This window comes from Scyliorhinus canicula, chromosome 13, assembly GCF_902713615.1.
Source record: "Scyliorhinus canicula chromosome 13, sScyCan1.1, whole genome shotgun sequence".
Taxonomy (NCBI): Eukaryota; Metazoa; Chordata; class Chondrichthyes; order Carcharhiniformes; family Scyliorhinidae; genus Scyliorhinus; species Scyliorhinus canicula.
Genome location: NC_052158.1, coordinates 16,720,290 through 16,791,697, shown reverse-complemented (window position 1 = coordinate 16,791,697; position 71,408 = coordinate 16,720,290).

Genomic DNA, 71,408 nt, shown 5'->3' with positions numbered 1-71,408 from the left:
CTGAGGGAGCGCTGCACTGTCAGAGGGTCAGTACTGAGGGAGTGCTGCACTGTTGGAGTGGCACTGCTGAGGGAGTGCTTCACTGTCAGATGATCAGTACTGAGGGAGTGCTGCACTGTCAGAGGGTCAGTACTGAGGGAGTGCTGCACTTTCAGAGGGTCAGTACTGAGGAGGTGCTGCACTGTCAGAGGGTCAGTAATGAGGGAGCTGCACTGTAAGATGGTCAGTACTGAGGGAGTGCTGCACTGTTGGAGTGGCAGTGCTGAGGGAGTGCTGCACTGTCAGAGGGTCAGTACTGAGGGAGAGCAGCACTGTCAGATGGTCAGTTCTCAGGGAGAGCTACACTGTCAGAGGATCAGTTCTGAGGGAGTGCTGCACTATGGGAAGGGCAGTGCTGAGGGAGTGCGGCATTGTCAGAGGGTCAGTACTGAGGGAGTGCTGCACTGTGAGAGAGTCAGTTCTGAGGGAGTGCTGCACTGTCAGAGGGTCAGTGCTGAGGGAGTGCTGCACTGTCAGAGGTCAGTACTGAAGGAGCGCTGCACTGTCAGAGGGTCAGTACTGAGGCAGTGCTGCACTGTCAGAGTCAGTACTGAGGGGTCCTGCACTGTCAGAGGGTCAGTACTGAGGGAGTGTCGCACTGTCAGAGGGTCAGTACTGAGGCAGTGCTGCACTGTCAGAGGGTCAGTACAAGGGAGTGCTGAACTGTCAGAGGGTCAGCACTGAGGGAGTGCTGCACTGTGGGAGGGTCAGTACTGAGGGAGTGCTGAACTGTCAGAGGGTCAGTACTGAGGGAGTGCTGAACTGTCAGAGGATCAGCACTGAGGGAGTGCTGCACTGTGGGAGGGTCAGTACTGAGTGAGTGCTGCACTGTCAGAGGGACAGTACTGAGAAATAGCTGAACTGTCAGAGGGTCAGTACTGAGGCAGTGCTGCACTGTCACAGGGTCAGTACTGAGAGAGAGCTGCACTGTCAGAGGGTCAGTACTGAGGGAGTGCTGCACTGTCACAGGGTCAGTACTGAGAGAGAGCAGCACTGTCAGAGGGTCAGTACTGAGGGAGTGCTGCACTCTCAGATGGTCAGTACTGAGGGAGTGCTGCACTGTCAGAGGGTCAGTGCTGAGGGAGTGCTGCACTATCAGAGGGTCAGTACTGAGGGAGTGCTGCACTGTCACAGGGTCAGTACTGAGAGAGAGCAGCACTGTCAGAGGGTCAGTACTGAGGGAGTGCTGCACTGTCAGAGGGTCAGTAATGATGGACCTGCACTGTCAGATGGTCAGTACTGAGGGAGTGCTGCATTGTCAGAGGGTCAGTACTGAGGGAGAGCAGCACTGTCAGATGGTCAGTTCTCAGGGAGAGCTACACTGTCAGAGGGTCTGTTCTGAGGGAGAGCAGCACTATGGGAGGGGCAGTGCTGAGGGAGTGCTGCACTGTGGGAGAGGCAGTACTGAAGGAGTGCTGCACTGTCAGAGGGTCAGTACTGAGGGAGTGCTACACTGTCAGAAGGCAGTACTGAGGGAGAGCTGCACTGTCAGAGGGTCAGTACTGAGGGAGTGCTGCACTGTGGGAGGGGCAGTGCTGAGGGAGTCCTGCACTGTGGGAGGGGCAACATGTATGGAGTACTTCACTTTGGGAGGGGCAGTGCTGAGGGAGTGCTGCTCTGTCAGAGGATCAGTACTGAGGGAGTGCTGCACTGTCAGAGGGTCAGTACTGAGGGAGAGCTGCACTGTCAGAGGATCAGTACTGAGGGAGCGCTGCACTGTCAGAGGGTCAGTACTGAGGGAGAGCTGCACTGTCAGAAGGTCAGTACTGAGGGCGTGCTGCACTGTCAGAGGATCAGTGCTGAGGGAGTGCTGCACTGTCAGAGGGTCAGTACTGAGGGAGTGCTGCACTGTGGGAGTGGCAGTGCTGAGGGAGTGCTGCACTGTGGGAGGGGCAGTACTGATGGAGTGTTGCACTGTGGGAGGGGCAGTACTGATGGAGTGCTGCACTGTGGGAGTGGCAGTGCTGAGGGACTGTTGCACTGTGGGACGGGCAGTGCTGAGGGAGTGCTGCACTGTAGGAGGGGCAGTGCTGAGGGAGTGCTGCACTGTGGGTCAGTGCTGAGGGAGTGATGCACTGTGGGAGGGGCGGTGCTGAGGGAGTGCTGCACTGTGGGAGGGGCAGTACTGAGGGAGTGCTGCACTGTGGGAGGGGCAGTACTGAGGGATTGCTGCACTGTGGGAGGTGCAGTGCTGATGGAGTGCTGGATTGTCAGCAGTGATGTCACTTATTTGAGGGTTTAAAGCGGGGTCCCATTTGTGGTTTGGGGTGTGAAAAGGATCCGACATAACCATTTCCAACCTGGGCAGAGGCGTTAGTTACCCTCCCTCCCATGTTCTGGTCAATATTTATTCCTCAGCCAGCATGACAAAATGGGGTGACTTGGTCACTATCACATTTCCCCTTGCGGTACCTTGACGTGTGCAGATTGACGTCCTCTTTCCTATGTTATAACAGTGACTAACGTTGAAAAATACTTCTTTGGATGGAAGGAAATCTCTGTAACCTCTCCCTTAATGCATTCCCAAAGAGGCTTAAATGCGTGGTGGGTTAGCTATTGATGCGCGATCAATAACTACTGAAACGAGGATGTAGTCCGCATTGAAGGCTTTAATCAACAAGATGTTTCCCCAGCAGCTCGAGTACACCAATGGTAGCTCGCACTCCCAGGTACCGTAGTACCTCTCGTCATACTACCACATTCACCCCTTGTTGAGAAAGGAACCGGGGTGGGGGTGGGGAAGACTGCTCTGGCTTCCAGCCATGACTGGTAGTCCGGTGCGGGTGGGATAATTTACTGGGGGAGGGGGGGGGAGGGCGTCTAGTCCTCCTGGCGGCGGAGGTGAGAGGATTGGCGGGCCGGGGGGGGAGGGAGCGCCTGCAGGGTGCAGTTGCAGTTGGTGGGGGTCCCGCCATAGCCTGTGGAGGGGGGGGGGGGGTGTTGGGTGGGGCTGGTGACGAGGGGGATGGCGGGGATCCGGCGGGCTCCAGGTCCCGTAGAGAGACCGTGTCTGATCGGCCGTCAGGATACTCCACGTACGCATATTGCGGGTTATCTTGGAGCAGCTGAACCCTCTCGACCAACGGATCCGATTTGTGCGCCCGCACGTGCTTCCGGAGCAGGATGGGCCCGGGGACTGCCAGCCAGGTCGGGAGCGGGGTCCCTGAGGAAGAATTCCTGGGGAAGACAAGAAGGCGTTCGTGCAGCGTTTGATTAGTAGAAGTGCAGAGTAGAGACCGGATGGAGTGGAGGGCGTCTGGGAGGACCCCCTGCCAGTGGGAGACTGGGAGATTTCTAGACCATAGGGCCAACAGGACAGTCTTCCAGACCGTACCGTTCTCCCTCTCGACCTGTCCGTTACCCCGGGGGTTATAACTGATCGTCCTGCTGGAGGCGATGCCCCTGCTGGGCAGGAATTGACGCAGTTCGTCACTCATGAAGGAGGACCCCCGGTCGCTGTGGATGTAGGCGGGGAAACCAAACAGGGAGAAAATGCTGTGGAGGGCTTTTATGATGGTGGTTGTGGTCATGTCGGGGATGGCGAACGGTAAACGGGAGTTCTCGTCAATCACGTTGAGGAAGTACGTATTTCGGTTGTTGGAGGGGAGGGGACCATTGAAGTCCATACTGAGCCGTTCAAAGGGACGGGAAGCCTTTATCAGATGGGCTTTTTCAGGGCGGTAGAAGTGCGGTTTGCACTCCGCGCAGATGTGGCAGTTCCTCGTGACTATCCTGACCTCCTCGATGGAGTAGGGCAGGTTGCGGGTCTTCAAGAAATAGAAGAAACGGGTGACCCCCTGGTGGCAGAGGTCCTCGTGGAGGGCTCGGAGGCAGTCCACTTGTGCGCTGGCACAGGTGCCGTGGGACAGGGCATCAGGAGGCTCGTTTAGCTTCCCAGAACGATACAAGCTGTCATAGGTGTAGGTGGATAACTCGATCCTCCACCGCAAGATCTTGTCATTTTTTATCTTGCCCCGCTGTGCAGTGTCGAACATGAAGGCCATCGACCGTTGGTCTGTGAGGAGAGTAAACCTCCTGCCGGCCAGGTAATGCCTCCAGTGTCGCACATCTTCTACGATGGCCTGTGCTTCCTTCTCAACCGAGGAGTGGCAGATTTCGGAAGTATGGAGGGTGCGCGAGAAGGCGGCCACGGGCCTGCCCGCTTGGTTGAGGGTGGCTACCAGAGCTCCATCAGACGCGTCACTCTTGACCTGGAAGGGGAGGGACACGTCGATGACGCACATCGTGGCCTTTGCGATATCCGCTTTGATGTGGCTGAAGGCCTGGCGGGCCTCCGTCGACAGGGGGAACGTGATAGTTTGTATGAGGGGCCGGGCTTTGTCGGCGTAGTTGGGGACCCACTGAGCGTAATAAGAGAAAAACCTGAGGCAGCGCTTCAGGGCCTTGGGGCAGTGGGGGAGGGGGAGCTCCAACAGGGGCTGCATGCGTTCCGGGTCGGGGCCTATCACCATTTCGCAGTACGTAGCCGAGGATGGCTAGGCGGTCGGTGCTGAACACGCATTTTACTTTGTTATCGGTCAAATTCAGGAGTTTTGCGGTTTGGAGGAATTTGCGGAGATTGGTGTCATGGTCTGCTGATCGTGGCCGCAGATGGTGACATTATCGAGATACGGGAAAGTTGCCCGTAAACCGTATCGGTCGACCATTCGGTCCATTTCTCGTTGGAAGGCCGAGACCCCGTTTGTGACACCGACGGGAACCCTTAAAAAGTGGTAGACCCGCCCGTCCGCCTCGAACGCAGTGTACTTGCGATCGCTCACGCGGATGGGGAGCTGGTGGAAGGCCGACTTCAGGTCTACCGTGGAGAAGATCTTTGCAAACAAGGACGGGGAATCGACTTTGAGGGTCGCGAGGCTGCAGACAGTGAGGGGAGGTATAGGGCTGCCGAATTTAGGCTCTGGAGGTTACACTGGAAGTCTAACCCCAGGAGTGTGGCTGCGCAGAGGTGGGGGAGGACGTAGAGTCTGTAATTTTTAAACTCCCTCCCCTGGACCGTGAGGTCCCCTGTACAATACCCCTTGATCTCAACCGATTGGGAGCCAGGGGCCAGGGAGATTTTTTTGCTTTACGGGATGGACAGGAAGAGCGCAGCGTCTTACCGTGGTAGGGTGTATGAAACTCTCCGTGCTCCCGGAGTCCAGCAGGCAGGACGTTTCATGCCCGTTGAGCAGGAACTTCGTCGTCGCCGTAGAGAGGGTGCGGGGTCGAGGCTGGCCCAAGGTGACTGATGCGAGTCGTGGCAGAAGATCGGAGTCATCATCGGGCGGTGCACAGTCACCCACGCCAGGGTCCTCGGAGCCGATCCAAGATGGCGGCACCGACTGGTCGCACATGGCGGGGGATGGACAAAACGGCAGTGCCCGTCCCCCGCACGTGGCGTCGGAAGCACAAGATGGCGGCGACTGGAGGCCGCACGTGGCGTTGGGGGATGGGGACGGAGAAGTTCGCGGGCCGCACGGGGCCCTCGGAGGGAGATGGGGCGGCGTCCCGCAGTCGCTGCCCGGGACCGCAGCGACCGCCTTGGCCTGGCAAACCGACAGAAAATGGCCCTTCTTACCGCGGCCCTTGCACGTTGCCGATCGGGCTGGGCAACGCTGTCGGGGATGTATTGCTTGTCCACAAAAATAGCAACAGGGCCCAGCGGGGTTTCCAAGGCATCTTGCAGCGCAGGCCTGAGGCGATTCAGAGTCCGTAGGGGAAGGGGAAGCTGAATTCCACGCTGCCCAGGGGGCCGCCGCGCGGTCGGGGGCGTATGAACGGGCGTTTCTGGACGCAACATCTAGAGAGTTCGCGAGGGCCCGTGCCTCCGTGAGGCCCAAAGTTTCCTTCTCTACCAGTCTGGCGGATTTGTGGGGACTGCATACCCGCAACAAAGACGTCTCGGATTAAGAGTTCGGTGTGCTCGCTAGCCGAAACTTGTGGGCAGCCGCAGTTCCTCCCCAGTACAAGGAACGCACGGTAAAAATCGTCTAACAACTCACCAGGGGTCTGCTGCCTTGTAGCCAGCAAGTGCCGAGTGTAAACTTGATTCACCGGTCGGATGTAGTGTCCTTTAAGTAGTTCCATGGCGGAGTCGTAGTCGGCCGTGTCCTCGACGAGCCGTGTAGATGGCGGGGCCGACGCACGAGTGGAGGATGGGCAGTTTCTGCTCCCTCGTCGGTACGTTTTCCGCCGTGCTGAGATAGCTATTAAAACAAGCCAGCCAATGCTTGAATGTAGCTGCTGTGTTAGCTGCATGGGGGCTGAGTCGAAGACACTCCGGCTCGATGGGGAGTTCCATCCTTTAAAATCTTGTTGATTAAATTGATGCGCGATCAAAAACTACTGAAACGAGGATGTAGTCCGAATTGAAGGCTTTAATCAACAAGATGTTTCCCCAGCAGCTCAAGTACAGAAAGAAGGTTGGCTGCTGGGAAACACAGGCTCTTATAGCCCGCCTCACTGGGCGGAGCTACCTTACGTTCCGACCAATGAAATGCAAACACTTGGGCCAATGAGCAGTGAGCCTTCTCCACCAATGGTAGCTCACACTCCCAGGTACCGTAGTACCTCTAGTCATAGTACCACAGCTTTCCAGCAAACTTGACCTTAAGAACCCACCGACTGGGAGAGAAGTTTAAACTGGCAGAGGGGTACGGAGTAGAATGGTTTCTGATCAGGAAGTCCTCATTGCCTGTGGACTGCTGGGGGGTACGCCTGAGGCTTTGAGGCTGTGACAGGCAAATCCTTTCCCCTGTCTAACACAATGGAAGAGGCATAGCCACAAATAGTGAGGGGGGGGGGGGGGGGGGAGATTTGGATGCCATTTATTCCCTTTAGTAAAGGGAATAGGAGTGACATCCAATTGCAATATTGTAACTGAGGCAAGTGTTACAAGGGCCAAATAGCTTTAATGGCAGCGGATGTGGTAATTTTAACTAACTGGCTGGGTGAGATGCCCAGGGGGTCAGGGGTAGCGAGTGTAGGGCGAGGGTGAGTGGGGATGGGGTGGGGGAGAGCACAATAGGGGGCTGGGGGGGGGGGGGCACGTGGCTTCGCCAGTTTAACACCCCTCCTGGTTTTGACTTGGTAGCATCAAGTAAACCTGACCGGGAGTGTCGGTTCTCCTGGGCGGGAGAGAGATTCGTCTACATTGGAACTCTGTGGACAGGAATTTTACATGAGTTATGGATGGTCAGGGCTTCCGTACTAAACATGCGCTCAGTGCAATTTAACAGAGAACAATTTAGGCACATTAAGTAGGACTGGGTTAATTGGGCTCCAGGGAACTCACACACGAATAACTCACTCCTTCTATAATAATAATCTTTCTTTTATTGTCACAAGTAGGCTTACATTAACGCTGCAACGAAGGCACTGTGAAAAGCCCCTAGTCGCCACATTCTGGTGCCTGTTCAGGTACAATCAGGGAGAATTCAGAATGTCCAATTCGCCTAACAGCATGTCTTTCTGGATTTGTGAGCGGAACCGGAGCTCCCATAGGAATCTCACACAGACACAGGGAGAACATGCCGACTCCTCAATAACCCAACCCAGGAATCGAACCCGGGTCCGGGCGCTGTCAAGCAATAGTGCTAACCACTGTACTCCCGAACACTGTCCCGTCAAACACTCCCAGGACAGGTACAGCTCGGGGTTAGATACAGAGTAAAGCTCCCTCTACACTGTCCCCATCAAACACTCCCAGGACAAGTACAGCACGGAGTTAGATACAGAGTAAAGCTCCCTCTACACTGTCCCCATCAAACACTCCCAGGACAGGTACAGCACGGGGTTAGATAGAGAGTAAAGCTCCCTCTACACTGTTCCATCAAACACTCGCAGGACAGGTACAGCACGGGGTTAGATACAGAGTAAAGCTCCCTCTACACTGTCCCCATCAAACACTCCCAGGACAGGTACAGCACGGGAATAGATACAGAGTAAAGCTCCCTCTACACTGTCCCCATCAACCCCTCCCAGGACAGGTACAGCACGGGGTTAGATACAGAGTAAAGCTCCCTCTACACTGTCCCCATCAACCCCTCCCAGGACAGGTACAGCACGGGGTTAGATACAGAGTAAAGCTCCCTCTACACTGTCCCCATCAAACTTTCCCAGGACAGGTAAAGCACAGGGTTAGATACAGAGTAAAGCTCCCTCTACACTGTCCCATCAAACACTCCCAGGACAGGTACAGCACGGGGTGAGATATAGAGTAAAGCTCCATCTACACTGTCCCTATCAAACACTCCCAGGACAGGTACAGCACGGGGTTAGATACAGAGTAAAGCTCCCCCTACACTGTTCCATCAAACACTCCCAGGTACAGCATGGGGTTAGATACAGAGTAAAGCTCCCTCTACACTGGCCCCATCAAACACTCCCAGGACAGGTACAGCACGGGGTTAGATACAGAGTAAAGCTCCCTCTACACTGTCCCCATCAAACACTCCCAGGACAGGTACAGCACGGGGTTAGATACAGAGTAAAGCTCCCTCTACACTGTCCTCATCAAACACTCCCAGGACAGGTACAGCACGGGGATAGATACAGAGTAAAGCTCCCTCTACACTGTCCCCATCAACCCCTCCCAGGACAGGTACAGCACGGGGTTAGATACAGAGTAAAGCTCCCTCTACACTGTCCCCATCAACCCCTCCCAGGACAGGTACAGCACGGGGTTAGATACAGAGTAAAGCTCCCTCTACACTGTCCCCATCAAACTTTCCCAGGACAGGTAAAGCACAGGGTTAGATACAGAGTAAAGCTCCCTCTACACTGTCCCATCAAACACTCCCAGGACAGGTACAGCACGGGGTTAGTTACAGAGTAAAGCTCCCTCTACACTGTCTCCATCAAACACTCCCAGGACAGGTACAGCACGGGGTGAGATATAGAGTAAAGCTCCATCTACACTGTCCCTATCAAACACTCCCAGGACAGGTACAGCACGGGGTTAGATACAGAGTAAAGCTCCCCCTACACTGTTACATCAAACACTCCCAGGTACAGCATGGGGTTAGATACAGAGTAAAGCTCCCTCTACACTGGCCCCATCAAACACTCCCAGGACAGGTACAGCACGGGGTTAGATACAGAGTAAAGCTCCCTCTACACTGACCCATCAAACACTCCCAGGACAGATACGGCATGGGGTTAGATACAGAGCAAAGCTCCCCCGACACTGTTCCATCAAATACTCCCAGGACAGGTACAACACGGGGGTAGATACAGAGTAAAGCTCCCTCTACACTGTCCCCATCAACCTCTCCCAGGGCAGGTACAGCACGGGGTTAGATACAGAGTAAAGCTCCCTCTACACTGTCCCCATCAAACTTTCCCAGGACAGGTAAAGCACGGGGTTAGATACAGAGTAAAGCTCCCTCTACACTGTCCCCATCAAACACTACCAGGACAGGTATAGCACGGGGTTAGATAGAGTAAAGCTCCCTCTACACTGTCCCCATCAAACCCTCCCAGGACAGGTACAGCACGGGGTTAGATACAGAGTAAAGCTCCCCCTACACTGTTCCATCAAACACTCCCAGGACAGGTACAGCACGGGGTTAGTTACAGAGTAAAGCTCCCTCTACACTGTCCCCATCAAACACTCCCAGGACAGGTACAGCACGGGGTTAGATACAGAGTAAAGCTCCCTCTACACTGTCCCCATCAAACACTCCCAGGACAGGTACAGCACGGGGTTAGATACAGAGTAAAGCTCCCCCTACACTGTTCCATCAAACACTCCCAGGACAGGTACAGCATGGGGTTAGATACAGAGTAAAGCTCCCTCTACACTGGCCCCATCAAACACTCCCAGGACAGGTACAGCACGGGGTTAGGTACAGAGTAAAGCTCCCTCTACACTGACCCATCAAACACTCCCAGGACAGATACAGCATGGGGTTAGATACAGAGCAAAGCTCCCCCTACACTGTTCCATCAAATACTCCCAGGACAGGTACAGCACGGGGTTAGATACAGAGTAAAGCTCCCTCTACACTGTCCCCATCAACCTCTCCCAGGGCAGGTACAGCACGGGGTTAGATACAGAGTAAAGCTCCCTCTACACTGTCCCCATCAAACTTTCCCAGGACAGGTAAAGCACGGGGTTAGATACAGAGTAAAGCTCCCTCTACACTGACCCCATCAAACACTCCCAGGACAGGTACAGCACGGGGTTAGTTACAGAGTAAAGCTCCCTCTACACTGTCCCCATCAAACACTCCCAGGACAGGTATAGCACGGGGTTAGATACAGAGTAAAGCTCCCTCTACACTGTCCCCATCAAACCCTCCCAGGACAGGTACAGCACGGGGTTAGATACAGAGTAAAGCTCCCCCTACACTGTTCCATCAAACACTCCCAGGACAGGTACAGCATGGGGTTAGATACAGAGTAAAGCTCCCTCTACACTGTCCCCATCAACCTCTCCCAGGACAGGTACAGCACGGGGTTAGATACAGAGTAAAGCTCCCTCTACACTGTCCCATCAAACACTCCCAGGACAGGTACAGCACGGGGTTATATGCAGAGTAAAGCTCCCTCTACACTGTCCCCATCAAACTTTCCCAGGACAGGTACAACACGGGATTAGTTACAGAGTAAAATTCCCTCTACACTGTTCCATAATTCCAGGCCTAGGAATGACTGGGTTTCAGTGATGTTTGTTGGTGTCTGGTCCCTTTCATGGTGCGAACCTTGTCCTTTAATGGGTGTAGACCATCCTTGTCCATTCTGTATCCTATGTCAGTCACCAGTTTAGAGTGGAACACATACTTGCTCCTTTTCAGCTGGGCGCCCACTTGGGAAAACTGACTGAGCACCTTCTGCAGCTGGTCCTTCTCCAAGGTGCCCTGGATGAACACATCATCTGGATATCTGACCACCTTCGGCAGACCCTGCCGGATACTTTCCATTGCGCGGCTGGAAAATGGTCAGGGCAGATGAGACCCCAAAAGGGAGGCGGGTGTATTCAAATGACCCTCTATGGGTGTTTATAGTTCCAAATGTTCTGGACGCTGGGTTAGCTCCACCTGCAAATAGGATTGGCTCATGTCAAGAGCGAATGGCACATCTTCCAGCCAGCTTTGCGTACAAATATTATGCTCTCGGCATCGGGTAGCGGTTAAGGCACAAATCTTTGTTTACCGTGAGCTTGTAATCCCTGCAGAGTCAGACTGATTTGTTGGGCTTTATTACCAGCACCACAGATGCTGCCCACTCCAGAAATTGCGCAGTGTATAATCCCCAGATCCTTCAAACGCTGTAGTTCTGCATCATCCTTGGCAAGGTTACAGGCCTTGCCCTAAAGTACGGGGCTGAGCATCAGGATCCATGTAGATACAGGACTTGGCCCCTTTTATCCTGCCCAGACCCTCCTGGAAAACCTGAGGGTGCCCATCTGAAAAACCTGTTGCCAGTTGAATCGGAGGAGTCGCAACCAGTCATGCCCCAGAAAATTGGGCTCCGGTCTCTGTGCCACAACCAAGGGAAGTCGAACTGAGTGTTGTCTGTGTGTTACCGGAGTTACGGTGGTCCCCATGATGCTCAGTGCCTCGCCGGTATAGGTCGCCCACCTCGTCTTGGTGTCACGTAACATGAGCAGCGTGATCCCTGCGCAAAGTTGTTGAAATGTCTGATGGTCCACGATGGTAGCTCCAGTGACCATTTCCATCACCACATAGAACATAGAACAGTACAGCACAGAACAGGCCCTTCGGCCCTCGATGTTGTGCCGAGCAATGATCACCCTACTCAAACCCACGTATCCACCCTATACCCGTAACCCAACAACTCCCCCCTTAACCTTACTATTAGGACACTACGGACAATTTTATCATGGCCAATCCACCTAACCCGCACATCTTTGGACTGTGGGAGGAAACCGGAGCACCCGGAGGAAACCCACGCACACACGGGGAGGACGTGCAGACTCCACACAAACAGTGACCCAACCGGGAATCAAACCTGGGACCCTGGAGCTGTGAAGCATTTATGCTAACCACCATGCTACCGTGCTGCCCCAAATGGATGATGACCATTCATTTGTAATGGGACCTTGGCGCAGTTCAGCTGCATCAAACAGTCCACCCTGTTTTATATTATTGTTGTTTATTGTGCCAAAATGTTTATCAAAAAAAAAAGGCTAATGGAGCGTTGGCCTTTATATCTAGAGAATTGAGACACAGAAGTTATGCTGCAGCTATACGTAACCCTGGTTAGACCCCACTTTGAGGACTGTGACCACATCTGACTACCACATCTTAGGAAGGATATATTGGCCTTGGAAGGAGTCCACGGTATGTTTGCAAAAATTACAGGGCTTGAGTATATAGATAGAATAGAACAGTACAGCACAGAACAGGCCCTTCGGCCCTCGATGTTGTGCCGAGCAATGATCTCCCTACTCAAACCCACGTATCCACCCTATACCCGTAACCCAATAACCCCCCCTTAACCTTACTTTATTAGGACACTACGGACAATTTTAGCATGGCCAATCCACCTAACCCGCACATCTTTGGACTGTGGGAGGAAACCGGAGCACCCGGAGGAAACCCACGCACACATGGGGAGGACGTGCAGACTCCACACAGACAGTGACCCAGCGGGGAACCGAACCTGGGACCCTGGAGCTGTGAAGCATTTATGCTAACCACCATGCTACTGTGCTGCCCACTAGTAATGAGGGGAGATTATAAAAATTGATCTGTTTCTCGAGAATTTAGAAGATAAAGGAGTGATCTGATCAAAGGGCTTCAAGATATTAACGAGGAAAGTCAGGGGGGCAGGATTCTCTGTCCCGCCGCACCAGTTTTCTGGTCGGCACGCCCCCAGCCGGCAGCGGGAATCTCCGTCCCGCCACCCGGGGTTTCCCATTGTGGTCAGCCCCGCACCGTCGGGAAACCCTTGGGCGTGGGTGCGTACCGGAAAATCCCGCCATTGGAAAATCCAGCCCAGGTTAGATAAAGGTGAACCATATGCACTGGTTGGAGTTTATAAAACTAGGGGCCATAGTCTAAAAATTAGGACCAGACCGTTCAGGGGAGATGTGAGGAAGGACTTCTTCACTCAAAAAATGGTAGAGGTTTGGAACTCCCTCCCACAAACAGCAGTTGAAGCTCGATCAGTTGTTAATTCTAAATCCGAGGTGGATAAATTTTTGTTTGGAAAGATATTAAGGGATATGGGCCAATGGCAGGGATATGCTGTTAGGCCACGGATCAGCCGTGATCTCACTGAATGGTGCAGCAGGCTCGAGGGGCTGAATGGCCTACTCCTGTTCCCATGTTCCTATCCCTGCACCAGCCCTTCAATCTCACATCTCCCGACCATTCTGTTCCTCGCACTCTGACCTTTGATGCATCCGATCCCCTTTGACCCAGCCTTGCATTGGTTCCTCGCTCTATAATACCTGTCATCGTCCTCCTATTCTCACTCTTATTTTAAGACTCTCTCCAAAAAAAAAACACTTTGACCAAGTGTTTGGTCAGCTCTTAATATCATTTCCTTTGTTTCAGGGACAAGTAGTTCTAGGAAGAGTCTCCCTTTATCAAGGGCAATGAGGGGGAAATATCATAGAAACCTATAAAACTCTAACACGGCTAGGCAGAGTAGATGCAGGAAGGATGTTCCCGATGGTGGGGGTGTCCAGAACCAGGGGTCACAGTCTGAGGAAACAGGGTCGACCATTTAGGGCAGAGATGAGGAGAAGGTTTTCAACCCAGAGGGTAGTGAGCCTGTGAAATTTGTTACCACAGGTAGTAGTTGAGGCCAGAACAGTGGATGTGTTCAAGAAGCAGTTAGATATAATACTTAGAGCAAAAGGGATCAAAGGATATGGGCAAGATAAGGTTATTGAGGGGTGATCAGCCACGATCATAACGAATGGCGGAGCAGGCTCGAAGGGCAGAATGGCCTCCCCCTGCTACTGTTTCCTACGTTTCTAGGACACGTAGTGACCAGGAAATCGAAAGGGCACAGTGGTTGGCACTTCTGTGTCACAGAGCCAGGGAGCTGGGTTCAATTCCGGCCTTGGGTCACTGTCTGTGAGGAGTCTGCACATCCTCCCCGTGTCTGCGTGGGTTTCCTCCGGGTGCTCCGGTTTCCTCCCACAGTCCAAAGATGTGCAGGTCAGGTGGATTGGCCATGCGAACGTGTCCCTTAGTGTTCAAAGGTTAGGTGGGGTTATGGGGTTACGGGGATAGGGCGGGGTGTGGTCGAGGTAGGGTGCTCTTACAAAGAGTCGGTGTAGACTTGATGGGCCGAATGGCCTCTTTCTGCACTGTTGGGATTCTATGATGATTCGATGGTCATTTTATAGGAATAATGGTCAGAATATTAGTGAGCGTTTCAGCCATAACGTTACAGCAATTTGTCTGCTGTGGGAAACCCTGGCAGTCACATTTCGATCATGAAAAGCCTGCAGCTTGGGCGTCAGAAATTTCCGGCAACTACCGTCTCCAATCCTGGACTGACGGAGCTAACCCAGAGGCTGGTGTCTGTGTGCTTGGCCATGAGGACGCCTCCCCTCTCCAATCCTATATTGAGAGAGTTAATGCAGTTCCTGGCCGCTGTGTCCCTTACCGAGGGCCTTTCCCTCACCAATCCTGTACTGAGAGAGTTAATGCAGTTCATAGCCGCTGTGTACCTTACCCAGGGCCTTTCCCTTTCCAATCCTGTACTGAGAGAGTTAATGCAGTTCCTGGCCGCTGTGTACCTTACCCAGGGCCTTTCTTTCTCCAATCCTGTACTGAGAGAGTTAATGCAGTTCCTGGCCGCTGTGTACCTTACCCAGGGCCTTTCCCTCTCCAATCCTGTGCTGAGAGAGTTAATGCAGTTCCTGGCCGCTGTGTACCTTACCCAGGGCCTTTCCCTCTCCAATCTTGTACTGAGAGAGTTAATGCAGTTCCTGGCCGCTATGTACCTTACCCAGGGCCTTTCCAATCCTGTACTGAGAGAGTTAATGCAGTTCCTGGCCGCTATGTACCTTACCCAGGGCCTTTCCCTCTCCAATCTTGTACTGAGAGAGTTAATGCAGTTCCTGGCCGCTGTGTACCTTACCCAGGGCCTTTCCCTCTCCAATCTTGTACTGAGAGAGTTAATGCAGTTCCTGGCCGCTGTGTACCTTACCCAGGGCCTTTCCCTCTCCAATCTTGTACTGAGAGAGTTAATGCAGTTCCTGGCCGCTATGTACCTTACCCAGGGCCTTTCCAATCCTGTACTGAGAGAGTTAATGCAGTTCTTGGCCGCTGTGTACCTTACGCAGGGCCTTTCCCTTTCCAATCCTGTACTGAGAGAGTTAATGCAGTTCCTGGCCGCTGTGTACCTTACCCAGGGCCTTTCCCTCTCCAATCCTGTACTGAGAGAGTTAATGCAGTTCCTGGCCGCTGTGTACCTTACTGATGCACCATCAATTGCACGCGAGGCGAGTGATTTACCAATGTCAGGCTTTAATTAACTAGAACACAGCCTGGCGATCGTCTACAGTGGAAAAGGCCGATCGTCAGGCTTCTGAGCATTTATACCTCGTTGATAGAGGCGTGGTTAACTCAGCCTCTCGGCCAATCGGTCGAGAGGCACATGACCGACCAGGGCCAATGGTAAGCCGACGTTCTGGCCCAATGGCAGACGAGTATGCAGATCATATCATCACATTCACCCCTTACGGAGAAGGAAGGCGGGGGGGGGGGGTGTGAACGAGACCCGGGGTGGGAGGGGGGAAGAACTGATGATATGAGTAGCCGTCGGGAGAATAATTTTCTCTCCGTACCCTTGTCGAATTTGGGGGCTTGCCACTGGCCCAGACATAACAATATTTACAAAAGGAAGTCCATGGGACCGTAGAACTCTAGATGGATTCGATCAGTCGTTTGGTGGTCCTTGACGTCCTGGCCGAGCGCCGTAGTGGAGGAGGAGTCGTCGGATCGGCTGATGGTCCTGCTGATGTCCTGGAGTCCGGGAGCGATAGACCTCGAGTAGTCTCCGTCACCTGAGCTGGCCGTGGAGACGCCATGGATGAGGGATGGGGAAGCTGAGTGGGGTGCTGGGGTGAAAAAGGGGAGGGGGGGTCTGTGGTGGGGGGGGGCTGCACGCCGGCGGGTGCCAGGTCCCGGAGGGAGACCGTGTCCTGCCGACCGTCGGGGTACTCCACATACGCATACTGCGGGTTAGCGTGGAGTAACTGGACATGCTCCACCAACGGATCGGACTTGTGCACCCGCACATGCTTCCGGAGCAAGATGGGTCCGGGGGTGACCAGCCACGTCGGGAGAGGGGATCCAGAGGACGACTTCCTGGGGAAAACAAGAAGACGCTCATGAGGTGTCTGATTAGTTGCAGTACAGAGGAGTGAGCGGATAGAGTGCAGTGCATCGGGGAGCACCTCTTGCCATCGGGAAATAGGGAGATTTCTAGACCGGAGGGCTAGTAGTATGGTCTTCCAGATGGTACCATTCTCCCGCTCGACCTGTCCGTTACCCCGGGGGTTATAGCTGGTCGTCCTGCTAGAGGCGATGCCCCTGTCAAGCAGGAATTGACGCAGCTCGTCGCTCATAAATGAGGACCCCCGATCGCTGTGAATGTACGCGGGGTAGCCGAACAGTGAGAAGATGGAGAGTAGGGCCTTAATGACGGTCGATGTGGTCATGTCGGGACAGGGAATGGCGAAGGGGAAGCGGGAGTGTTCGTCGATAACCGCCAGGAAGTAAATGTTGCGGTTGTTAGAGGGAAGGGGCCCCTTGAAGTCAATGCTGAGACGTTCAAAGGGGCGGGATGCTTTGATCAGGTGTGCGCGCTCGGGGCGGTAGAAGTGCGGTTTGCACTCGGCGCAGATGTGGCAGTCACGGGTTACTGTCCTGACTTCCTCGATAGAGTAGGGCAGGTTGCGGGCCTTAATGAAGTGGTGTAGGCGGGTCACCCCTGGATGGCAGAGGTCTGCGTGGAGGGAGCGGAGGCGGTCTATCTGCGTGCTGGCGCAGGTACCGCGGGACAGGGCATCAGGAGGCTCATTGAGCTTCCCAGGACGATACAAGATATCATAGTTGTACGTGGACAACTCGATCCGCCACCGTAAAATCTTGTCATTTTTGATCTTGCCCCTTTGTGCATTATCAAACATGAAGGCTACTGACCGTTGGTCTGTGAGGAGGGTAAACCTCCTGCCGGCCAAATAGTGCCTCCAATGTCGCACGGCTTCGACTATGGCCTGGGCTTCCTTTTCCACAGATGGGTGGCGGAGTTCGGAAGCCTGGAGAGTTCTGGAGAAGAAGGCCACGGGTCTGCCCGCTTGGTTCAGGGTGGCCGCCAGAGCTACTTCTGAAGCATCGCTCTCGACCTGGAAGGGGAGGGCCTCGTCGATGGCACGCATCGTGGCCTTTGCGATGTCCGCTTTGATGCGGCTAAAGGCCTGGCAGGCCTCTGTCGACGGCGGGAAGGTCGTGGTTTGCATGAGGGGACGGGCCTTGTCCGCGTAGTTGGGAACCCATTGGGCGTAGTATGCGAAGAACCCTAGGCAGCGTTTGAGGGATTTGGGGGTATTTGGGAGAGGGAGTTCCATCAGGGGGCGCATGCGTTCGGGGTCGGGGCCTATCACTCCGTTACGCACTACGTAGCCGAGGATGGCTAGGCGGTCGGTGCTAAACACGCATTTATCCTTATTGTACGTGAGGTTAAGGAGTTTTGCGGTTTGGAGGAATTTCTGGAGGTTGGCGTCATGGTCCTGCTGGTCGTGGCCGCAGATGGTGACATTATCAAGGTACGGGAAGGTAGCCTGTAATCCGTACTTGTCGACCATTCGGTCCATCTCCCTTTGGAAGACCGAGACCCCATTCGTGACGCCAAACGGAACCCTAAGGAAGTGGTAGAGGCGCCCGTCAGCCTCGAACGCGGTGTACAGTCGGTCACTCGCGCGGATGGGGAGCTGGTGGTAAGCGGACTTAAGGTCCACAGTTGAGAAGACCTTGTATCTCGCGATCTCGTTTACCATGGTAGAGATACGGGGGAGAGGATACGCGTCCAGTTGCGTAAACCGATTGATGGTTTGGCTATAATCGATGACCATCCGGTTTTTCTCCCCCGTCCGGACCACCAGCACTTGGGCTCGCCAGGGACTGTTGCTGGCCTCGATGACCCCTTCCGTCAGCAACCTCTGGACCTCGGACCTGATGAAGGATCGGTCCTGGGCGCTGTACCGTCTGCTCCGTGTGGCGACGGGTTTGCAATCGGGGGTGAGGTTAGCAAACAGGGAGGGAGGGTCTACTTTGAGGGACGCGAGGCTGCAGACAGTGAGGGGGGGTATAGGGCCGCCGAATTGAAAAGTCAAGCTCTGCAGGTTGCACTGGAAGTCCAGTCCTAGGAGTGCCGGTGCGCAAAGGTCAGGGAGGACAAGGAATTTATAATTTTTAAAAACCTTCCCTTGGACCGTGAGGTCCGCGATGCAGCACCCGGTGATGTGGACGGAGTGCGAACCTGAGGCTAAACCGATTTTGCGTGTTACGGGATGGACAGGGAGCGCGCAGCGTCTTACCGTGTCAGGGTGAACGAAGCTTTCCGTGCTCCCGGAGTCCAGCAGGCAGTCCGTCTTGTGGCCGTTGAGGTGGATCAGCGTAGTCGTTTTGGCGAGCGTGCGTGGATGAGACTGGTCGAGTTGAACGGCCGCGAGCCGTGGAGAAAATCCGTCGTCGCTGTCCGAATCCATGCTGGAGGGACCTTGCGTGGCAGATGTGGAAGTCGGTGGCCAGGATCCATATGTGGGGTGAACGGCCGCGAGCCGTGGAGAAAATCCGTCGTCGCTGTCCGATTCCATGCTGGAGGGACCTTGCGTGGCAGATGTGGAAGCCGGTGGCCAGGATCCCCAGGTGAGGTCTGTTCCCCAAGATGGCGGCGCCCAGGACCCGCACGTGGGGTCGGGGCCCCAAGATGGCGGCGCCCAGGACCCGCACGTGGGGTCGGCACCCCAAGATGGCGGCGCCCAGGAAGCCCTCGTGGCCGCTGGAGGCGGAGCTAGCGTTCCCGGCGCTGTGAGCGGAGAGGCGCGCAGGCCGGCTCCAAGAGGTGAGTGACCGGCATCAGCTGCGGGGATGCACAAGCCGGCTCCAGGACGCCGGCTAGGTGCATCAGCTGTGGGGATGCGGAAGCCGGCTCCAGGACGCCGGCTAGGTGCATCAGCTGTGGGGATGCACAAGCCGGCTCCAGGACGCCGGCTAGGTGCATCAGCTGTGGGGATGCACAAGCCGGCTCCAGGACGCCGGCTAGGTGCATCAGCTGTGGGGATGCGGAAGCCGGCTCCAGGACGCCGGCTAGGTGCATCAGCTGTGGGGATGCACAAGCCGGCTCCAGGACGCCGGCTAGGTGCATCAGCTGTGGGGATGCGGAAGCCGGCTCCAGGACGCCGGCTAGGTGCATCAGCTGTGGGGATGCGGAAGCCGGCTCCAGGACGCCGGCTAGGTGCATCAGCTGTGGGCGGAGGTAAGGCGCGCGGGCCGGGTGCGGGGGGCCGGGGGCGGGGGGGAGCCGAGTCGCGCTGCGGGCAGGCAGGGACCGGGGGGCCCGGAGAGGCGAGCCGGTCGGGCGCCGGGGCCCGGGGGTGGGGGGAGCCGGGGTCCGGGAGCGAGGGAAGCAGGGCCGCTGCGGGCAGGCAGGGACCAGGGAGGCCCGGAGAGGCGAGCCGGTCGGGCGCCGGGGCCCGGGGGCGGGGGGGAGAAACGTGCGCGGCGGGCAGGCAGAGGCCTGGAGGGGCCGGGGAGGTGCGCATGTTGGCCGGCGGGGCGCGAGTCGGTAGCAGCTGGGGCGGCCCTGGGGGAGAGAGGGAGGCACACAGGCCGTTTGCAGAGGCCTGGGGGAGGGGGGGAGAGTGCTGTGCAGCTTCCAGAAGCGCTGCAGCCAGCGTTTTGGCCTGGCAGACCGTGGAGTAGTGGCCCTTCTTCCCGCAGCTCTTACAGAGGGCGGAGCGGGCTGGGCAGCGCGAGCGAGGGTGCTTAGCGTACCCACAAAAGTAGCAGCGGGGCCCCGCGGATTTATCGGGGCGCCCCGCGGCACAAGCCTGAGGGAGGCCGGGAGCGGTGGGTAGCTGGTGGGAAGCGTGCCAGGAGGCGGCCTGGCCAGGGTCATAGGTGCGCGCGCTTTGATCTGCGACCTCCAGGGAGGCGGAGAGAGTCAGTGTCTCCGTTAAACTGAGTTCGTCTCTTTCCAGCATCCGCTGGCGGATCACGGGGGACAGCATCCCAGCCACGTAAGCGTCTCTGACGAGTAGCTCCATGTGCTCTGTAGCGGACACCGCTTCACAGGCGCAACCTCTCCCCAGGGCACAGAGGGCCCGGGCGTATTGGTCTAGAGACTCACCGGGGACCTGCTTTCTGGTGGCCAGCAGATGTCGAGCGAATACCCTGTTGATGGGTTTGAGGAATTGTCCTTTTAGCTTCCGTATAGCTTCATCATAGTCTGTTTCGTCTTCGATTATTGAGTAAGCGGCAATACCCACGCTGGAGTGGAGGACGTGCAGCTTCTGTGCCCCGGTGGGGGGGGTGGTTGTAGATGCCAGGAACCCTTCGAGGCAAGTCAGCCAGAGCTTAAAGAGTTCTGTAGAGTTCAGAGTTTGCGGGCTGATGCGGAGGCATTCGGGCTTGATGCGGAACTCCATCTTCAAAGTTGTAGTTAATTAAATTGATGCACCATCAATTGCACGCGAGGCGAGTGATTTACCAATGTCAGGCTTTAATTAACTAGAACACAGCCTGGCGATCGTCTACAGTGGAAAAGGCCGATCGTCAGGCTTCTGAGCATTTATACCTCGTTGATAGAGGCGTGGTTAACTCAGCCTCTCGGCCAATCGGTCGAGAGGCACATGACCGACCAGGGCCAATGGTAAGCCGACGTTCTGGCCCAATGGCAGACGAGTATGCAGATCATATCATCACACTTACCCAGGGCCTTTCCCTCTCCAATCCTGTACTGAGAGAGTTAATGCAGTTCCTGGCCGCTGTGTACCTTACCCAGGGCCTCTCCCTCTCCAATCCTGTACTGAGAGAGTTAATGCAGTTCCTGGCCGCTGTGTACCTTACCCAGGGCCTTTCCAATCCTGTACTGAGAGAGTTAATGCAGTTCCTGGCCGCTGTGTACCTTACCCAGGGCCATTCCAATCCTGTACTGAGAGAGTTAATGCAGTTCCTGGCCGCTGTGTACCTTACCCAGGGCCTTTCCCTCTCCAATCCTGTACTGAGAGAGTTAATGCAGTTCCTGGCCGCTGTGTACCTTACCCAGGGCCTTTCCCTCTCCTATCCTGTACTGAGAGAGTTAATGCAGTTCCTGGCCGCTGTGTACCTTACCCAGGGCCTTTCCAATCCTGTACTGAGAGAGTTAATGCAGTTCCTGGTCACTGTGTACCTTACCCAGGGCCTTTCCCTCTCCAATCCTGTACTGAGAGAGTTAATGCAGTTCCTGGCCGCTGTGTACCTTACCCAGGGCCTTTCCAATCCTGTACTGAGAGAGTTAATGCAGTTCCTGGCCGCTGTGTACCTTACCCAGGGCCTTTCCCTTTCCAATCCTGTACTGAGAGAGTTAATGCAGTTCCTGCCGCTGTGTACCTTACCCAGGGCCTTTCCCTCTCCAATCCTGTACTGAGAGAGTTAATGCAGTTCCTGGCCGCTGTGTACCTTACCAAGGGCCTTTCCAATCCTGTACTGGGAGAGTTAATGCAGTTCCTGGCCGCTGTGTACCTTACCCAGGGCCTTTCCCTCTCCAATCCTGTACTGAGAGAGTTAATGCAGTTCCTGGCCGCTGTGTACCTTACCCAGGGCCTCTCCCTCTCCAATCCTGTACTGAGAGAGTTAATGCAGTTCCTGGCCGCTGTGTACCTTACCCAGGGCCTTTCCCTCTCCAATCCTGTACTGAGAGAGTTAATGCAGTTCCTGGCCGCTGTGTCCCTTACCGAGGGCCTTTCCAATCCTGTACTGAGAGAGTTAATGCAGTTCCTGGCCACTGTGTCCCTTACCGAGGGCCTTTCCCTCTCCAATCCTGTACTGAGAGAGTTAATGCAGTTCCTGGCCGCTGTGTACCTTACCCAGGGCCTTTCCAATCCTGTACTGAGAGAGTTAATGCAGTTCCTGGCCACTGTGTCCCTTACCCAGGGCCTTTCCCTCTCCAATCCTGTACTGAGAGAGTTAATGCAGTTCCTGGCCGCTGTGTACCTTACCCAGGGCCTTTCCAATCCTGTACTGAGAGAGTTAATGCAGTTCCTGGCCGCCGTGTACCTTACCCAGGGCCTTTCCAATCCTGTACTGAGAGAGTTAATGCAGTTCCTGGCCGCTGTGTACCTTACCCAGGGCCTTTCCCTCTCCAATCCTGTACTGAGAGAGTTAATGCAGTTCCTGGCCGCTGTACCTTACCCAGGGCCTTTCCCTCTCCAATCCTGTACTGAGAGAGTTAATGCAGTTCCTGGCCGCTGTGTACCTTACCCAGGGCCTTTCCCTCTCCAATCCTGTACTGAGAGAGTTAATGCAGTTCCTGGCCGCTGTGTACCTTACCCAGGGCTTTTCCAATCCTGTACTGAGAGAGTTAATGCAGTTCCTGGCCGCTGTGTACCTTACCAAGGGCCTTTCCAATTCTGTACTGAGAGAGTTAATGCAGTTCCTGGCCGCTGTGTACCTTACCAAGGGCCTTTCCAATCCTGTACTGAGAGAGTTAATGCAGTTCCTGGCCGCTGTGTACCTTACCAAGGGCCTTTCCAATCCTGTACTGAGAGAGTTAATGCAGTTCCTGGCCGCTGTGAACCTTACCCAGGGCCTTTCCCTCTCCAATCCTGTACTGAGAGAGTTAATGCAGTTCCTGGCCGCTGTGTACCTTACCCAGGGCCTCTCCCTCTCCAATCCTGTACTGAGAGAGTTAATGCAGATCCTGGCCGCTGTGTACCTTACCCAGGGCTTTTCCAATCCTCTACTGAGTGAGTTAATGCAGTTCCTGGCCGCTGTGTCCCTTACCCAGGGCCTTTCCCTCTCCAATCCTGTACTGAGAGAGTTAGAACGTAGAACGTAGTACAGTACAGCACAGAACAGGCCATTCGGCCCTCGATGTTGTGCCGAGCCATGATCACCCGACTCAAACCCACATATCCACCCTATACCCGTAACCCAACAACCCCCCCCCCAACCCCCCCCAACCTTACCCTTTAGGACAATAAGGGCAATTTAGCATAGCCAATCCACCTAACCCGCACATCTTTGGAATGTGGGAGGAAACCGGAGCACCCGGAGGAAACGCCGCACACACGGGGAGGACGTGCAGACTCCGCACAGACAGTGACCCAGCCGGGAATCAAACCTGGGACCCTGGAGCTGTGAAGCATTTATGCTAACCACCATGCTACCGTGTTGCCCCCCAAGTTAATGCAGTTCCTGGCCGCTGTGTACCTTACCCAGGGCCTTTCCCTCTCCAATCCTGTACGGAGAGAGTTAATGCAGTTCCTGGCCGCTGTGCACCTTACCCAGGGCCTTTCCTTCTCCAATCCTGTACTGAGAGAGTTAATGCAGTTTCTGGCCGCTCTGTACCTTACCCAGGGCCTTTCCCTCTCCAATCATGTACTGAGAGAGTTAATGCAGTTCCTGGCCGCTGTGTACCTTACCCAGGGCCTTTCCAATCCTGTACTGAGAGAGTTAATGCAGTTCCTGGCCGCTGTGTACATTACCGAGTGCCTCTCCCTCTCCAATCCGGTACTGAGAGAGTTAATTCAGTTCCTGGCCGCTGTGTACCTTACCCAGGGCCTTTCCCTCTCCAATCCTGTACTGAGAGAGTTAATGCAGTTCCTGGCCACTGTGTACCTTACCCAGGGCCTTTCCAATCCTGTACTGAGAGAGTTAATGCAGTTCCTGGCCGCTATGTACCTTACCCAGGGCCTTTCCAATCCTGTACTGAGAGAGTTAATGCAGTTCCTGGCCGCTGTGTACATTACCGAGTGCCTCTCCCTCTCCAATCCGGTACTGAGAGAGTTAATGCAGTTCCTGGCCGCTGTGTACCTTACCCAGGGCCATTCCCTCTCCAATCCTGTACTGAGAGAGTTAATACAGTTCCTGGCCGCTGTGTACCTTACCGATTGCCTTTCCCTCTCCAATCTGTACTGAGAGAGTTAATGCAGTTCCTGGCTGCTGTGTACCTTACCCAGGGCCTTTCCCTCTCCAATCCTGTACTGAGAGAGTTAATGCAGTTCCTGCCGCTGTGTACCTTACCCAGGGTCTTTCCCTTTCCAATCCTGTACTGAGAGAGTTAATGCAGTTCCTGGCCGCTGTGTACCTTACCCAGGGCCTTTCCCTCTCCAATCTTGTACTGAGAGAGTTAATGCAGTTCCTGGCCGCTGTGTACCTTACCCAGGGCCTTTCCCTCTCCAATCCTGTACTGAGAGAGTTAATGCAGTTCCTGGCTGCTGTGTACCTTACCGAGGGCCTTTCCAATCCTGTACTGAGAGAGTTAATGCAGTTCCTGGCCGCTGTGTACCTTACCCAGGGCCTTTCCCTCTCCAATCCTGTACTGAGAGAGTTAATGCAGTTCCTGGCCGCTGTGTACCTTACCCAGGGCCTTTCCCTCTCCAATCCTGTACTGAGAGAGTTAATGCAGTTCCTGGCCGCTGTGTACCTTACCCAGGGCCTTTCCAATCCTGTACTGAGAGAGTTAATGCAGTTCCAGGCCGCTGTGTACCTTACCCAGGGCCTTTCCCTCTCCAATCCTGTACTGAGAGAGTTAATGCAGTTCCTGGCCGCTGTATACCTTACAGAGGGCCTTTCCAATCCTGTACTGAGAGAGTTAATGCAGTTCCTGGCCCCTGTGTACCTTACCCAGGGCCTTTCCCTCTCCAATCCTGTACTGAGAGAGTTAATGCAGTTCCTGGCCGCTGTGTACCTTACCCAGGGCCTCTCCCTTTCCAATCCTGTACTGAGAGAGTTAATGCAGTTCCTGGCCGCTGTGTACCTTATCGAGGGCCTTTCCCTCTCCAATCCTGTACTGAGAGAGTTAATGCAGTTCCTAGCCGCTGTGTACCTTACCCAGGGCCTTTCCAATCCTGTACTGAGAGAGTTAATGCAGTTCCTGGCCACTGTGTACATTACCAAGGGCCTTTCCAATCCTGTGCTGAGAGAGTTAATGCAGTTCCTGGCCGCTGTTTACCTTACCGAGGGCCTTTCCCTCTCCAATCCTGTACTGAGAGAGTTAATGCAGTTCCAGGCCGCTGTTTACCTTACCGAGGGCCTTTCCCTCTCCAATCCTGTACTGAGAGAGTTAATGCAGTTCCTGGACGCTGTGTACCTTACCCAGGGCCTTTCCAATCCTGTACTGAGAGAGTTAATGCAGTTCCTAGCCGCTGTGTACCTTACCCAGGGCCTTTCCCTCTCCAATCCTGTACTGAGAGAGTTAATGCAGTTCCTGGACGCTGTGTACCTTACCCAGGGCCTTTCCAATCCTGTACTGAGAGAGTTAATGCAGTTCCTAGCCACTGTGTACCTTACCCAGGGCCTTTCCAATCCTGTACTGAGAGAGTTAATGCAGTTCCTGGCCGCTGTGTACCTTACCCAGGGCCTTTCCCTCTCCAATCCTGTACTGAGAGAGTTAATGCAGTTCCTGGCCGCTGTGTACCTTACCCAGGGCCTTTCCAATCCTGTACTGAGAGAGTTAATGCAGTTCCTGGCCGCTGTGTACCTTACTCAGGGCCTTTCCTTCTCCAATCCTGTACTGAGAGAGTTAATGCAGTTCCTGGCCGCTGTGTACCTTACCGAGGGCCTTTCCAATCCTGTGCTGAGAGAGTTAATGCAGTTCCTGGCCGCTGTGGACCTTACCGAGGGCCTTTCCAATCCTGTGCTGAGAGAGTTAATGCAGTTCCTGGCTGCTGTGTACCTTACCCAGGGCCTTTCCCTCTCCAATCCTGTACTGAGAGAGTTAATGCAGTTCCTGGCCGCTGTGTACCTTACCCAGGGCCTTTCCATCTCCAATCCTGTACTGAGAGAGTTAATGCAGTTCCTGGCCGCTGTGTACCTTACCCAGGGCCTTTCCCTCTCCAATCCTGTACTGAGAGAGTTAATGCAGTTCCTGGCCGCTGTGTACCTTACCCAGGGCCTTTCCCTCTCCAATCCTGTACTGAGAGAGTTAATGCAGTTCCTGGCCGCTGTGTACCTTACCAAGGGCCTTTCCCTCTCCAATCCAGTACTGAGAGAGTTAATGCAGTTCCCGGCCGCTGTGTACCTTACCCAGGGCCTTTCCCTCTCCAATCCTGTACTGAGAGAGTTAATGCAGTTCCTGGCCGCTGTGTACCTTACCAAGGGCCTTTCCAATCCTGTACTGAGAGAGTTAATGCAGTTCCTGGCCGCTGTGTACCTTACCCAGGGCCTTTCCCTCTCCAATCCTGTACTGAGAGAGTTAATGCAGTTCCTGGCGGCTGTGTACCTTACCCAGGGCCTTTCCCTCTCCAATCCTGTACTGAGAGAGTTAATGCAGTTCCTGGCCGCTGTGTACCTTACCCAGGGCCTTTCCAATCCTGTACTGAGAGAGTTAATGCAGTTCCTGGCGGCTGTGTACCTTACCGAGGGCCTTTCCCTCTCCAATCCTGTACTGGGAGAGGTAATGCAGTTCCTGGCCGCTGTGTATCTAACCCAGGGCCTTTCCAATCCTGTATTGAGAGAGTTAATGCAGTTCCAGGCCGCTGTGTCCCTTACCGAGGGCCTTTCCCTCTCCAATCCTGTACTGAGAGAGTTAATGCAGTTCCTGGCCGCTGTGTACCTTACCCAGGGCCTATCCCTCTCCAATCCTGTACTGAGAGTTAATGCAGTTCCTGGCCGCTGTGTACCTTACCGAGGGCCTTTCCCTTTCCAATCCTGTACTGAGAGAGTTAATGCAGTTCCTGGCCGCTGTGTACCTTACCGAGGGCCTTTCCCTTTCCAATCCTGTACTGAGAGAGTTAATGCAGTTCCTGTCCGCTGTGTACCTTACCAAGGGCCTTTCCAATCCTGTACTGAGAGAGTTAATGCAGTTCCTGGCCGCTGTGTACCTTACCAAGGGCCTTTCCAATCCTGTACTGAGAGAGTTAATGCAGTTCCTGGCCGCTGTGTACCTTACCAAGGGCCTTTCCAATCCTGTACTGAGAGAGTTAATGCAGTTCCTGGCCGCTGTGTACCTTACCGAGGGCCTTTCCCTCCTCAATCCTGTACTGAGAGAGTTAATGCAGTTCCTGGCCGCTGTGTACCTTACCGAGGGCCTTTCCTTCTCCAATCCTCTACTGAGAGAGTTAATGCAGTTCCTGGCCGCTGTGTACCTTACCAAGGGCCTTTCCAATCCTGTACTGAGAGAGTTAATGCAGTTCCTGGCCGCGGTGTACCTTACCAAGGGCCTTTCCAATCCTGTACTGAGAGAGTTAATGCAGTTCCTGGCCGCTGTGTACCTTACCAAGGGCCTTTCCAATCCTGTACTGAGAGAGTTAATGCAGTTCCTGGCCGCTGTGTACCTTACCGAGGGCCTTTCCCTCTTCAATCCTGTACTGAGAGAGTTAATGCAGTTCCTGGCCGCTGTGTACCTTACCAAGGGCCTTTCCAATCCTGTACTGAGAGAGTTAATGCAGTTCCTGGCAACTGTGTACCTTACCTAGGGCCTTTCCCTCTCCAATCCAGTACTGAGAGAGTTAAAGCAGTTCCTGGCCGCTGTGTACATTACCGAGGGCCTCTCCCTTTCCAATCCTGTACTGAGAGAGTTAATGCAGTTCCTGGCCGCTGTGTACCTTACCGAGGGCCTTTCCCTTTCCAATCCTGTACTGAGAGAGTTAATGCAGTTCCTGGCCGCTGTGTACCTTACCTGTACTGAGAGAGTTAATGCAGTTCCTGGCCGCTGTGTACCTTACCAAGGGCCTTTCCAATCCTGTACTGAGAGAGTTAATGCAGTTCCTGGCCGCTGTGTACCTTACCAAGGGCCTCTCCCTCTCCAATCCTGTACTGAGAGAGTTAATGCAGTACCTGGCCGCTGTGTACCTCACCGAGGGCCTTTCCCTCTCCAATCCTGTACTGAGAGAGTTAATGCAGTACCTGGCCGCTGTGTACCTGACCGAGGGCCTTTCCCTCTCCAATCCTGTACTGAGAGAGTTAATGCAGTTCCTGGCCGCTGTGTACCTGACCGAGGGCCTTTCCCTCTCCACTCCTGTATTGAGAGAGTTAATGCAGTTCCTGGCCGCTGTGTACGTTACCAAGGGCCTTTCCAATCCTGTACTGAGAGAGTTAATGCAGTTCCTGGCCGCTGTGTACCTTACCGAGGGCCATTCCTTCTCCAATCCTGTACTGAGAGAGTTAATGCAGTTCCTGGCCGCTGTGTACCTTACCAAGGGCCTTTCCAATCCTGTACTGAGAGAGTTAATGCAGTTCCTGGCCGCTGTGTACCTTACCAAGGGCCTTTCCAATCCTGTACTGAGAGAGTTAATGCAGTTCCTGGCCGCTGTGTACCTTACCAAGGGCCTTTCCAATCCTGTACTGAGAGAGTTAATGCAGTTCCTGGCCGCTGTGTACCTTACCGAGGGCCTTTCCCTCTCCAATCCTGTACTGAGAGAGTTAATGCAGTTCCTGGCCGCTGTGTACCTTACCAAGGGCCTTTCCAATCCTGTACTGAGAGAGTTAATGCAGTTCCTGGCAACTGTGTACCTTACCTAGGGCCTTTCTCTCTCCAATCCAGTACTGAGAGAGTTAATGCAGTTCCTGGCCGCTGTGTACATTACCGAGGGCCTCTCCCTCTCCAATCCTGTACTGAGAGAGTTAATGCAGTTCCTGGCCGCTGTGTACCTTACCCAGGGCCTTTCCCTCTCCAATCCTGTACTGAGAGAGTAATTGCAGTTCCTGGCTGCTGTGTACCTTACCAAGGGCCTTTCCAATCCTGTACTGAGAGAGTTAATGCAGTTCCTGGCCGCTGTGTACCTTACCGAGGGCCTCTTCCTCTCCAATCCTGTACTTAGAGAGTTAATGCAGTTCCTGGCTGCTGTGTACCTTACCCAGGGCCTTTCCCTCTCCAATCCTGTACTGAGAGAGTAATTGCAGTTCCTGGCCGCTATGTACCTTACCCAGGGCCTTTCCCTCTCCAATCCTGTACTGAGAGAGTAATTGCAGTTCCTGGCTGCTGTGTACCTTACCAAGGGCCTTTCCAATCCTGTACTGAGAGTTAATGCAGTTCCTGGCCGATGTATACCTTACCGAGGGCCTTTCCAATCCTGTACTGAAAGAGTTAATGCAGTTCCTGGCCGCTGTGTACCTTACCGAGGGCCTTTCCAATCCTGTACTGAAAGAGTTAATGCAGTTCCTGGCCGCTGTGTACCTTACCGAGGGCCTTTCCAATCCTGTACTGAGAGAGTTAATGCAGTTCCTGGCCGTTGTGTACCTTACCCAGGGCCTTTCCCTCTCCAATCCTGTACTGAGAGAGTTAATGCAGTTCCTGGCCGCTGTGTACCTTACCGAGGGCCTTTCCAATCCTGTACTGAAAGAGTTAATGCAGTTCCTGGCCGTTGTGTACCTTACCCAGGGCCTTTCCCTCTCCAATCCTGTACTGAGAGAGTTAATGCAGTTCCTGGCCGCTGTGTACCTTACCGAGGGCCTTTCCAATCCTGTACTGAAAGAGTTAATGCAGTTCCTGGCCGTTGTGTACCTTACCCAGGGCCTTTCCCTCTCCAATCCTGTACTGAGAGAGTTAATGCAGTTCCTGACCGCTGTGTACCTTACCGAGGGCCTTTCCCTCTCCAATCCTGTACTGAGAGAGTTAATGCAGTTCCTGGCCGCTATGTACCTTACCGAGGGCCTTTCCCTCTCCAATCCTGTACTGAGAGAGTTAATGCAGTTCCTGGCCGCGGTGTACCTTACCCAGGGCCTTTCCCTCTCCAATCCTGTACTGAGAGAGTTAATGCAGTTCCTGGCCGCTGTGTACCTTACCAAGGGCCTTTCCAATCCTGTACTGAGAGAGTTAATGCAGTTCCTGGCTGCTGTGTACCTTACCCAGGGCCTTTCCCTCTCCAATCCTGTACTGAGAGAGTTAATGCAGCTCCTAGCCACTGTGTACATTACCAAGGGCCTTTCCAATCCTGTACTGAGAGAGTTAATGCAGTTCCTGGCCGCTGTTTACCTTACCGAGGGCCTTTCCCTCTCCAATCCTGTACTGAGAGAGTTAATGCAGTTCCTGGCCGCTGTGTACCTTACCGAGGGCCTTGCTTTCTCCAATCCTGTACTGAGAGAGTTAATGCAGTTCCAGGCCGCTGTGTACCTTACCCAGGGCCTTTCCAATCCTGTACTGAGAGAGTTAATGCAGTTCCTGGCCGCTGTGTACCTTACCAAGGGCCTTTCTTTCTCCAATCTTGTACTGAGAGAGTTAATGCAGTTCCAGGCCGCTGTGTACCTTACCGAGGGCCTCTCCCTCTCCAATCCTGTACTGAGAGAGTAATTGCAGTTCCTGGCTGCTGTGTACCTTACCGAGGGCCTCTTCCTCTCCAATCCTGTACTTAGAGAGTTAATGCAGTTCCTGGCTGCTGTGTACCTTACCCAGGGCCTTTCCAATCCTGTACTGAGAGAGTTAATGCAGTTCCTGGCTGCTGTGTACCTTACCAAGGGCCTTTCCAATCCTGTACTGAGAGAGTTAATGCAGTTCCTGGCCGCTGTGTATCTTACCCAGGGCCTCTTCCTCTCCAATCCTGTACTGAGAGAGTTAATGCAGTTCCTGGCCGCTGTGTACCTTACCCAGGGCCTCTTCCTCTCCAATCCTGTACTTAGAGAGTTAATGCAGTTCCTGGCTGCTGTGTACCTTACCCAGGGCCTTTCCCTCTCCAATCCTGTACTGAGAGAGTAATTGCAGTTCCTGGCTGCTGTGTACCTTACCAAGGGCCTTTCCCTCTCCAATCCAGTACTGAGAGAGTAAATGCAGTTCCTGGCCGCTATGTACCTTACCCAGGGCCTTTCCCTCTCCAATCCTGTACTGAGAGAGTTAATGCAGTTCCTGACCGCTGTGTACCTTACCGAGGGCCTCTTCCTCTCCAATCCTGTACTGAGAGAGTTAATGCAGTTCCTGGCCGCTGTGTACCTTACCGAGGGCCTTTCCAATCCTGTACTGAAAGAGTTAATGCAGTTCCTGGCCGCTGTGTACCTTACCCAGGGCCTTTCCCTCTCCAATCCTGTACTGAGAGAGTTAATGCAGTTCCTGGCCGCTGTGTACCTTACCCAGGGCCTTTCCAATCCTGTACTGAGAGTTAATGCAGTTCCTGGCCGCTGTGTACCTTACCGAGGGCCTTTCCCTCTCCAATCCTGTACTGAGAGAGTTAATGCAGTTCCTGGCCGCTGTGTACCTTACCCAGGGCCTTTCCAATCCTGTACTGAGAGAGTTAATGCAGTTCCTGGCTGCTGTGTACCTTACCCAGGGCCTTTCCCTCTCCAGTCCTGTATTGAGAGAGTTAATGCAGTTCCTGGCCGCTGTGTACCTTACCCAGGGCCTTTCCCTCTCCAGTCCTGTACTGAGAGAGTTAATGCAGTTCCTGGCCGCTGTGTACCTTACCCAGGGCCTTTCCAATCCTGTACTGAGAGAGTTAATGCAGTTCCTGGCTGCTGTGTACCTTACCGAGGGCCTTTCCCTCTCCAATCCTGTACTGAGAGAGTTAATGCAGTTCCTGGCCGCTGTGTACCTTACCCAGGGCCTTTCCAATCCTGTACTGAGAGAGTTAATGCAGTTCCTGGCCGCTGTGTACCTTACCGAGAGCCTCTCCCTCTCCAATCCTGTACTGAGAGAGTTAATGCAGTTCCTGGCCGCTGTGTACCTTACCAAGGGCCTTTCTTTCTCCAATCTTGTACTGAGAGAGTTAATGCAGTTCCTGGCCGCTGTGTACCTTACCAAGGGCCTTTCTTTCTCCAATCTTGTACTGAGAGAGTTAATGCAGTTCCTGGCCGCTGTGTATCTTACCCAGGGCCTCTCCCTCTCCAATCCTGTACTGAGAGAGTTAATGCAGTTCCTGGCCACTGTGTACCTTACCGAGGGCCTCTCCCTCTCCAATCCTGTACTGAGAGAGTAATTGCAGTTCCTGGCCGCTGTGTACCTTACCCAGGGCCTTTCCCTCTCCAATCCTGTACTGAGAGAGTAATTGCAGTTCCTGGCTGCTGTGTGCCTTACCAAGGGCCTTTCCAATCCTGTACTGAGAGAGTTAATGCAGTTCCTGGCCGCTGTGTACCTTACCGAGGGCCTCTTCCTCTCCAATCCTGTACTTAGAGAGTTAATGCAGTTCCTGGCCGCTGTGTACCTTACCCATGGCCTTTCCAATCCTGTACTGAGAGAGTTAATGCAGTTCCTGGCTGCTGTGTACCTTACCAAGGGCCTTTCCAATCCTGTACTGAGAGTTAATGCAGTTCCTGGCCGCTGTGTACCTTACCGAGGGCCTCTTCCTCTCCAATCCTGTACTTAGAGAGTTAATGCAGTTCCTGGCTGCTGTGTACCTTACCGAGGGCCTTTCCAGTCCTGTACTGAAAGAGTTAATGTAGTTCCTGGCCGTTGTGTACCTTACCCAGGGCCTTTCCCTCTCCAATCCTGTACTGAGAGAGTTAATGCAGTTCCTGGCCGCTGTGTACCTTACCCAGGGCCTTTCCCTCTCCAATCCTGTACTGAGAGAGTTAATGCAGTTCCTGGCGGCTGTGTACCTTACCCAGGGCCTTTCCCTCTCCAATCCTGTACTGAGAGAGTTAATGCAGTTCCTGGCCGCTGTGTACCTTACCCAGGGCCTTTCCAATCCTGTACTGAGAGAGTAATTGCAGTTCCTGGCCGCTGTGTACCTTACCAAGGGCCTTTCCAATCCTGTACTGAGAGAGTTAATGCAGTTCCTGGCCGCTGTGTACCTTACCCAGGGCCTTTCCCTCTCCAATCCTGTACTGAGAGAGTTAATGCAGTTCCTGGCCGTTGTGTACCTTACCGAGGGCCTTTCCAATCCTGTACTGAGAGAGTTAATGCAGTTCCTGGCCGCTGTTTACCTTACCAAGGGCCTTTCCCTCTCCAATCCTGTACTGAGAGAGTTAATGCAGTTCCTGGCTGCTGTGTACCTTACCGAGGGCCTTTCCAATCCTGTACTGAGAGAGTTAATGCAGTTCCTGGCCGCTGTGTACCTTACCCAGGGCCTTTCCCTCTCCAATCCTGTACTGAGAGAGTTAATGCAGTTCCTGGCCGCTGTTTACCTGACCGAGGGCCTTTCCAATCCTGTACTGAGAGAGTTAATGCAGTTCCTGGCCGCTGTTTACCTGACCGAGGGCCTTTCCCTCTCCAATCCTGTACTGAGAGAGTTAATGCAGTTCCTGGCCGCTGTGTACCTTACCGAGGGCCTTTCTTTCTCCAATCCTGTACTGAGAGAGTTAATGCAGTTCCTGGCCGCTGTGTGCCTTACCGAGGGCCTTTTGTTTCTCCAATCTTGTACTGAGAGAGTTAATGCAGTTCCTGGCCGCTGTGTACCTTACCCAGGGCCTTTCCCTTTCCAATCCTGTACTGAGAGAGTTAATGCAGTTCCTGGCCGCTGTGTACCTTACCCAGGGCCTTTCTTTCTCCAATCCTGTACTGAGAGAGTTAATGCAGTTCCTGGCCGCTGTGTGCCTTACCGAGGGCCTTTTGTTTCTCCAATCTTGTACTGAGAGAGTTAATGCAGTTCCTGGCCGCTGTGTACCTTACCGAGGGCCTCTCCCTCTCCAATCCTGTACTGAGAGAGTAATTGCAGTTCCTGGCCTCTGTGTACCTTACCCAGGGCCTTTCCCTCTCCAATCCTGTACATCTCGTTTCCAGGGGCCGCCATCACGGGACGCGGGTCGCTACCGCTCCTCGTCGGACCCACCGGACTCGACTGCCCATCGCCCGCCACTCACCTCCATTACGCTCGACCAGTCCCGTCCTCGCAACCTGGCACCCTCTTCCACATCGGTGCTGGTCAACGGCCATGTGACCTCCTGCCTCATCGACTCCGGGAGCACCGAGAGCTTCGTCCACCCGGACACGGTAAGGCGCTATTCCCTTGCGATCCATCCTGCCGACCGGCAGATCTCCCTTGCCTCCGGTTCCCACTCTGTCCCGATCCGGGGTTTCTGCCTGGTTAAACTTACTGTACAGGGCGTGGAATTCGACCGTTTCCGTCTGTACATTCTCCCCGACCTCTGCACTTCACTCTTACTAGGCCTGGATTTCCAGTGCAATCTCCAGAGCCTCACCCTCAAATTCGGTCGACCCCTACCTCCCCTCACCGTTTGCGGCCTCGCGACCCTCAAGGTCGAGCCTCCCTCCCTCTTTGCCAATCTGACTACAGCACCCAGGACAAGGCCTTCATCAGGTCCGAATCCAGCGGCTGCTTCGGGAGGGTATCATCGAGGCCAGCAACAGCACTTGGAGAGCCCAGGTGGTAGTGGTTAAGACCGGGGAGAAGCACAGGATGGTCGTGGACTACAGCCTGACCATCAACCGGTACACGCAGCTCGACGCGTACCCCCTCCCCCGCATTTCTGATATGGTCAATCAGATTGCACAGTACCGGGTCTTCTCTACTATTGACCTGAAATCCGTCTACCACCAGCTCCCCATCCGTAAATCGGACCGTCCCTACACTGCCTTCGAGGCAGACGGTCGTCTGTACCAATTTCTGAGGGTTCCCTTCGGCGTCACGAATGGGGTCTCGGTCTTTCAGCGAGAAATGGACCGAATGGTTGACCGGTACGGATTGCAGGCCACCTTCCCGTACCTCGACAATGTCACCATCTGCGGCCATGACCAGCAGGACCATGATGCCAACCTTTATAAATTCCTCCACACCGCATCTCTCCTTAATCTCACGTACAACAAGGAGAAATGCGTGTTCCGCACAGACCGCTTAGCCATCCTTGGCTACGTAGTCCAAAACGGACTACTGGGACCCGATCCCGACCGCATGCGCCCCCTCATGGAGCTCCCAATTCCCCACTGCCCCAAGGCCCTCAAACGCTGCCTTGGGTTTTTCTCTTATTACGCCCAGTGGGTCCCGCAATACGCAGACAAGGCCCGTCCACTTATCCAGTCCACACATTTTCCCCTCTCGGCCGAGGCACAACAGGCCTTCGCCTGCATTCGATCTGACATAGCCAGGGCGGGGATGCACGCCGTAGACGAGACTCTGCCTTTCCAAGTAGAGAGCGACGCTTCAGATGTCGCCCTTGCCGCCACGCTGAATCAGGCCGGCAGACCCGTGGCATTCTTTTCACGCATCCTCCACGCCTCCGAAATTCGGCATTCCTCTGTCGAAAAGGAAGCCCAGGCAATCGTTGAAGCTGTGCGGCACTGGAGGCATTACCTGGCCGGCAGGAGATTCACTCTCCTCACTGACCAACGGTCGGTAGCCTTCATGTTCAACAACACGCAGCGGGGCAAGATCAAGAATGACAAAATCTTGCGGTGGCGAATCGAGCTCTCCACCTTTAACTACGAGATCTTGTATCGCCCCGGCAAGCTCAACGAGCCCCCAGACGCCCTCTCCCGAGGTACATGTGCCAGTGCACAAGTGAACCAGCTCCATGCCTTGCACGCCAGCCTTTGCCATCCGGGGGTCACTCGCTTGTACCATCTGATCAAAGCCCGCAATCTGCCCTACTCCGTCGAGGAAGTACGGACAGTCACCAGAGACTGCCAGGTCTGTGCGGAGTGCAAGCCGCACTTCTACCGGCCAGATCACGCGCGCCTGGTGAAAGCATCCCGCCCCTTTGAACGCCTCAGCGTGGACTTCAAAGGGCCCCTCCCCTCCACCGACCGCAACACCTACATCCTTAGTGTGGTCGGTGAATTTTCTAGATTCCCCTTTGCCATCCCATGCCCAGATATGACGTCTGCCACCGTCATCAAGGCCCTGGATTCCATTTTCGCCCTGTTCGGTTTCCCCGACTATATCCACAGTGACAGGGGATCCTCATTCATGAGCGATGAGCTGCGTCATTTCCTGCTCAGCAGGGGTATCGCCTCCAGCAGGACGACCAGCTACAACCCCCGGGGAAACGGGCAGGTGGAGAGGGAGAACGGGACGGTATGGAGGCCCGTCCAGTTGGCCCTACGGTCCAGGAACCTCCCAGCCGCTCGCTGGCAGCAGGTCCTCCCTGACGCGCTCCATTCCATTTGGTCGCTACTGTGCACCGCAACTAACAGTACACCCCATGAACGTGTTTTTGCCTTCCCTAGGAAGTCTACATCCGGGGTGTCGCTCCCGACTTGGCTCATGACTCCGGGCCCAGTCCTTCTCCTTAGGCATGTACGGCACCACAAGGCGGAACCCCTGGTGGACAAAGTACGCCTTCTCCACGCCAACCCTCAGTATGCCTACGTGGAGATCCCCGACGGCCGCCAGGACACAGTCTCGCTCCGGGACCTGGCTCCCTCAGGTGCCAATCCCATGCCCACACCCCTTCCCGCGCCAACCCCAGCGCCCCCCTATTTGTCCCCATCAGGTCCATCCCTCATCCCCCTGCCCACCCTGGAGGACACGGAAGATTTTGGCTTGTTCTCGGAGTCATCCCGCCAGCAGCCAGCACCACCACTGCCAACACCTGCACCATCGGGGCCATCACCGCCTGTACCGACATCACCACCATAGCTACGCCGATCACAGCGGAACGTTCGACCACCGATTCGGCTCAACCTGTAACCTGCTAAGGGGATGGACTCTTGATTTTCCTTGTTGGACCCTCTTGCAAATAGCATCCTTTGTATTAGAGTTACAAGTCAGCCCCGCCGGACTCATTTTTTACAGAGGGTGAATGTGGTGAGATAACCACTGTAGTTATGTGTACTGCAGTAGGGGGATGTATGCCTGTACCTGTAATACAGGTTCCTCCGGTCAGCCCCTGCTGGCTAGCTCCACCCACAGGGAGCTTGTGTATAAATGTATGAGAGCTGCTCAGACCCCTAGTCTACTGTTGCAGATGGAGGGACAACATCGTACAACAATAAAGCCTCTATTGTACTAGTCTCTCGGCTATGAGTATAATTGTTAGCGTTACAGAGAGTTAATGCAGTTCCTGGCCGCTGTGTACCTTAGCGACGGCCATTCCCTCTCCAATCCTGTACTGAGAGAGTTAATGCAGTTCCTGGCTGCTGTGTACCTTACCGAGGGCCTTTCCCTCTCCAATCCGGTACTGAGAGAGTTAATGCAGTTCCTGGCTGCTGTGTACCTTACCGAGGACCTTTCCCTCTCCAATCCTGTACTGAGAGAGTTAATGCAGTTCCTGGCTGCTGTGTACCTTACCGAGGGCCTTTCCCTCTCCAATCCTGTACTGAGAGAGTTAATGCAGTTCCTGGCCGCTGTGTACCTTACCCAGGGCCTTTCCCTCTCCAGTCCTGTACTGAGAGAGTTAATGCAGTTCCTGGCCGCTGTGTACCTTACCGGGGGCCTCTCCCGATCCAGTCCTGTACTGAGAGAGTTAATGCAGTTCCTGGCCGCTGTGTACCTTACCCATGGCCTTTCCAATCCTGTACTGAGAGAGTTAATGCAGTTCCTGGCCGCTGTGTACCTTACCGAGGGCCTTTACCTCTCCAATCCTGTACTGAGAGAGTTAATGCAGTTCCTGGCCGCTGTGTACCTTACCGTGGGCCTTTTCCTCTCCAATACTGTACTGAGAGAGTTAATGCAGTTCCTGGCCGCTGTGTACCTTACCCAGGGCCTTTCCCTCTCCAATCCTGTACTGAGAGAGTTAATGCAGTTCCTGGCCGCTGTGTACCTTACCGAGGGCCTTTCCCTCTCCAATCCAGTACTGAGAGAGTTAATGCTGTTCCTGGCTGCTGTGTACCTTACCAAGGGCCTTTCCAATCCTGTACTGAGAGAGTTAATGCAGTTCCTGGCCGCTGTGTACCTTACCGAGGGCCTTTCCCTCTCCAATCCAGTACTGAGAGAGTTAATGCAATTCCTGGCCGCTGTGTACCTTACCCAGGGCCTTTCCCTCTCCAATCCTGTACTGAGAGAGTTAATGCAGTTCCTGGCCGCTGTGTACCTTACCCAGGGCCTTTCCCTCTCCAATCCTGTACTGAGAGAGTTAATGCAGTTCCTGGCCGCTGTGTACCTTACCGTGGACCTTTCCAATCCTGTACTGAGAGAGTTAATGCAGTTCCTGGCCGCTGTGTACCTTACCGAGAGCCTCTCCCTCTCCAATCCAGTACTGAGAGAGTTAATGCAGTTCCTGGCCGCTGTGTACCTTACCCAGGGCCTTTCCCTCTCCTATCCTGTACTGAGAGAGTTAATGCAGTTCCTGGCCGCTGTGAACCTTACCCAGGGCCTTTCCAATCCTGTACTGAGAGAGTTAATGCAGTTCCTGGCCGCTGTGTACCTTACCCAGGGCCTTTCCAATCCTGTACTGAGAGAGTTAATGCAGTTCCTGGCCGCCGTGTACCTTACCCAGGGCCTTTCCAATCCTGTACTGAGAGAGTTAATGCAGTTCCTGGCCGCTGTGTACCTTACCCAGGGCCTTTCCCTCTCCAATCCTGTACTGAGAGAGTTAATGCAGTTCCTGGCCGCTGTGTACCTTACCCAGGGCCTCTCCAATCCTGTACTGAGAGAGTTAATGCAGTTCCTGGCCGCTGTGTACCTTACCGAGGGCCTTTCCCTCTCCAATCCTGTACTGAGAGAGTTAATGCAGTTCCTGGCCACTGTGTACCTTACCCAGGGCCTTTCCCTCTCCAATCTTGTACTGAGAGAGTTAATGCAGTTCCTGGCCGCTGTGTACCTTACCCAGGGCCTCTCCCTCTCCAATCCTGTACTGAGAGAGTTAATGCAGTTCCTGGCCGCTGTGTACCTTACCCAGGGCCTTTCCCTCTCCAATCCTGTACTGAGAGAGTAATTGCAGTTCCTGGCTGCTGTGTACCTTACCCAGGGCCTTTCCCATCCTGTAATGAGAGAGTTAATGCAGTTCCTGGCCGCTGTGTACATTACCGAGGGCCTTTCCCTCTCCAATCCTGTACTGAGAGAGTTAATGCAGTTCCTGGCCGCTGTGTACATTACCGAGGGCCTTTCCAATCCTGTACTGAGAGAGTTAATGCAGTTCCTGGCCGCTGTGTACCTTACCCAGGGCCTTTCCCATCCTGTAATGAGAGAGTTAATGCAGTTCCTGGCCACTGTGTCCCTTACCCAGGGCCTTTCCCTTTCCAATCCTGTACTGAGAGAGTTAATGCAGTTCCTGGCCGCTGTGTACATTACCGAGGGCCTTTCCAATGTACTGAGAGAGTTAATGCAGTTCCTGGCCGCTGTGTACCTTACCCAGGGTGTTTCCCTCTCCAATCCTGTACTGAGAGAGTTAATGCAGTTCCTGGCCGCTGTGTACCTTACCAAGGGCCTTTCCAATTCTGTACTGAGAGAGTTAATGCAGTTCCTGGCCGCTGTGTACCTTACCCAGGGCCTTTCCCTCTCCAATCCTGTACTGAGAGAGTTAATGCAGTTCCTGGCCGCTGTGTACCTTACCCAGGGCCTTTCCAATCCTGTACTGAGAGAGTTAATGCAGTCCCTGGCCGCTGTGTACCTTACCCAGGGCCTCTCCCTCTCCAATCCTGTACTGAGAGAGTTAATGCAGTTCCTGGCTGCTGTGTACCTTACCCAGGGCCTTTCCCTCTCCAATCCTGTACTGAGAGAGTTAATGCAGTTCCTGGCCGCTGTGTACCTTACCGAGGGCCTTTCCAATCCTGTACTGAGAGAGTTAATGCAGTTCCTGGCCGCTGTGTACCTTACCCAGGGCCTTTCCCTCTCCAATCCTGTACTGAGAGAGTTAATGCAGTTCCTGGCCGCTGTGTACCTTACCCAGGGCCTTTCCCTCTCCAATCCTGTACTGAGAGAGTTAATGCAGTTCCTGGCCGCTGTGTACCTTACCCAGGGCCTTTCCAATCCTGTAATGAGAGAGTTAATGCAGTTCCTGGCTGCTGTGTACCTTACCGAGAGCCTTTCCCTTTCCAATCCTGTACTGAGAGAGTTAATGCAGTTCCTGGCCGCTGTGTACCTTACCCATGGCCTTTCCAATCCTGTACTGAGAGAGTTAATGCAGTTCCTGGCCGCTGTGTACCTTACCCAGGGCCTTTCCCTCTCCAATCCTGTACTGAGAGAGTTAATGCAGTTCCTGGACGCTGTGTACCTTACCCAGGGCCTTTCCCTCTCCAATCCTGTACTGAGAGAGTTAATGCAGTTCCTGGCCGCTGTGTACATTACCGAGGGCCTTTCCAATCCTGTACTGAGAGAGTTAATGCAGTTCCTGGCCGCTGTGTACCTTACCCAGGGCCTTTCCCTCTCCAATCCTGTACGGAGAGAGTTAATGCAGTTCCTGGCCGCTGTGTACCTTACCCAGGGCCTTTCCAATCCTGTACTGAGAGAGTTAATGCAGTTCCTGGCCGCTGTGTACCTTACCCAGGGCCTTTCCAATCCTGTACTGAGAGAGTTAATGCAGTTCCTGGCCGCTGTGTACCTTACCCAGGGCCTTTCCCTCTCCAATCCTGTACTGAGAGAGTTAATGCAGTTCCTGGCCGCTGTGTACCTTACCAAGGGCCTTTCCAATCCTGTACTGAGAGAGTTAATGCAGTTCCTGGCCGCTGTGTACCTTACCGAGGGCCTTTCCCTCTCCAATCCTGTATTGAGAGAGTTAATGCAGTTCCTGGCCGCTGTGTCCCTTACCGAGGGCCTCTCCCTCTCCAATCCTGTACTGAGAGAGTTAATGCAGTTCATAGCCGCTGTGTACCTTACCGTGGGCCTCTCCCTCTCCAATCCTGTACTGAGAGAGTTAATGCAGTTCCTGGCCGCTGTGTACCTTACCCAGGGCCTCTCCCTCTCCAATCCTGTACTGAGAGAGTTAATGCAGTTCCTGGCCGCTGTGTACCTTACCCAGGGCCTTTCCCTCTCCAATCCTGTACTGAGAGAGTTAATGCAGTTCCTGGCCGCTGTGTACCTTACCCAGGGCCTTTCCCTCTCCAACCTGTACTGAGAGAGTTAATGCAGTTCCTGGCTGCTGTGTACCTTACCCAGGGCCTTTCCCTCTCCAATCCTGTACTGTGAGAGTTAATGCAGTTCCTGGCCGCTGTGTACATTACCGAGGGCCTTTCCAATCCTGTACTGAGAGAGTTAATGCAGTTCCTGGCCACTGTGTACCTTACCCAGGGCCTTTCCAATCCTGTACTGAGAGAGTTAATGCAGTTCCTGGCCGCTGTGTACCTTACCCAGGGCCTTTCCCTCTCCAATCCTGTACTGAGAGAGTTAATGCAGTTCCTGGCCACTGTGTACCTTACCCAGGGCCTTTCCAATCCTGTACTGAGAGAGTTAATGCAGTTCCTGGCCGCTGTGTATCTTACGCAGGGCCTTTCCCTCTCCAATCCTGTACTGAGAGAGTTAATGCAGTTCCTGGCCGCTGTGTATCTTACCAATTGCCTTTCCCTCTCCAATCTGTACTGAGAGAGTTAATGCAGTTCCTGGCCGCTGTGTACCTTACCCAGAGCTTTTCTCTCTCCAATCCTGTACTGAGAGAGTTAATGCAGTTCCTGGCCACTGTGTACCTTACCCAGAGCCTTTCTCTCTCCAATCCTGTACTGAGAGAGTTAATGCAGTTCCTGGCCGCTGTGTACCTTACCGATTGCCTTTCCCTCTCCAATCTGTACTGAGAGAGTTAATGCAGTTCCTGGCCGCTGTGTACCTTTCCAAGGGCCTTTTCTTCTCCAATCCTGTACTGAGAGAGTTAATGCAGTTCCTGGCCGCTGTGTACCTTACCCAGGGCCTTTCCAATCCTGTACTGAGAGAGTTAATGCCATTCCTGGCCGCTGTGTACCTTACCCAGGGCCTTTCCAATCCTGTTCTGAGAGAGTTAATGCAGTTCCTGGCCGCTGTGTACCTTTCCAAGGGCCTTTCCAATCCTGTACTGAGAGAGTTAATGCAGTTCCTGGCCGCTGTGTACCTTACCCAGGGCCTTTCCCTCTCCAAACCTGTACTGAGAGAGTTAATGCAGTTCCTGGCCGCGCTGTATCTTACCCAGGGCCTTTCCCTCTCCAATCCTGTACTGAGAGAGTTAATGCAGTTCCTGGCCGCTGTGTACCTTACCCAGGGCCTTTCCCTCTCCAATCCTGTACTGAGAGAGTTAATGCAGTTCCTGGCCGCTGTGAACCTTACCCAGGGCCTTTCCAATCCTGTACTGAGAGAGTTAATGCAGTTCCTGGCCGCTGTGTATCTTACCGAGGGCCTTTCCAATCCTGTACTGAGAGAGTTAATGCAGTTCCTGGCCGCTGTGTATCTTACCGATTGCCTTTCCCTCTCCAATCTGTACTGAGAGAGTTAATGCAGTTCCTGGCCGCTGTGTATCTTACCGATTGCCTTTCCCTCTCCAATCTGTACTGAGAGAGTTAATGCAGTTCCTGGCAACTGTGTACCTTACCCAGAGCCTTTCTCTCTCCAATCCTGTACTGAGAGAGTTAATGCAGTTCCTGGCCACTGTGTACCTTACCCAGGGCCTTTCTCTCTCCAATCCTGTACTGAGAGAGTTAATACAGTTCCTGGCCGCTGTGTACCTTACCGATTGCCTTTCCCTCTCCAATCTGTACTGAGAGAGTTAATGCAGTTCCTGGCCGCTGTGTACCTTTCCAAGGGCCTTTTCTTCTCCAATCCTGTACTGAGAGAGTTAATGCAGTTCCTGGCCGCTGTGTACCTTACCCAGGGCCTTTCCCTCTCCAATCCTGTACTGAGAGAGTTAATGCCGTTCCTGGCCGCTGTGTACCTTACCCAGGGCCTTTCCAATCCTGTGCTGAGAGAGTTAATGCAGTTCCTGGCCGCTGTGTACCTTTCCAAGGGCCTTTCCAATCCTGTACTGAGAGAGTTAATGCAGTTCTTGGCCGCTGTGTACCTTACCCAGGGCCTTTCCCTCTCCAATCCTGTACTGAGAGAGTTAATGCAGTTCCTGGCCGCTGTGTACCTTACCCAGGGCCTTTCCCTCTCCAATCCTGTACTGAGAGAGTTAATGCAGTTCCTGGCCGCTGTGTACCTTACCCAGGGCCTTTCCCTCTCCAATCCTGTACTGAGAGAGTTAATGCAGTTCCTGGCCGCTGTGTACCTTACCCAGGGCCTTTCCCTCTCCAATCCTGTACTGAGAGAGTTAATGCAGTTCCTGGCCGCTGTGTACCTTACCCAGGGCCTTTCCAATCCTGTAATGAGAGAGTTAATGCAGTTCCTGGCTGCTGTGTACCTTACCGAGAGCCTTTCCCTTTCCAATCCTGTACTGAGAGAGTTAATGCAGTTCCTGGCCGCTGTGTACCTTACCCATGGCCTTTCCAATCCTGTACTGAGAGAGTTAATGCAGTTCCTGGCCGCTGTGTACCTTACCCAGGGCCTTTCCCTCTCCAATCCTGTACTGAGAGAGTTAATGCAGTTCCTGGACGCTGTGTACCTTACCGAGGGCCTCTTCCTCTCCAATCCTGTACTGAGAGAGTTAATGCAGTTCCTGACCGCTGTGTACCTTACCGAGGGCCTCTTCCTCTCCAATCCTGTACTGAGAGAGTTAATGCAGTTCCTGGCCGCTGTGTACCATACCCAGGGCCTTTCCCTCTCCAATCCTGTACTGAGAGAGTTAATGCAGTTCCTGGCCGCTGTGTACCTTACCCAGGGCCTTTCCCTCTCAAATCCTGTACTGAGAGAGTTAATGCAGTTCCTGGCCGCTGTGTACCTTACCGAGGGACTCTCCCTCTCCAATCCTGTACTGAGGGAGTTAATGCAGTTCCTGGCCGCTGTGTACCTTACCGAGGGCCTTTCCAATCCTGTACTGAAAGAGTTAATGCAGTTCCTGGCCGCTGTGTACCTTACCCAGGGCCTTTCCCTCTCCAATCCTGTACTGAGAGAGTTAATGCAGTTCCTGGCCGCTGTGTACCTTACCAAGGGCCTTTCCAATCCTGTACTGAGAGAGTTAATGCAGTTCCTGGCCGCTGTTTACCTTACCCAGGGCCTTTCCCTCTCCAATCCTGTACTGAGAGAGTTAATGCAGTTCCTGGCCGCTGTGTACCTTACAGAGGGCCTTTCCAATCCTGTACTGAGAGTGTTAATACAGTTCCTGGCCGCTGTATACATTACCGAGGGCCTTTCCCTCTCCAATCCTGTACTGAGAGAGTTAATGCAGTTCCTGGCTGCTGTGTACCTTACCCAGGGCCTTTCCAATCCTGTACTGAGAGAGTTAATGCAGTTCCTGGCCGCTGTGTATCTTACCGAGGGCCTTTCCCTCTCCAATCCTGTACTGAGAGAGTTAATACAGTTCCTGGCCGCTGTGTACCTTACCGTGGGCCTTTCCCTCTCCAATCCTGTACTGAGAGAGTTAATGCAGTTCCTGGCCGCTGTGTACCTTACCCAGGGCCTTTCCAATCCTGTACTGAGAGAGTTAATGCAGTTCCTGGCCGCTGTGTACCTTACCGAGGGCCTTTCTTTCTCCAATCCTGTACTGAGAGAGTTAATGCAGTTCCTGGCCGCTGTGTACCTTACCGAGGGCCTTTCTTTCTCCAATCCTGTACTGAGAGAGTTAATGCAGTTCCTGGCCGCTGTGTACCTTACCGAGGGCCTCTCCCTCTCCAATCCTGTACTGAGAGAGTAATTGCAGTTCCTGGCCGCTGTGTACCTTACCCAGGGCCTTTCCCTCTCCAATCCTGTACTGAGAGAGTAATTGCAGTTCCTGGCTGCTGTGTACCTTACCAAGGGCCTTTCCAATCCTGTACTGAGAGAGTTAATGCAGTTCCTGGCCGCTGTGTACCTTACCGAGGGCCTTTCCCTCTCCAATCCTGTACTGAGAGAGTTAATGCAGTTCCTGACCGCTGTGTACCTTACCGAGGGCCTCTTCCTCTCCAATCCTGTACTGAGAGTTAATGCAGTTCCTGGCCGCTGTGTACCTTACCGAGGGCCTTTCCAATCCTGTACTGAAAGAGTTAATGCAGTTCCTGGCCGCTGTGTACCTTACCCAGGGCCTTTCCCTCTCCAATCCTGTACTGAGAGAGTTAATGCAGTTCCTGGCCGTTGTGTACCTTACCGAGAGCCTTTCCCTTTCCAATCCTGTACTGAGAGAGTTAATGCAGTTCCTGGCTGCTGTGTACCTTACCCAGGGCCTTTCCCACTCCAATCCTGTACTGAGAGAGTTAATGCAGTTCCTGGCTGCTGTGTACCTTACCGAGGGCCTTTCCCTTTCCAATCCTGTACTGAGAGAGTTAATGCAGTTCCTGGCCGCTGTGTATCTTACCGACGGCCTTTCCAATCCTGTACTGAGAGAGTTAATGCAGTTCCTAGCCACTGTGTACCTTACCGAGGGCCTTTCCCTCTCCAATCCTGTACTGAGAGAGTTAATGCAGTTCCTGGCCGCTGTGTACCTTACCGAGGGCCTTTCCCTCTCCAATCCTGTACTGAGAGAGTTAATGCAGTTCCTGGCCGCTGTGTACCTTACCCAGGGCCTTTCCAATCCTGTACTGAGAGAGTTAATGCAGTTCCTGGCTGCTGTGTACCTTACCCAGGGCCTTTCTTTCTCCAATCCTGTACTGAGAGAGTTAATGCAGTTCCTGGCCGCTGTGTGCCTTACCGAGGGCCTTTCTTTCTCCAATCTTGTACTGAGAGAGTTAATGCAGTTCCTGGCCGCTGTGTACCTTACCGAGGGCCTCTCCCTCTCCAATCCTGTACTGAGAGAGTAATTGCAGTTCCTGGCCTCTGTGTACCTTACCCAGGGCCTTTCCCTCTCCAATCCTGTACATCTCGTTTCCAGGGGCCGCCATCACGGGACACGGGTCGCTACCGCTCCTCGTCGGACCCACCGGACTCGACTGCCCATCGCCCGCCACTCACCTCCATTACGCTCGACCAGTCCCGTCCTCGCAACCTGGCACCCTCTTCCACATCGGTGCTGGTCAACGGCCATGTGACCTCCTGCCTCATCGACTCCGGGAGCACCGAGAGCTTCGTCCACCCGGACACGGTAAGGCGCTATTCCCTTGCGATCCATCCCGCCGACCGGCAGATCTCCCTTGCCTCCGGTTCCCACTCTGTCCCGATCCGGGGTTTCTGCCTGGTTAAACTTACTGTACAGGGCGTGGAATTCGACCGTTTCCGTCTGTACATTCTCCCCGACCTCTGCACTTCACTCCTACTAGGCCTGGATTTCCAGTGCAATCTCCAGAGCCTCACCCTCAAATTCGGTGGACCCCTACCTCCCCTCACCGTTTGCGGCCTCGCGACCCTCAAGGTCGAGCCTCCCTCCCTCTTTGCCAATCTGACTACAGCACCCAGGACAAGGCCTTCATCAGGTCCGAATCCAGCGGCTGCTTCGGGAGGGTATCATCGAGGCCAGCAACAGCACTTGGAGAGCCCAGGTGGTAGTGGTTAAGACCGGGGAGAAGCACAGGATGGTCGTGGTCTACAGCCAGACCATCAACCGATACACGCAGCTCGACGCGTACCCCCTCCCCCGCATTTCTGATATGGTCAATCAGATTGTACAGTACCGGGTCTTCTCTACTATTGACCTGAAATCCGTCTACCACCAGCTCCCCATCCGTAAATCGGACCGTCCCTACACTGCCTTCGAGGCAGACGGTCGTCTGTACCAATTTCTGAGGGTTCCCTTCGGCATCACGAATGGGGTCTCGGTCTTTCAGCGAGAAATGGACCGAATGGTTGACCGGTACGGATTGCAGGCCACCTTCCCGTACCTCGACAATGTCACCATCTGCGGCCATGACCAGCAGGACCATGATGCCAACCTTTATAAATTCCTCCACACCGCATCTCTCCTTAATCTCACGTACAACAAGGAGAAATGCGTGTTCCGCACAGACCGCTTAGCCATCCTTGGCTACGTAGTCCAAAACGGACTACTGGGGCCCGATCCCGACCGCATGCGCCCCCTCATGGAGCTCCCAATCCCCCACTGCCCCAAGGCCCTCAAACGCTGCCTTGGGTTTTTCTCTTATTACGCCCAGTGGGTCCCGCAATACGCAGACAAGGCCCGTCCACTTATCCAGTCCACACATTTTCCCCTCTCGGCCGAGGCACAACAGGCCTTCGCCTGCATTCGATCTGACATAGCCAGGGCGGGGATGCACGCCGTAGACGAGACTCTGCCTTTCCAAGTAGAGAGAGACGCTTCAGATGTCGCCCTTGCCGCCACGCTGAATCAGGCCGGCAGACCCGTGGCATTCTTTTCACGCACCCTCCACGCCTCCGAAATTCGGCATTCCTCTGTCGAAAAGGAAGCCCAGGCAATCGTTGAAGCTGTGCGGCACTGGAGGCATTACCTGGCCGGCAGGAGATTCACTCTCCTCACTGACCAACGGTCGGTAGCCTTCATGTTCAACAACACGCAGCGGGGCAAGATCAAGAATGACAAAATCTTGCGGTGGCGAATCGAGCTCTCCACCTTTAACTACGAGATCTTGTATCGCCCCGGCAAGCTCAACGAGCCCCCAGACGCCCTCTCCCGAGGTACATGTGCCAGTGCACAAGTGAACCAGCTCCATGCCTTGCACGCCAGCCTTTGCCATCCGCGGGTCACTCGGTTGTACCACCTAGTCAAAGCCCGCAATCTGCCCTACTCCGTCGAGGAAGTACGGACAGTCACCAGAGACTGCCAGATCTGTGCGGAGTGCAAGCCGCACTTCTACCGGCCAGATCGCGCGCGCCTGGTGAAAGCATCCCGCCCCTTTGAACGCCTCAGCGTGGACTTCAAAGGGCCCCTCCCCTCCACCGACCGCAACACCTACATCCTTAGTGTGGTCGGTGAATTTTCTAGATTCCCCTTTGCCATCCCATGCCCAGATATGACGTCTGCCACCGTCATCAAGGCCCTGGATTCCATTTTCGCCCTGTTCGGTTTCCCCGACTATATCCACAGTGACAGGGGATCCTCATTCATGAGCGATGAGCTGCGTCAGTTCCTGCTCAGCAGGGGTATCGCCTCCAGCAGGACGACCGGCTACAACCCCCGGGGAAACGGGCAGGTGGAGAGGGAGAACGGGACGGTATGGAGGCCCGTCCAGTTGGCCCTACGGTCCAGGAACCTCCCAGCCGCTCGCTGGCAGCAGGTCCTCCCTGACGTGCTCCATTCCATTCGGTCGCTACTGTGCACCGCAACTAACAGTACACCCCATGAACGTGTTTTTGCCTTCCCTAGGAAGTCTACATCCGGGGTGTCGCTCCCGACTTGGCTCATGACCCCGGGCCCAGTCCTTCTCCTTAGGCATGTACGGCACCACAAGGCGGAACCCCTGGTGGACAAAGTACGCCTTCTCCACGCCAACCCTCAGTATGCCTACGTGGAGATCCCCGACGGCCGCCAGGACACAGTCTCGCTCCGGGACCTGGCTCCCTCAGGTGCCAATCCCATGCCCACACCCCTTCCCGCGCCAACCCCAGCGCCCCCCTATTTGTCCCCATCAGGTCCATCCCTCATCCCCCTGCCCACCCTGGAGGACACGGAAGATTTTGGCTTGTTCTCGGAGTCATCCCGCCAGCAGCCAGCACCACCACTGCCAACACCTGCATCATCGTTGCCATTACAGCCTGTACCGACATCACCACCATAGCTACGCCGATCACAGCGGAACGTTCGACCACCGATTCGGCTCAACCTGTAACCTGCTAAGGGGATGGACTCTTGATTTTCCTTGTTGGACCCTCTTGCAAATAGCATCCTTTGTATTAGAGTTACAAGTCAGCCCCGCCGGACTCATTTTTTACAGGGGGTGAATGTGGTGAGATAACCACTGTAGTTATGTGTACTGCAGTAGGGGGATGTATGCCTGTACCTGTAATACAGGTTCCTCCGGTAAGCCCCTGCCGGCTAGCTCCGCCCACAGGGAGCTTGTGTATAAATATGTATGAGAGCTGCTCAGACCCCTAGTCTACTGTTGCAGATGGAGGGACAACATCGTACAGCAATAAAGCCTCTATTGTACTAGTCTCTCGGCTATGAGTATAATTGTTAGCGTTACAGAGAGTTAATGCAGTTCCTGGCCGCTGTGTACCTTAGCGACGGCCATTCCCTCTCCAATCCTGTACTGAGAGAGTTAATGCAGTTCCTGGCTGCTGTGTACCTTACCGAGGGCCTCTCCCTCTCCAATCCTGTACTGAGAGAGTTAATGCAGTTCGTGGCCGCTGTGTACCTTACAGAGGGCCTTTCCCTCTCCAATCCTGTACTGAGAGAGTTAATGCAGTTCCTGGCCGCTGTGTACCTTACCGAGGGCCTTTCCAATCCTGTACTGAGAGAGTTAATGCAGTTCGTGGACGCTGTGTACCTGACCGAGGGCCTTTCCCTCTCCAATCCTGTACTGAGAGAGTTAATGCAGTTCCTGGCTGCTGTGTACCTTACCCAGGACCTCTCCCTCTCCAGTCCTGTACTGAGAGAGTTAATGCAGTTCCTGGCCGCTGTGTACCTTACCGAGGGCCTTTCCAATCCTGTACTGAGAGAGTTAATGCAGTTCCTGGCCGCTGTGTACCTTACCGATGGCCTTTCCCTCTCCAATCCTGTACTGAGAGAGTTAATGCAGTTCCTGGCCGCTGTGTACCTTACCGAGGGCCTTTTCCTCTCCAATCCTGTACTGAGAGAGTTAATGCAGTTCCTGGCCGCTGTGTACCTTACCCAGGGCCTTTCCCTCTCCAATCCTGTACTGAGAGAGTTAATGCAGTTCCTGGCCGCTGTGTACCTTACCCAGGGCCTTTCCAATCCTGTACTGAGAGAGTTAATGCAGTTCCTGGCCGCTGTGTACCTTACCCAGGGCCTTTCCCTCTCCAATCCTGTACTGAGAGAGTTAATGCAGTTCCTGGCCGCTGTGTACCTTACCGTGGGCCTTTCCAATCCTGTACTGAGAGAGTTAATGCAGTTCCTGGCCGCTGTGTACCTTACCGAGGGCCTTTCCCTCTCCAATCCAGTACTGAGAGAGTTAATGCAATTCCTGGCCGCTGTGTACCTTACCCAGGGCCTTTCCAATCCTGTACTGAGAGAGTTAATGCAGTTCCTGGCCGCTGTGTACCTTACCCAGGGCCTTTCCAATCCTGTACTGAGAGAGTTAATGTAGTTCCTGGCCGCCGTGTACCTTACCCAGGGCCTTTCCAATCCTGTACTGAGAGAGTTAATGTAGTTCCTGGCCGCTGTGTACCTTACCCAGGGCCTCTCCCTTTCCAATCCTGTACTGAGAGAGTTAATGCAGTTCGTGGCCGCTGTGTACCTTACCCAGGGCCTTTCCCTCTCCAATCCTGTACTGAGAGAGTTAATGCAGTTCGTGGCCGCTGTGTACCTTACCCAGGGCCTTTCCCTCTCCAATCCTGTACTGAGAGAGTTAATGCAGTTCCTGGCTGCTGTGTACCTTACCCAGGGCCTTTCCCTCTCCAATCCTGTACTGAGAGAGTTAATGCAGTTCGTGGCCGCTGTGTACCTTACCAAGGGCCTTTCCCTCTCCAATCCTGAATTGAGAGGGTTAACCTATCACCCCACTGTTGCGCAGTTATTATATTGCAGTGCGCAGTGACTCAATGAATACGACAGGATCAGAAATAGCTGTGCCAATCTAAATATAGGTACGTACACTCCTATAGGCACTGAGCTCAGCTCTAAGTATAGGACAGTGCCAATTACACGATGGCGTGCCCGTGATTTTCAGGCAATTACACAGAGGCACCTCACTGCAAACATAGATAAAGGGTGGGTGAAAGAACCCCGTAATTCTCTGCACAAAATCCTTTTTAATTTAAATTTAGCCATTTATTTAAAAAAAACAGTGTATTTGCGAATTGCCCCTCCTTTGCCCTTTCTGACGACAGTTCAGTCCCTCGTTGACGTAACGGCTCCATGTCTACTCCCCATCAGCCACTTCACGTGTGAGGCTGGACAGAAACTTCTGTGAAGCTATACCCAACACTTTGCAGCTTGTTCCTTCCCTGTCCGACCACGGCAGAGTCTGTGGCTGACTTCCTTTTCCGTCCTTATCCCAGGGACACTGAGTTCTGATGGAGACGCCCTGTGCGGCTCAATTGCTGCAGCCCAGATTTGATCTGGACCTGGTCTGAACAGGAGGAAGTGCCGGGGAACACACATCAGGGGCGAAATTTTCCGACCCCCAGCAGGGTCGGAGAATCGCCTGGGGCCGCCGAAAATCCCGCCCCCGCCGTGGCAGAGATTCTCCGCCACCCGGGAAGTGGCGGGGGAAGGAATCCCGCCACTCCGATCGGCGAGGCCCCTGCGGTGATTCTCCAGCCCGGATGGGCTGAAGTCCCGCCGCTGGGAGGCCTCTCCCGCCGCCGAGGTTTGAACCACCTCTGGAACGGCGGGATCAGCGGCGCGAGCGGGCCCCGGGGTCCTGGGGGGGGGCGGGGGCGATCGAACCCCGGGGGGTGCCCCCACGGTGTCCTGGCCCGCGATCGGGGCCCCCCGCTCAGACTCCGGGCCAGTGCCCTGGGTGCACTATTTTCCTCCGCGGGCGCCACGACCTCCGCCATGGCGGAAGCGGAAGAGAACCCCACATCGCGCATGCGCCGGCAGTGACGTCACTGCCGGCGCATGCGCCCACCGGCGATAGGCTTTTGGCCAGCCCCGCTGCCGGGGGCGCCGGTTTTTTGCGCCAGTCTTCTGGTGCAAACCGCTCCGGCGCGGGGCTGGCCCCCACCTTTGGGGAAGCCCGACCCCTGAGTGGTTGGCGCCACTCCCCTACGCCGGGTAGGGGAGAATGCCGCCCCATAGGTGCGTTGTGGTGAAAAAAAAACAGAGTCCTGTTTCAGGTGTGTGGTAAACCACTGTTACACCTGTATTAGGTGATGTAAATAGGACCTGTACTACAGGTTCGCCGGTAGTCCCTGCCTGCTGGCTCCGCCCAGTAGGCGGAGTATCAATATGCGTGTGCTCTATTCAGCAGCCATTTCGCCAGCTGCTGTGGGAGGCCACACATCTTAGAGCAATAAAGCCTCAGTTGTATCCAACTCTAGTCTTTGTACAATTGACCGTGCATCAAGGTGCATTTAGCAGGGTAATTTCCGGCCATGTCAGTGCCGAGAACAAACCCGCTATGAAACGGGACTCTGCTTCTTTTGAGGCCCTGGCGAAGCACGGCCCACCCAGGCCACACTTAGACTCATTTCCAGCGCTAACGAGCCCAGCTCGCCAGTGCAGGAAGCGATCGGGGTGCCATTTTAAAATGTTGCCCTGATCTCTCGCCCCGCCCCCACGCACCCCACCCCGCCACAGCCTCGGGACTCCCAACACCCCAGCTTACTAATTATGGGTCCATCGAGCCGCCCCCCCCCCCCCCCTGCACTCCACTTCATAGGGACAGGGCACCCCTGGGCCTGACTCCCAGTACCAGCACGATGGGAGTGCCCATGCCAACCTGGCAGTGACAACATGGCACTGCCAGGGTACCAGGTGGCTGTGTCACGGTGGCATTGGGAGTGACAGGGGACTCACCCTGCCAAGATACTGACCACCCGAGGGTCTCCGATCACCTGGGTGACCTCCCCCAAGTGCTGGAACGCCTGGTCCACATTTGTGGAAACCAGCGCTCAGTGTTGCCACGGCGAGGTCTCTTGAGGCGAGGCCGTTAGATCCCGGGCCTTGGGTGACCCTGGCACAGGCATATTCAAGTGAGACTAGCTACTCATTTGATAGGCTTGCGTACCCACTTCCCTGGTGGGCATGGAACGTTCCGGAAGAGGCACCTTGCTTTTGCCAGGGGGTGGGGGAGGATGGTAGAGGTTGTGGGGGATGGATGCAGCGTGGTTATCAGGGTTAGTGGATGATCGTGGGGGCTCGGGCAGAGATTTGGTGCAGAGATGGGAGGCTCAGAGGGAGACCAAAATGGGGTCAGCAAGAGTTACATCAGCAAGATGGGCGTGGTTGGAGATATCGTCACCCTCCCCCAGCCCTGCACGTCCCCCCCCCCCCCCCCCCCCCCCCCCCCCCCCCGCCCCCCAACCACCCTGCAAACCGCCCGTATTCCTCCCTCCGATATCTCTCTGACCCTGGGGGTTAGAGGCCGGCCTGCCGATCGGTGGGCCCCGAGGGCGGGCCAGACCCCACCGGAGGCCCCCCCCCCAGGGATGGAGACCCCCGCCCCACACAGACCCCCCCCCCGACCGCTTGCGCAGAGTTCCCACCGGCAGCGACCAGGGTTGAACGGCGCTGGCGAGACGCTGTCGTCTCGGCTCAGCCGCTCGGCCCATCCGGAACGGAGAATCGGCAGCCCTGCCGACATTGGGGCGTCGTGGCGCAGGGGGCACGGGGCTTGGAGAATCGCTCCCATGGTCTCCCCGGTGTAGAGAGGACTGCATTGGAAGCAGGGAACACATGTAACAAAATGAATGAAGTGTGTGAAAATCGTTCTTTCGCTTGGCTATGTTCCTTCAACACAAATTGGGAAGCACCAAGCTTTCAAAACCCTGAATGGCTTTATCTGCTTGGTGAAATGTGTGTTAAATCGAAGAGGATAGCACAGCAGGAAGCCATTCGGCCCATCGCCTGCTCGTTGCAGGAGCTGACCTCGGTTATGCTAGCTTCCCCTAGCTTCTCTCGGTAGTTTTGAGAATCGGTCCCTATAATATTCACAGGAGAAGGCTCGTACTCAAAGGTTTATTCAGTTAAAGAAATGCAAGGCCGCAACGCGGCAGGAAGTGCATCCAGTCCTAACTGGGACCATCGAAGATGCCAGTTCCAATCCTGGCCGGCTTTTGCCTGTCCGATTCAATGAGGCCTGCTGTTAGGCCTCTGCCTCTCAGTGGGGGAACTCGGATTCCACGAGCCCCACGGGGGGATCAAGCGGGCCATCCCTGTGGGTCACGTCGGGGTTATTACTGTCCCCTTCCAGGAGGCATGCAGTTGCCTCTCTGAGGTTGCTCTGGATTTGATCTCCATTGCTCTTTCGGGCAGCGCTTCACAGCTCACTGGGAAAGGAAAGCAATACTCTCCTTTCATCTTCGCTGGTTCGAATTGCCAATTGTCTTAACTCTCGGTCCTCTTGCATTAGATCATCGAATTTACCGTGCAGAAGGAGGCCATTTGGCCCATCGAGTCTACACCAACCCTTGGAAAGAGCACCCCACTTTAGCCCACGCCTCCACCCTGTAATCCAGTAACCCCCACCTAATCTTTTTGGACACTAAGGGCAATTTATCATGGCCAATCCACCTAACCCGCACGTCTTTAGGGACTTGTGGGAGGAAACCGGAGCACCCGGAGGAAACCCACGCAGACACAGGGAGAATGTGCAGACTCCGCACAGACAGTGTCCCAAGCCGGGAATCGAACCTGGGACCCTGGAGCTGTGAAGCAAATGTTATCAAACTCTATCAGAACTCTATAAAAACACTTCATCTATAGCAGAGGGGGGGAAATGTCAGGTGTATTCATCGTAAAGAAGGTTAAATCGGAGGAAATGACATAAAACGGCAAGCTTCTCTGCATCACTCCCCTCCTTCTTTAGATAGTTCTCAAAACCTATGACCGGATTTCTTATTTGTCCTCAGTCTACAAACTCCCCCCCGTGTGGTCAGGCCTCTCGTCTGTTTGGTGCTCCTCCGGAAACGCTGAGGGACATTTTGCTGCGAGTCAGACAGAGAGAGAGAGAGAGAGGGAGAGGCGCTGAACAAGAGGCAAGTTGCTGCTCCTGTTACTCAGTGAACCCAGCAGGGGGCTCAGCTCAATGGGAAATTTGGTTGCCATGGCTCCCACACCAAGGAGGGACGGCTCTCGTGCAACCTGGTGGATTTGTTTGGTGGCTGAGCTGGGAGGCCGCCAATTCAGAGAGCGAAGGGAGGGGTGCGAGGTCGAAGTTGAGCTCTATTCCCCTCTGCCGTTTGAGTCTGGCGGTATCAGAGTGAGGGTGGGCAGATCTGTGCTTCCGGCAGATGAGTGCCGGGCCTTGCTGGTTTGAAATGTTCAGTTGGACCCACCTTTAAGGGTGAACAAAGAGCTAATTCTTTCCGTAAGGAGCATTGGAAACTAATTAAACCTCGCTGTGAAAACTATACTCTGTTCTTTTGTGCATGACAATAAGACCATAAGGCATAGGAGCTGAATTAGGCCACTCTGGCCATCGAGTCTGCTCCGCCATTCAATCATGGCTGATATCTTTCTCATTCCCATTCTCCTGCCTTCTCCCCGTAACGTGCAAAGGAAGCAATTTGTTGATTGAGAACTGGCTTGCTTTCACCCAGAGTGCTCTCGAGTCAGCCTCCACAGGATGGGAGAAACACATAGGCCAGGGATTTTGGGATGGTTCCCACCATCTCCATTGATGCGACCCAGCCCGCAGTCACGTGACGCCCCAACAGGTGTCAGTCAGCCTGTTGTCAGGCAGGATTTCCACCCTTCGCACGAGATTGGTCAGCAGCCCACTCGTCGCTGCAGCGCCAGAAGCTGTGGTGGACGGGGCTGGGACTGCAATCAACCCTCCCACACAGCCTGAGACACGTGAGTCCCGGAACTGGTAGATTTACAGGTGGAGAGGGTAGGTGAGGCCAGGGGAGATGGACGGAGGATGGTGCTTGGGTGTCAGTCAAGAGGCGGGGGTCAGGCCTTGTTTTGACGGGGGGTGGCTGCTGTTTATGGAGGTGTTACCCCCTCCCCACATTCCTGTCCAAATGTCTGAACAGGTTTAATTTCCAGATTTACATGCTCCCTGTGCTTTGACACACTCCTTACCTTTGTTCTGCCATTAGCACATTCTAATCTCTTAATGTGACACCATCGGCATCCTTCTGAGCCATGATTCCTTTTGTCTTTTTGTCCGCGACATCTCTGTCAATCTCTCCCCAGTCTCCACCTATTGCTGGTCATCCATCCATCCCTACTTCTCCACCCCCTCCAACAACAGTCTCAATCTCATCCTCTTCCCAGTTCTCTCCAGCTTCTATGAAGAGTCACCCAGACAAAGAACAAAGAACAAAGAAAAGTACAGCACAGAAACAGGCCCTTCGGCCCTCCAAGCCTGCGCCGACCATGCTGCCCGTCTAAACTAAAATCTTCTACACTTCCGGGGTCTGTATCCCTCTATTCCCATCCTATTCATGTATTTGTCAAGATGCCCCTTAAATGTCACTATCGTCCCTGCTTCCACCACCTCCTCCGGCAGCGAGTTCCAGGCACCCACTACCCTCTGTGTAAAAAACTTGCCTCGTACATCTCCTCTAAACCTTGCCCCTCGCACCTTAAACCTATGCCCCCTAGTAATTCATCCCTCTACCCTGGGGAAAAGCCTCTGAGTATCCACTCGGTTTATGCCCTCATAATTTTGTAGACCTCTATCAGGTCGCCCCTCAACCTCCGTCATTCCAGTGAGAACAAACTGAGTTTATTCAACCGCTCCTCATAGCTAATGCCCTCCATACCAGGCAACATCCTGGTAAATCTCTTCTGCACCCTCTCTAAAGCCTCTACATCCTTCTGGTAGTGTGGCGACCAGAATTGAACACTATACTCCAAGTGTGGCCTTACTAAGGTTCTATACAGCTGCAACATGACTTGTCAATTTTTATACTCAGTGCCCCGGCTAATGAAGGCAAGCATGCCGTATGCCCTCTTGACTACCTTCTCCACCTGTGTTGCCCCTTTCGGTGACCTGTGGACCTGTACACCTAGATCTCTCTGACTGTCAATACAGTCTTGAGGATTCTACCATTCACTGTATATTTCCTACCTGTATTAGACCTTCCAAAATGCATTACTTCACATTTGTCCGGATTAAACTCCATCTGCCATCTCTCCGCCCAAGTCTCCAAACGATCTAAATCCTGCTGTATCTTCTGACAGTCTTCATCGCTATCCGCAATTCCACCAACCTTTGTTTCATCCGCAAACTTACTAATTAGACCAGTTACATTTCCCTCCAAATCATTGATATATACTACGAACAGCAAAGGTCCCAGCACTGATCCCTGCGGAACACCACTAGTCACAGCCCTCCAATTAGAAAAGTACCCTTCCATTGCTACTCTCTGCCTTCTATGACCGAGCCAGTTATGTATCCATCTTGCCAGCTCACCTCCGATCCAGTGTGACTTCACCTTCTGTACCAGTTTGCCATGAGGGACCTTGTCTTACTGAAGTCCATATAGACAACATCCACTGCCCTACCTGCATCAATCCTCTTTGTGACCTCCTCAAAAAACTCTATCAAATTAGTGAGACACGACCTCCCCTTCACAAAGCCATGCTGCCTCTCACTAATACGCCCATTTACTTCCAGATGGGAGTAGATCCCGTCTCGAAGAATTCTCTCCAGTAATTTCCCTACCACTGACGTAAGGCTCACCGGCCTGTAGTTCCCTGGATTATCTTTGTTACTTTTGTTAAACAAAGAAACAACATTGGCTATTCTCCAGTCCTCCGGGACATCACCTGAAGACAGTGAGGATCCAAAGATTTCTGCCAAGGCCTCAGCAATTTCCTCTCTTGCCTCCTTCGGTATTCTGGGGTAGATCCCATCAGGCCCTGGGGACTTATCCAGCTTAATATTTTTCAAGACGCCCAGCACCTCGTCTTTTTGGATCTCAATGTGACCCAGGCTTTCTACACACCCTTCTCCAGACTCAACATCCACCAATTCCTTCTCTTTGGTGAATACTGATGCAAAGTATTCATTTAGTACCTCGCCCATTTCCTCTGGCTCCACACATAGATTCCATCCCCTGCCCTTCAGTAGGCTAACCCTTTCCCTGGCTACCCTCTTGCTTTTTATGTACGTGTAAAAAGCCTTGGGATTTTCCTTAACCCTATTTGCCAATGACTTTTCAAGACGCCTTTTAGCCCTCCTGACTCCTTGCTTAAGTTCCTTCCTACTTTCCTTATATTCCACACAGGCTTCACCTGTTCCCAGCATCGCGTCGGGGCGGCGTGGCGGGATTCGCGCGTCCCGCCCCCTCCCCGGCGATTCTCCGACCCGGAGCGGGGTGGGAGAATCCCGTCCATGGAGTGCAAAAAACAGGGGAGGAGGTCATTCAGCTGAACATACCTCTGCTGGCATCAATTCCGCACATGAGCAAATACACTCATATTCCCGCCCTGTTCCCACATTCCCCTTTTCCATTGTCCAGCTATCAGGTCTAATCCTGATGGTTGTCACCACAGGGGCCCATTTTAACCCTTCCTGCCGGGTTAAGATCCCATGTAATTGAGTGGGAGGCCAGCGTTACCTATGCCAACCCCTCTCACCCCGCCATCGACTTCAATGGAGAATGAACACCGTCAGTCTAGTAATCCAGGGGATATGAAGATAAAGGTTCAACCCAATTTATTTTAACTCAGAAGTGAAGGCGCGCCCACAGCGTACAACGCTAGTGTCCCAGCCCGGGACTAACGGGAACTCCTGGCCCTGCTCTACAACAGTATTTAAAGGGCTCAGTATTTAAAGGACCACAGTCGGATCGGGTTAATATTAACCCTGGTGGTTTCAATCTCCAGAGCTAATGGGCTGGATTCTCCGCCCCGCCGCCCCACATTTCTGCCTTGGCCCGCCGGGATTCTCCGTTACGCCGACCGGTCAATGGGGTTTCCCATTGTGGGGCAGCCCCACGCCATCGGGAAACCCCCAGGCGCTGGCAAAATGGGGCATCCCGCCGGTGGAGAATCTCACCCAATGTGCTTTAGGGCCAATCAACTAAATAGAAGAACAGAAACTAACTGAGGGATAAATTCAAAGGGGCCGCTCCCAAAAGGAGCGCAACCCAAAAAGAAACAAAGAGGAACGGAAACTTAAAAATCATTGAATCAAAATGTGAAAACCGGGGTCGATAAAGCAATCCAACCCTTGCGGTGCCCACCGAGCACAGAAGGATTCGAGAGCTAATGCTTTGGAGCGAGTGTCACAACCTCGTGCTTGATTAACGAATTCTCTCTCGTTTCCTGCTGTAGCTAAGATAGCTCAAATCCACCAAAGGTTTCCCATTGAAGTGCCACGGGCTTCTTTGAACGAGACAATCCCATCCCCTCCCCCCGCGATGGAACTAGTGACCCACCATGGGAGAAGGATTAAAAAAAAGACCTAAAAATAAATATCTTCTTTCTTTAGGGGCCTGACCCTGCGGACTGTGTGTTGAGGAAGTAATAGTGAGTGTTCTGTTCATAAATCCACATCCGGACTCTGGGATTTACTGTAATCTTCATAAACAGGATGTGTTGCTGTAGGCTTCACTCATCAAGGGCCGGGTGTCTGGCAGCAGGCTGAGGTGGGATTTTAATTGAGATGATGTAATCTTGTGGTTCCACGAGAGGATAAGGGATAATCCTAAATGCCGTATGTACAGGGCGTTGGGCATCTGCAAGCGATTATAAAAGGCCGTAGTCTCTTTGAGTGCTTGACATGCAAGCAGGTCGGGAAGTTCAACTAGTTGGTGGACACTCGGACCCCCCTCTGACTAAGGGACCACAGTTCGGTGCCACTTTGAGACAACTGCTTGTGGTGCCTCAGAATTTGTGGGATAGACCATAAATCTCACGGGGGTTGGCATGTTTTCCATTTTGGGCTGTTTTTTCCCTTTCCTGTCATCGCCATGGCAGACGTAAACATCGAGTGCACTCTGTCTCCTCCATTTGGGTGGGAGTCCCACACAGTAAATACGGATGAAGGAACTGCCTCTTTCGTTGGCTGTCAGCTGATTTAAGACACCCTGAGGTCAGGTTAATGTTGCTGTATAAAATGCGAGCCCTTCATTCCCACATGTCCCGGGAAGCCGTGATAGCACCAACTACGTCGAGCCGAATCCTGAATGGCCCCCAAGGCCCTCGCCCGCCCAACCAGATCCAGATTTTAACTACTCCTTTTGTGAAGGGGTTCTCCCCCATCTTCAGCTCTGAACTGACCCTTTACCAGAGGTCTCGTCCTCAGTCAATGCTCATGAAAAGCCTCTGCTTTTCCTCCTTCAATCTGTACCATGTTTATGCAATTTATCTGCCCGTATGTGGTTTCCCACGTTCTACCCTCTGTAAAGGACCCGTTGGTTTTCTGGGTCATTTAAGAGCCAGCCACATTGCTGTGGGTCTGGAGTCACATGGAGACCAGACCGGGTAAGGACGGCAGAGTTCCTTCTCATGAAGCGTGTTAAGTGGACCAGGTGGGTATATAAGACGGTCAGAGATAGTTTCACGGTTGCCATCACTGAGACTGGCTTTCAATTCCAGAGTTTATTCATTGAATTTAGAGTTCAGTGGTGGCTGGGTGGAGGTGGGAGCTGGGCCCATGCATACCAGGGGATTAGCCTGGGCCTCAAGGTATCTAGTCCAGTGACATTACCATCGCTCCAGCATCTCCCCCCCACTCCCACATCCTTCCAAATGATTGTGGATGTTGTGGCCATTTGGGAATTTGAAATCAGAGGTTGATAAATTTTAGTTGGTGTCGGGAAAGGTATTTAGTATTGAGGGAAAGACGAGTAAATAGAGTTGACGTTATGCTCATGCATGATGAAAGTGAATGGTGGAGCCAGCTAAAGGCTGAATGGACCCCTCCTGTGTTCTTATTGTCTTTAGCTAACATTCCCCCTTCAATCTGTACCATGTTTATGCAATCAATTTGGCATGTGGTTTTCCACGTTCTATTCTCTGTAAAACTTGACACTATCTGGCAGTGTGCTCCCTGCGCCTTAACACGCAGCAAGTCTGATTCCTCTATCCCTCCTGGCCTACATTGTGCTCCCAGTAAAGAGACACCTCGATTTTAAAATGGTGGTTTCCAAACTCTCCACTGTCTTGCCTCTCCCGATCTCTGAAACCTCCTGCATTCCCACCATGCTCCGACATATCTGCTCTTGTCTAACCCCGGGCTCATGTGCAATCCCACTTTTTAATGTTTCCCCCAGTGCTGGCCGTGTGCTTGCTGGCCGTGTGCTCAGCTGCCTCAGTCCCAAGCTCTGTAATTCCGTCTCCACACCTCTCCGCCTCTCGCCCTTTTTCACCTCCTTCACGACACTTCTTGAAGCACAAACCTTTGTCTGAACCTTTAGTCATCTGACCTAATACGCCCTCATGTGGCCATCGTGTGAAGTGCCTTGGGATATTTCATGACGTTGGAATGTACATTGTTGCGGGTGTGAGGGCGATCAGGCTGCGACGTCTCTCACGAGGGTTGATTGGGGTGATCTAGCTGGCCAGGCAGTTGTCACCCCCCACTTCCCTCGCAGCTCAATATGTGTCCCTCCCAAAGCAGAGGATGACCCTCCCTCCGCCGATCTAGGGTGCATAACACAGCTACACTCTATCATGATATGCAGACATGCACATAATGAGATACAGACAGGCAGCTAATGAATACAGAGAACTGGACATAACCAATCAGCAGGCAGAACACTTGGGGGTGGTTTCACACTATAAAAGGCACACGGCACTCACACTCCGCCTCTTTTCACTGGTGACATCTACAGTGTGAGTCAGGGTGTACATATCATATAACTCCTACAGCACGTGGCTAAGAGCTAGTCTGGTTCAGTCAGACAGATTAATCACACTACGTTAGCAGAGAGTCGAACTCACAGAGGATTGAGCTAACTGTGTGTCAATAAATCAGATTGAACTAACTTCAAGGTGTGGAGCATCTCTCAGGTAAAGCTGCATCCAGTTGCAGCCCGTGTTATCTTACTGTGCTTAACACGACACACTCCCCTGCTAGGCTAAATCCTTAAGAACATTTGTAAGGATGATATAGGGGAGTCAAGCTCCAAGACTACAGCCACAAATAGTCCAGAGACCCAGGGGTAATGCTGCAGTCCCAGGTTCAAATCCCGCCACTGCAGATGGTGAAATTTGAATTTGATAAAAATATGGTTTTAAAAAAGTCTGATGGTGACCATTGTCGATTGGAGTAAAAACCTGACCTGGTTCACTAACGTGCTTAACTGGTCTGGCCCACATGTGTGTGGTTGACTCTTATCTGTCACTTCAAGGGCAATGAGGGATGGGGAGTCAATGCTCCCACGCCTGGTGGGAGAACCACCGGCACGCCGCACGAATCGCGCCATGCCGCTCCGACCCCCGCATGCGATTCTCCCACCCCCCTCCCCCGAAACCAACGCCATGTGAATTGCGGCGGGCAGCTCGGAGAATCGCCGCAAATGGCGAGCGGCTGCTCCGACACGACAGGTTCCCGCCGGCACCTTCCACCCCTGGTCGCTGCCGGCGGGAACGCTGGGGAGGGGGGGGGGGTTGCGGCCTATGAGGGGGGCTCCTTCACCGGGGGTACCAGTCTGGCCCGTGATTGGGGCCCACCGATCGGCAGGCCGGCCTCTCCTCCCCCCCCCGGGACTATCTCCTTCCGCGGCCGGTCCCAGAACATCAGCGCCATGTTGGTGAGGGGCCGGCGCGTGTAAGAAGGTCTCCGCGCATGCACAGGATGGCGCGGCCCAACTGCGCATGGCAGGATTGAGCTGCCCCAACTGCACATGCGCGGGTTGGCGCGACACCCATTTGACGCTGCGTAGGGATGCTGGAGCGGCGTGAATCACTCCAGCGCTATGCTGGCCCCCTGTGAGGGCCAGAATGGGTCGTACCCGGGACCTGTTTGCGCTGTCGTGAAACGCGACAGCGTTCACAATGGCGCGGGCATTTAGTCCCGGGAGCGGAGAATACCGCCCAGTGCCTCTGACGAGCTCAGGATACCACACCCCACCTTGCTCTGCAAAGCACCTGACACAGACAATGAAGTGTCTTTGAAGTGTGGTCACTGTTATCATGTAACAGGGAGCAAAGGGAGAAAATACAGACCAAATGATGGACATGTGGCGGCCGCAATACACAATCCTTATTGGTTCCCATTGATGGCCAATGAGGCCACAGAATTCTTGGTTCTTATGACACTGCAGCCTACGGAACAGGAAATTACCTCACTGTGACATCGTGTTGACCCCCGGTGACTGCCAGAAGACCTCAATTGTATTGCCTGAGGGATTCTTCTTCACGTAAGTGGCCCAATAGTTAGCACGCCAGTCTGGAGAAACGTGGGCATCGCTGGCAGGGCCAGTGCTTGTTGTCCATCCCTAATCACCCTTGAACTGAGTGGCTTGCAAGACCATTTCAGAGGGTATTTAAGAGTCAACCACATTAACTGTGGGTCTGGAATCGCACGTAGGCCAGACCGGGCAAGGACGGCAGATTTCCTTCCCTGAAGGGACATTACTGAAGCAGATGGGGTTTTGAACGACCATCAGCAGTGGTTTCATGGCCATTCGATTTTTACTGACTTCAAATCTCTCCATTGCGAGTGACATGTGGGATACGTCTTAATGCCTCACTTTCGGATAAGAGGCACTGGCGAACAATCAGTAGCCCAGGAGACCGACGGCACCCTGACTGCCGTCGGGCTACCGTGGGCTGAGTCAGCATGCCACGCCCCCCCCCCCCCTCCCCTCCCCCCCCCCCCCCCTCTCCACGCCCCACCACCCCGAGCCTGCATGGCATCTGGCAGTGCCTGTACCCTGGTGTGCAGCATCCAAATAGGATAGGGGCAGCAACAGGCACTAAGCTGGCCACCTAGAAAATGGCCGCCACCGTTGTTGCCGAACTGTTTGATGAATGAGTGGCTGGGGGCAGTCAACAATGGAAGCTGGCCATTTATAAGTCCAACAAGGAAGTTGGGAAACCTTTCTTTCCCCAGAGGGTGGTGAGCATGTAGAACTCAGGACCCCAGAGACTAGCTGAGGAGAATACAGGAACGTTACTTAGTGCTAATGGGGCGGAGATACATGTTGATAGGGTTAGATGAAGCAGGGTGTTAGGAGGCTCGTGCGGGGTATAAACATCCAGTTGGGCCAAATGGCCTGTCTGCCTTGTAGATTCAATGTAGCAAAGACTCTGATGCTCGTCCACAGCTGGTGGGAGGCCTCTGGTGGTCAAATCTAAAGATTAGCATGTTTGGAACCTGTTGAAGGTCAGGAGACCCGAGAAGGTAAGTTAAACTAAGTTTGATGAATCAACAAAAATCCTCGCGGTTCAGCCCAAAGGCTCCAACTGGGACTACCGATCACGCCGCTCCCAATCCGCTCCAGCTTTTCTCAGGCAAATTTATTGGCCCCAGTTGGGTGGGCCTCCACCCACAAGCGGGTGAGCTCATTCCCCACGAGTCCCGCGGGCAGATCCACTTGAGGTGTCCCCGTGCATGCACAGGATGGCGCGGCCCAACTGCGCATGGCAGGATTGAGCTGCCCTAACTGCACATTCGCGGGTTGGCGCGACACCAATTTGGCGCTGCGTAGGGATGCTGGAGCGGCGTGAATCACTCCAGCACACTCGCGGAGCTGCGCTGAATTGTCAGCTTTTGATCGCGTGCCCCCTGGGAGTGTGGGATGTGAACCATTCACAACCGTTCTGACTCAGAAGCAAGAGTGCTCCCAACCGGGCCACAGCTGGCACTTTTGGCCACCATTGTGTCTTACTCAGCAGCTTCAGATGGGTTCGCGTTCAGTCGGGAGCGTCTCCCACCTGTGCCACCCTGTGAGTAACTGTGACGCAGGGCGCAGGGGTGGGGGGGCATTTGTTGTAGAGAAGCAATTGTCAGCGATTTTCAAAGAAACGGATCAGACACTGTTTCACATAGATCCATGCTCTCTGCTGAACAGGCAGCTTCCAGGGAAACCCTGGGGACAGGATTAAAGGGAAACTCTTTGCCTCAGTATCTCCCCATCAGACCCGACACTCTGAATTCCCCCATCACCGGCCCTCTGCCCGACCCTGACATTCTCTCATTGAGCCTCTCTGCTCCCCCGGTGCCCCATGCGCCCGCCCCCTCTCAACCCCCTGGACAAGGTCAAGGAGAGAAGGTGATCAAGACGGCTCACAGGAGGCGGGATTTTCCAACCCCCCGCCAGGTGGGAGAATCGCCAGGGGCCGGCGTGAATCCTGCTCCCCGCCGTCCTCCTAATTCTCCCGCCCCCCAAAAACCGGTCCGGTGTGAGTCGCGCTGCCCGCCTCGGAGAATGGCGGGGTCCACTGCAACTCAATGGGCGCCGGGGCTGCCCGAAATCTCCAGCCTGCGATGGGCTGAAGCCCCGCCCGTCTGTTGCCGGTCCCACCGGCGTAAATTGGAGTAGGTCCCTTACCGGCGGGACTTGGTGGCGTGGGCGGGCTCCGGGGTGCTTGCTGGGACGCGGGGCGATCTGGTTCCGGGAGGTGCCCCCACGGTGGCCTGGCCTGCGATCGGGGCCCACCAATCCGCGGGCGGGCCTGCGCCGTGGGGGCACTCTATTGTTCCGCACTGGAGGCTGTGGTCCTCCGCCATTCCCGGTGCGGAAGCAAATCCCTCTGCGCATGCGCGGGGATGACGCCAGCACACGCTGGCGCTCCCGTGCATGCGCCAACTCGCGCCGGCCAACGGAGGCCCTCCGGCCCCGGTTGGCGTGACGCCAAGCCCCTTTCCCGCCAGCCGGCGTGGTGCAAACTACTCCGGGGTGGGCCTAGCCCCTGAAGATGCGGAGGATTCCGCATCTTTGGGGTGGTCCGACGCCGGAGTGGTTGACGCCACTCCGTCCTGCGGTAGGGGTGAATCCCGCCCAGGATATTTTCCTGAAATTAATTTAAGGGTTGTGGGCATCGCTGGTTAGGCCAGTGTTTATTGGCCATCCAGAATTGCGCTCATGAAGGTGGTGGTGAGCCGCCTTCTTGAAATGCTGTAAGTCCCTGAGGTGTAGGTACACCCTAATGCTGTCAGGGAGCAAGTTCCAGGATTGTAACCCAGCGACAGTGAAGGAACGGCTACATAGTTCCAAGTCAGGACAGTGAGTGACTTGGAGTTGAGCTCCAGTTGGTGACGTTCCCATAGACCTGCTGCTGTTAGAACCCACAAACTGGAGAGAAGCCAGAAGGCAGGCCCTTGACTCATTGTCTGCTGATGCTTTACCCTGAGCACGTGTGGTTCAGTGGTTAGGGGTGGACATTTTTGTCCGGTCTGACCCACACGTGACTCCAGCATTATTGACGGGCCACTGAAGTGAAGGAGCCACTTAATGAGAAAGCTCAACGTCTTTTTCCAAAGTCATTCAGGCTGTGGGTTAAATGCTGGCCTTATCCGTAACGGCCATACCCGACAGATGAACCGGGATTGGGGGTGGGTGGGGAGATATAAACAACATTCCTAAAGAGCTTCATTGGCTGTAAAGCACTTTGGCCCATCCTGAAGCGCCGTGTGGATTAATTCAAATCTAGCTTTGAGTTCAATGCCTGGCAGTGCAGCCTGACAGTGCAGTAGTGACCCCGGGGGTGGATAGAAAGGGCAGGGGGTGACTTTCCGCTGAAGGAGGCCTTTCAGATCCCCTGACCTTCTGCCTGCAGACTACCGGAGCCACACTGTCTTTCCACTGCAGCCAGCTGGCTGCTTCAATGAGCGCAGTGTTCAGCCCTCAGCCAGACTCCCATTCCGCAGCTTGTTGCAGCTGACACTCACACGCTGCGGGAAGAAATCCTTCCTGGCTTCCATCCCGACTTCCCATTCAGATCCTTTTCATTGTTCATTCTTGGTCGGCGGCGGCAGGCGCCGGCGTTTCTCGTGGCCAATCTTTCGTCGGGATTTTAGTTGGGGGGAGGGGGGGGGGTGGCCCACTCCCCTGTAAAAGACTGAGGGGGGAGGGGGGGTGGAGAGGAGGGGGGAGGGGGGGTGCGTACCGAGGAATGGAGGCGATTCTGCCTCCCGCCTAGCAGGGCAGCATTGTAGAAAGCCTTTGCCCTCTGACCTCACCCCAATCAAGGGGGAAGACCCCACACGGGCGGGCAATCAAATGGCCTTCCGGGACTAACAGCACCACTGGACATCTCCTCTGGACTGTCTTCCGTAGCTGCAGGAGAAAATAAGGGATGGCCTTGCATTTTTTTTTTTATTGATGGGAACATGGGCATCACTGGCATCTCGTGCCCACCCCAACTTCTCCCCCCGAACTGGGCATGGCTTGCTGGGCCGTGCCAGAGTCTACCATATTGGAATCAGAGGGTGTTAGGGTGAGGGTTAGGGTCTTCACAACAATCGGCGACGGTTTCATGGTCATCGTCAGACTTTTAAATTCTAGATTGTTATTGGATTCAAATTTCACGATCCGCCATGGTGGTTTTTGAACGCTGAAGCCAGGGCATCACCGGGGTTTCTGGATCACTAGCTGAGTGACGATACCACGGTGCTCCGCCCCCCCACACCCCCCACCCACTCCACAACTTCAGGATGTCCGAAAGGGTTTTACAGCAAATAAATCCGCCAAATCTTTGACGGTATAAAGAGGGACACATTGGATAGGTAGACTGAAAGCATTTGCCCTATTAGGGAGTTGTTACCTCTTGTGGGCGAGCCTTGAACCAGAGGGCATAATTTCAGAGAAAGGGGTTGCCCTTTAAGACCGAGACGAGGAGGAATTTCTTCTCTGATGGTAGTGAATCTGTGGAATTCTTTACCGCAGAGAGCTGTGGAGGCTGGGTCATTAAGTATGTTCAAAGCTGAGGGACCTTAAAGCAGCTATTGGATAGGTACGTGGATTACGGTAGAATGATGGGGTGTAGATTAATTTGTTCTTAATCTAGAACAAAAGTTCGGCACAACATCGTGGGCCGAAGGGCCTGTTCTGTGCTGTATTTTTCTATGTTCTAAAGTACTTTTCTGCGGTGTTTTTGCAGTGATGCAATTTAGGATATGCAGCAGCCAATATGCAGACAGACATTGAGATGAGTGGCAGACAATCTAACATTGGTCGAAGAATAATGAATGGGAAGGACACCCGGCAAGAGCTCCTTTGACCTTTGAAATGGTGCCTTGGGATCCACCTCAGAGACCAGGCAGGGCCCTCACGTTGTAATATCTCGACTGAGGAACAACACCTCCGACAGAGTAGCACCCAGTCAGAACTGCACTGGACTGCGGTATTATGTGAAGCAAATAATGGCATGATGGGAAAACTAGTCAAGTCTTCTTGGTACAATTGAATTTAAACCTAAGGCACAGATACAAAATACACAGATACAGCCGAGGTCAACATGACCTGAGAACTGGGTGACTGTGAAATTCTAGATAAGGCTTGTTCGTCATGAACCTAGAAGCAGTCTCAATAAATACCAAGCTGAAAAACTGTCTCTTCCTGTTCGTAAACAAATGTGTCCCTTTCTTAAAACAAAGACAAGATAATGATATGAGACTCCATTCCCCTAAAGGTCAGCAAGGTGACGCCATTGTAACGATTATTACTTATGTTTTACTTTCGATCAAATTCCTGACCAAGTTGTATTCATATTATCTTGATCCTATAATGTATAAAAATCGCCTTATTCTTCTGTAATATCGCAGATTGGGACGGACCCAGCAGTTTGTACTGACTGCCTTCCGACTTCAAAAGTCTCAGCCATTACTGCTAGCAGTCAGTTCTAATTCGTAAATAAAGTTCAGTTTTGCTTACCTAATGAATGCTGTTTGAATTTCTCTACCACAGTCAAGAAGCGGGGAAAATATTGAATACGACAGGACAATCTGCTAAGATCACACACTCATGTCTCTGGTTTGGGATTATGCCACATCAGGGTTCTCTCCTGCGTCCTGACCAATGATCATCTTCCAAACAAGGACAGTAAGGTCCCCTTGACATTTGTAACAGCTCAGTGAGGGCAAATTGTGTTTCCACCCAGCAACTCAGAACCATTGGTTGTGAAGCATTTGTAACGTCCCGAGGTTGCCACGGACGCTGTATGAACGCGTGCTTTCTTCCCAGTTTATTTCACCAGAATGTCAGTCTGGCCACCACGCTCAAATGGGGCTGGTTTAGCACAGTGGGCTAAACAGCTGGCTTGTAATGCAGAACAAGGCCAGCAGCGCGGGTTCAATTCCCGGACCGGCCTTCCCGAACAGTTGCCGGAATTGTGGCGACTAGGGGCTTTTTACAGTAACTTCATTAAAGCCTACTTGTGACGCTAAGGGATTATTAAATCGGAGAGTGAGGGCTTGAACTCCTGAACCTTTCTGATGCATGGAGAAGCGTGCTGGCCATTGGGTCATGTGGACGCTCAAACAGTTCTTACCAGATCAGTTTCTCTGGGATGTGGGCCTCGCTGGCTAGGCCAGCATTTGTTGCCCATCCCTAACTGCCCTTGAGAAGGTTGTGGTGAGCCGCCTTCTTGAACCCGCTGCAGTCCCTGAGGTGTAGGTACACCCACTGTGCTGTTAGGGAGGGAGTTCCAGATTTTGAGATTTTTGGCCCAGCGACAATGAAGGAGCGGTGATATATTTCCAAGTCAGGATGGCGAGGTTCCCAAGTATCTGCTGCTCTTGTCCTTCTAGATGGTAGTGGCCGTGGGTTTGGAAGGTGCTGTCTAAGGCAGTGCTTCTCAAAGTGTGGTACGCGTACCGGTGCCGGTACGCGAGCCATCGTCTGCCGGTACTTGGAATGTTTCCAGAAAAGAAAGAGACAGTAATCCTGGATTGGCTTGTTTCGCTCACTGGTCCCTGGCACATTGGAAAAAAAAACTGCCGGTACGCCACATCAGATAGTTTGAGATGCACTGGTCTAAGGAACCTTGGTGAGTTCCTGCAGTGCATCTTGTACACACAGCTGTTGTTGTGCGTCAGCGGTGGAGGGAGTAAATGCTTGTGGATGGGGTGCCAATCAATCAGGCTGCTTTGCCCTGGATGGTGTGGAGCTTCTTGAGTGTTGTTGGAGCTGCACTCATCCAGGCAAGTGGAGAGTATTCCATTACACTCCTGCCTTGCCCCTTGTAGATGGTGGACAGGCTTCAGGGGAGTCACTGTAGGATTCCTTGCCTCTGACCTGCTCTGATAGAGGCAGTATTAATGTGGCTAGTCAGTTGAGTTTCTGATCAATGGTAACCCCCAATGATAATCGCGATGGGAACAGCTGACAAACAAAAAGCGGTTTGGGAAGAATATTCCCAAATTAGCAATTGTATTTCCTTTCTCAGTGAATGGAGGGTGAAAGGTCAATGTCACTTCCACTGGAAGACAATGGGACCTTTACGAGGCTTTGGGTGGTTCCTGCCTGTCTACAGTTCCCATCTTTACTCAGTGCTTTCAACGCAACTGACGCCAGTCAATTGTCATCACACTAATTCTTAATGCTACTCATCTGATTGGTGATTATATTGGGATCTATGCATGAGACTGATGTGATATCAAAGCAGGTTGAGAACTGTGCAAGCTGACCGGTGCTGTTGAGGGGAGAATCAGTCCCTTTGTACCCACTGTACATGTACACGACAGAGACACCGACACATTCCAGACAGGAGTGAAACATTCCCTTTTAACTTGACACTGAGGTACACACGGTTGTGCAGTCCCAGACAGGATGATTCATCTCCCTTTACCTGCTGTGTGCAGTGTACATACACTGAGACACACACAGACTGTACAGTATCAGACAGGAGTGAACCATTCCTATTTACCTGCTGTGTGCAGTGTACATACACTGAGACACACACAGACTGTACAGTATCAGACAGGAGTGAATCATTCCTATTTACCTGCTGTGTGCAGTGTACATACACTGAGACACACAGACTGCACAGTATCAGACAGGAGTGAATCATTCCTATTTACCTGCTGTGTGCAGTGAGACACTGAGACACACAGACTGTACAGTATCAGACAGGAGTGAATCATTCCTATTTACCTGCTGTGTGCAGTGAGACACTGAGACACACAGACTGTACAGTATCAGACAGGAGTGAATCATTCCTATTTACCTGCTGTGTGCAGTGTACATACACTGAGACACACAGACTGCACAGTATCAGACAGGAGTGAATCATTCCTATTTACCTGCTGTGTGCAGTGAGACACTGAGACACACAGACTGTACAGTATCAGACAGGAGTGAATCATTCCTATTTACCTGCTGTGTGCAGTGAGACACTGAGACACACAGACTGTACAGTATCAGACAAGAGTGAACCATTCCTATTTACCTGCTGTGTGCAGTGTACATACACTGAGACACACAGACTGCACAGTATCAGACAGGAGTGAACCATTCCTATTTACCTGCTGTGTGCAGTGTACATACACTGAGACACACAGACTGTACAGTATCAGACAGGAGTGAATCATTCCTATTTACCTGCTGTGTGCAGTGTACATACACTGAGACACACAGACCGTACAGTATCAGACAGGAGTGAATCATTCCTATTTACCTGCTGTGTGCAGTGTACATACACTGAGACACACAGACTGCACAGTATCAGACAGGAGTGAATCATTCCTATTAACCTGCTGTGTGCAGTGTACATACACTGAGACACACACAGACTGTACAGTATCAGACAGGAGTGAATCATTCCTATTTACCTGCTGTGTGCAGTGTACATACACTGAGACACACAGACTGCACAGTATCAGACAGGAGTGAATCATTCCTATTAACCTGCTGTGTGCAGTGTACATACACTGAGACACACACAGACTGTACAGTA